Consider the following 70,735-nt stretch of genomic DNA (forward strand, 5'->3'; position numbering starts at 1 on the left):
CAGGTGTGCCCCCTCTCCCCTCTCTCCCTCTCTCCCCTCTCGCCCGCCCCCCACTTGTAAGCTAACCCTCGTCGCCTCGTCGCCTGCCACAGCTAGCTTCCGCCGTCGCCGTTGTCCCACGGCTCTGGGGCTGCTGCTGCCGACACAAGACCGTCGTCACCGCAGGTGTGAGGCCCCATCTCCATCGATCCGCGACCTGCCGCCGTCGCTGCCGCCGCCCTCCGCTGCAGGTCTGCCCCCTCTCTCCTCCCTCCCTCTCTCTCCCCTCTCCCCTCTCGCATTACGCCCCTGTCCAGAGAGTAGCATTTGATTACATCTAGAGGGTGTGCTACATCTAAAAAAACACATGTTGTACAAATTCACAATTGCTGGATGATTTGCTGTACGCAAGCTCACAGATGCTTGCTGCGACTACTGCAGATCACTCCCTCTGATAACTGAAATATACAATTGTTTGCTAAATTTTCAATACTGATAACTGAAATATACAATTGTTTGCTCAATTTTCAAGATTGTTTGCTAAATTTTCAATACTGATAACTGAAATATACAACTTTGTCTACTGGTAACTGACATACTTTGTTTTACTGACATACTGTGTGAATGAAATGCAAGGAATATACTACTTTGTTTGCTAAATCAAGAGGGTGCGTGTTGTAACCACTAATACAAATGCATCCATTAAGTAGAAATAGATGAAAGACACAATGATAGCATGAAAAATGGAGCTCGTCCTTGCAGAATAAATAGCTTCACTCGTTCATACATATACATCATGCAAAAATATATTAGGAACAAACCCGAGGATACAATTTGTTAGAAAAAATTACAGAGACAGTAACAAGGACTGTTTTATCACAGCAACTACATTTGATTACAATTGTTCCTATGTCGGCCTATTTTCTGTAATTTGTTTGAGGATAAACAAACTGAACTGGAGCATCAAAAGTATGCTTAGTTTTAATTGTCACCCATTATTGCAGCTTTGAGATAATGATGCTGTGAACAACAAAATGCTATTCTGGTAGTCCAGATATGCTTAGCTTTGAGATATGCTAGATAAAGATGAATTATTCAGCATATGCAGTTATGTTTCCATACTCTGTGATTGCCTTTTGATGGTGGTGGTAGACCTGAGCATATGCAGGAGGCTGGCAGGTCATTGCTATATTATCCAGAAAACAAATCTGGAATGAAAAGTTGTGTGAAATGTCTCTGCAGGTACATTGAGTACCAATGTTTCGCCGGATTGTCGATGAACTTCCGTTTCGACAGAGGAGGGATATGTGGAGGACCCCTTTCGTCGTGATGATGCTTGTCGCCACCGCCTCTCTAGTTTACTATGTCATTGTTGTTTAGCTAGGTCGTCGACTGGACTTATATGTGTTTGTGTAATATGTGCTACTTCGAGTTGCGATGTTTGAACAATATGGTCAACTATCTACTATCTAAACTTGTGTTATTGATGCATGCATGTTATGAACATTTGGGACTTTATATATAACCGTGTATCTGTGTATCTAGCTGTAATTCTAGTAATAATTGTGTTACTGATTGATGTGTGTATTCCTGTGTATGTACTGTGTATTCTGGTGTGTATACAGTACATTTCGAGATTTATTTTTTTTAATCCTGTGATCAATACCACCGGCGCTCCTAAATTCTACCCCTGGCGAAATTGGAATCGCCAGCGGTACAACACATTACCCCTGGCAAATTGGGAAGGCGCCGGTGCTAAGCCAGTACCGCCGGCGAGTTGAGCAAAGCGCCGGGGATAACTGCCACTTACCACCGGCGATTTGGAAAACGCCGGCGATAAGGGGTTACCACCGGCGAGGAGGTCGCCGGCGAACACGAAAATGCCGGCGGTAAGGGTTTCTGGTGCGCCGGCGGTAGTGCAATTCCTAGTAGTGCACCACACAAAGGCCAAGCCAGAACATCTTCTGATTGGGTTCACTGCTTTGTAAGACTAGGTTCGAAATAAGTATAATCACTAAGTATTGGAGATTGAACTAATTTCACTCGGTTCATGTGAACCCAACGGTTACATATTGGCTCCGCCAGTGGTGCCCACTTTTGGTGACAAGCGAGACCTCTCACTCACGGGTGGGCCACATCCAACATGCGAGCATGACTAGACATGTGTAGACAACCCTTGATTGCTCTGAATGCTAGGGGCATTCCGGTGTTCGGACATTTTAGGCCCATAGACAGACCAACGGGGAGAACCGCTGGGGAGTTTCTGTCGATACTCCAACTCGTAACAACTCGATGGAAGGATTTCCGGGTGTTATTGGAGATGCTATAATACTATTAATTATGCACGGCATAGCGTTTCCATCAAACCATTCATAAACAACATGCAGGTTTCCTCTGCGCAAGTGGTACTTATGGCTAGTTTAGTGGTAAGGATTAGAAAAATACAGCAATTTTTTTTTATAGAAAAACAGCGCATAGCCCCGGTTTCATTTCTGAAACCAGAAAAATACAGTAATTTGCATCAAAGTGTGTAAAAATCGATCTAACCATTCCTTCCACTCCTCACATGGCCACATTATCGTTATCCTGCATTGTACTCTCTTCCCCGTTGGTTGAAAGCATGCATGGCCCTGTCTCTATCCCTGTCTACTCTTGGCGCCAAACCGAAATTGGCAATGGAGGCAACGGTCTTTAACCCTTTGGCCAGCGGTCCATCCCTTATTCGAGCTTTCTTTTCCTGTGCTGCAACTGCAAGCTATGGCTTTGGCCAAACCGGTCAAAACTGAAGGAGGCAGTTGACCGGTCCACAAGAAAAAGATAGCAAGCTTTACAGTTACAGTACATGGAGGATGGAGCAGAGAGATACGGTAGCACCATTCGTAGGACCAAGTTCAAATTTGAAGCTTCAACCTCGCTCCTTCTCTTTTAGCCACACCCTTCCCGGCTTCTCCTTCCCCATCGACCCAGCCAGCACCACAAAGCCAGCCGTCCCAAGCAAGCAGCCAGCGCCATGGCGATGTTCGAAAGCGTTGCAAAGGAGCAGCTCAAGGTGCTGTTCATGGTCTTCCTCCTGGGCAACCCCTTCCGCGCGGTCCCGACCAACCCCGCCACCGCCTGCGGGTGGGACCTCTACGCCCGCGTCGTCCTCGCCCAGCACTTCCTGGCCCTCCTCGCCCTCCTCGCCTTCATCCTCCTCGTCACAGTCATGTCCGAGCTCCGCATCGCCGAGGCCGCCGCCGCCTACGCGGGCGCCGCCAGGGCCTTCGAAGCCGACCACGAGGGACTCGGCTCCGTCGCCGGCCGGTGGAGGAGGCGCTGGCTGCGCGGGTCGCTCCTCCTCGCCGTGGCCCTCTCCTTCGCCGCGTCGGTCCTCGCCGTCGTCGCCTTCCAGGACGGGTTCCGCTACCGCACCGGCTGCCGCGCCGACTTCGCTGGGCACGGCTCGGGCTCGCCCATGGGAGTGCTGATGATGGGTCTCTTCGCGCTCGTGCACGGGGTCTTCGCGTGGGTGGCGGCGACCTGCAAGAACTAGCTGGCCGTGCGTGCATCAGTGCATGATCGGTGGTGTCGTGTTGCAGCCGGTGGGTGTGGATCTAGCTCATAGTAGTACTCGTGTTGATTAGGAATCATTCTTGCTTAATTATGTATCGTATTAGAGGCGTTCAGTCTCAAGATCATGTGTCCGGCCGGCCCTCTGTGCATCAGCGTCTTCGTGCGTTTACTTATGAACGAACTGCTTGCCACATGAGCGTGTGCGTTTACTTATGTTCAAAAGCGTTTGCTAATTCGATTCTGTGGTTAATTCGTGAGGAAAACATTCCGGGTTGTTTGTTAGCTTATCTTGTAATGTTGTAATCAAGATCTAGCTAGTTAGTCATTTTTTCGACAAAGAGCTGGTTACAGTCATAGTGGCTATCTACAACAAGTACCAATCAAGAACTTTAAATAAGCATAACATGAGTAAGCTAGCACAACGCTGAAATTGGTTCTTTACAGTAGATATTTACATTATCTCGCAAAAAAATGGTTATTCCGGCCACCGGTATAACTAAATACATATTGTCTCCACGGATCTGTGTGGTCCCACTTTTAAATGACGGATTCACAACCATTAGCTTTCATAATCTATAATCTACTAGTTGAATGCCCGTGCGTTGCTACGAGTTCGCAAGTTTATTTTCATGCGAAACATGTAACATAATGCACCTAAATTGCTGGTGATGTGAAGAATATTCAAACAAAAGCACATGTTCAATTAAACATATTTCAACGGCAGCGATATCCACAAGAGTAACAAGAGTATGAAGTTTGGGTTACTCAAACAACATGTCATGATTTTCATCTTCCAGAATACACAATAGTTTTAAAATAACCTCCTCGCCAGATTGCACAAAGGCTATAGAATACACAATAATTCTTGCCCATAGCCAACTGAAATATAGATGTACTTCCTCCATTCTATAATTTTTTGTCGCGGATTTGGATATATCTATTCACAAAATATGTCCAGAAACATCTAACTTGTGACAAGAATTATAAAAAGGAGGTAGCACTAACTACAGGGCGATATGGTTGTATTTCCTCCTGACAAGCACTTACATCTCTATGGCTGAATGTCACCTATGAAATACGGATTAATTATTTATCAGCCTCCCTTCAAATCCACCAATCCTGGAAAAAACAAATACACGAAAAAACACTCAGTTCAGAAAACATATAGTCATTTTTCTTTAGGAAAACAAAATGTCAAATGTCTAGTCGGGAATTAAAATTGTGAATCGAAGGACTATCCAATCTACATAAATCATGGCTAAGTTTTCTACATTTGCCAACATCAAAACAACATTGTCTAGCCATTCGCATAGACATGTTGTCACACAAATTGCAAAAACATACACTCAAGTAATTGTAAACCTAAAATAGTAGCTACATATAAATTATCTAGTTGTGATATAGCTAAGTAAAGAGCAAGCAAGCATGAGGTAACTGTCACGAGCTTTTCAAGGAAATTCTTGTCAATAGAATATTAACAAGGATTGATGCTTCTATCTATTGTTGGTTTTGGTGGCGAGGTCCATACCACCTTTTAGGGAACGCCGATACAAAATTGCTCGACAGAAAATGAAAAAAGAACTCAGAATGATAACTACGGTCTAGCCAAAAAATGGTCCTGCTGCCCATAAACCAACAGAGATGCAATACTTAGTTTATTCTGGTTAGATATATCTAGAATTGTGTGTTGTGACCTTTTGATTATATTGATTTTGTGAGGCATCTAAATGACGGAAATGGCGTTCACATCAAACTTTTTTATATTTTAATTTTCAATATCACCACCAACATTAAGAGAATTTGCTCAGCATCTTGCAACGAGAATAGGCAGCAATTAAAAAAGCATGAGATACCAAGTTCATCATGTTTCAGTCCTAAGGATTCCATTCACATCTAATAAAGCAGTGTGCCGGGAAACAACTCGCCCTCAGTATGTTCACCAAGCAAGATATGAAAAGGAAGATACATCTAAGGTTGCACAAGGACATAAAAGCTAGTAAGTGCAGCATGTGCAGTAAAGGAGCATTAGTTCATATAGGCCCCAACAGGATTCAGTGCTTTACTTGTCTTCCCGCTGATTGGGGTGGCTGGGCTGCACCCTGAAAGTGAATGGCATTTGGGCAAAAAAAATTATACCCTGATGGTACCTGAAATCCATCTCCCTCATGTACTGCTCAGCTCAAGTTCCTGCTGGTGCTGCAAACAATACGAAACTTCAGTAAATTTATCGCTTTTGAATATATATTTTCAGCAACCAGAAAGGGTAGTTATCATTCACTAAAATTGAACCTATGCAGTGAGTCGTGACATCAGAGTTTTAGTTATTCATTTTCACCGGGTTATAAATATGTTATTGTAATACTAAAATATATTGTTTTCGTGAAGAAAAATAATACTGAAGGTATTGTACTGATTAGGTTCAGTTTACTAAAAATCTAATGTTTAGTAAAATAGCATGTGATTTACATGAGATAAAGATCAGATGGTCAAGTAAAGAAATCATGCAATGCCTTTTGAAAAGCACTACTATTCTGTATGTGTGTTTCATTGACATCCCAAATTCAGTAAGAGCAACTTTTCCAATGGACGCAGAGAAGATATTGTATGGCAAATAACATGCAAGAACCAACCAGAAAAGTTGACAAACAGACAGCAAGCAGATATATCAACTGGATGGATAGAAATTATCAGAGCTTCAAACGGGCTATCTATATTGCCCTGCCAATCTCTTAAAAAATGATTCTTCTCTTGGGATTACTAACTATTCCCGTTTGTTCAGAGAATACAATCATGGTGGTCAGAAAAATGAAGAATGTCGCAATGACTTATGTGGTTTTGAGTAGATGGATGAGCTCCAGTTCATCCAAGGAACGAACTTGATGTTTAATGTTACCATGTAAAGAGTACCGAAAAGAGTTTGATGTTTAATGTTACCATGTAAAGTGTACTGAAAAGAGCTCACGATAATAAGATCACTAAAGGTACCTCATGATAATACGAAGTTAGCTACAACAAAAGTTCATTAGGTAGTGATTGTATGGCCCTTTCTTCATGCTACATAGATGGACCAGTAGCTAAAGCCAAGCAATATTTAGTCCCACAGTAGAATATGATTCTGTAATGATGAATTGAACTGAATGGAGCAAACTGTTATAGCCTTTGAACGGCTGCGATCTCAGACCAAAGTAATCAGTGCAAAACAAAGAACCCTTTGGATTGTCAGAATACCACAAAATAAGATTATAGAGATAGTACACATTTTTATTTACTGTAGTTGTAACTTGTAAGATAAGGCTAACCATGGTACTTACCTATAAACACAGAGCAATACATGGTAACTACACACCTCATAAGAAATTCATCACTTGGAATCGGATATGAACTGTCAAAAATTATTGGTAAAACTCATATGCCAAGTGCATCAGCTACAAACTGCCATATAAGGGCACCTTCTTTGTAAAATCAGATATAATTGTTAGATGGAAGTTGCCCAGGTTTCTGTGGAGAAGATAGAGCATTTAGACGTTGCAAAGGTTCTGAAGCTGATCATTTACTCCATGGCCAGGGCCCAGGGATATCCTGCTGCAATTTCTTGATGAACCTACACATATGGAGAAGAAAGTGAACCAGTGAGTGCCCGGAAACATGGAAATACAACAGCTCCACACAATAATTGTGCTTCGTCCAGAACGGTCAAGACTGACTACTCACCTGTTCACTGTGTAATAGCTAGGAAAGGAACTTCCTACTTCATGACATACCGAAAATTTGATGGAACTGGACATCGCCTAGACATCGCCTAGTATATGAAGCAAGAATTTCTTCATATGATGGTCCAAGCATTTAAACTAACAAATTTCTATCTCTGTTGTGCATGTCATCATCTGCATATATTTAGCATATGTTAATCGATGGACGCAAATAAGTCAAATTGCTAAAAGATGATAATTCAATAAGAAAAACTTCTAATCATGTGCCATGTAAGGGACCATGTAAATGAAAAATATAGGCAAGATGGCATAAATCAGCAAACATTATCTTCCTATTCCATCAACAGAACCTGAAAATATTTAAACAAACATATTTCTATATCGATTCTCTACAAAGATCATCTTCAGAAACTTTACACCAGTAAATTGCATCTGCATCCACCTAATGATGTACTGCATATAAAATGCTAACTTGCAGCTTTATAGTAATTGAAATAGCACTGTACCTTAACATCTAACCATATATCAATGGCAGGTAGAAAGTAGTGACCATAGCAGTCAATTTACCGCATCAAACTATTGCTCACATTTCAAGGCATGTATCAGTAGTCGTTGACGGGTATCCCCATTGGAGAGATCACCTTAACACCAGCCTTCCTTAAAGCTTGAAATACATGATCAACATCAGGATCATAGAGCTTCCAAGCCTAGCAGCCATAAACATAAGTTCTTATCAGGTCTATCATGGAATGAAATTTTGTTAATCCTCGCCTTGTCTGTCATACAATATTGATAGAGTTCCTCAAAGTACTCTAAGTCTGAATCGAATTTCACTTTTCATAGTTCATATTAAAATAGAGCCATGTTTTTACATACTTAATAAGGGATGCATCAACCGGTAAAGTACAACCGGAGCATCGTGACTTTCTTGTAAAAGGTGTTCATCTCCATATACGCGAAAATGGCGTATATGTAAATATTGTAACTACCTATTTTCTTTAATCCATAAAGCAGTAAGAGACTCATGCAGTGAAGTTCCCAAATAGAGATGCATCTACCATTTGTAATTGCTGTTTGTAGAAGACTCATGCAGTGATGTCGGTTTAAAAACCATGTATGCCAAAATGGGTGCATATTTTCAAATTGTTGTGATGTCAGTATGAATGAAACAAGGGGGGCAATTATTATGCACCAGTACACAGCAGGAAATCTTCTTCACCTTGTGCTCACTCCAGTTCTATCCATCCATCTTATCACTATACAACTCAACATCTGTTCTCTTCTTCACTGTAGCTGATCGAAGTTTTTGTGCTGCAAAATACAATGCGGCCATGAAAGGAAGTAGGTAAAAAAATCAGCATCAGTGAGTAGTGAAAACACATATATGCGTGCACATTGCTGGTGCGTGTAGATCAGTGTGCTTCAATTGGGAGTCCAGATGTGTGAGATAGACCAGAGGGAGATCACCTCGGATGGGCCTGGACTGATAAAGTATACTTCTTCTCTAAAACAAATGGTCCACGACCCATGGCATGGGCCTTCTCTCTTCCCCAATGGATGCAACCGCAGCTTCAGAATCATTCATGGCGCTCCCATGAATCAACGATGATGCGCTATGTAAATGAAATATGGGACCCCAGAAAACTGGAGCCCTCGGGCAGCCTCCCCTCCCGCGCCCCATCCAGGGCCGGACCGGGCGGTGATGGTAGTGGCGGCGCATCGTGCCAGAGAAGTCCACGCGTTGAGCGCGACAGCCTCATGTCGAGGAACAACGACGGCTATGTGTAGGCCATGCTGTGGGCGGAGGCGTCCAGGCGCAGAAGGTGAGGGATGGCGCCCCGGCGTATGCCCCAGCGAGGTGGGGGCGGCAACATCCAGTCCAGCGTGGTAGGGGCGGCGGCGTCCATGCCTTTGATGTGCGGGACGGTGGCGGCGCACGAGATGTGGAGCATCTTGGTATCGTCAGAAGGACTTGATGGAATTCAGGTAGAGAATTGGGGATGCGGCGTGGAGTCATGGGCAGGTTTTAACTGAGAAACGTGGTACGCGGTTCGAAAAAAAAAACGCTGATTTGATCTGGCACGAAGAGGGTTAATGGATGTGGGCGACTTTTTTCATACGGAAGCAGAGGACGTACCTACCAACCATCCCACCACCTCTAGCCATTTAATATAGTAGAGATAGGACAAGGCGTTTTTGCACCAATGAATATATATATGCACCAACAAATTTTAAAATGTCCAAAATTTCTGATAAAAATGTCTCGTGTACATTTCAATGTTCTATGTGCTCGTTTCATAAGAAGCCGATATTGTTTTTGTCATGTGTAAAAAATACAAAATTTGGTGTGAATAGCTCCGACGAAGAATTTTATTATTATTTTTACACAAGCATAAAAAATGTTGGTTTTCCACGAAAATTGACGTGCACACCTACAATGTCGACATGTGTGCGTGAAATTTTTGTTTAATTTTTTAAAATATTTTTTCAAGTGGCAGGAGCATATGCACATAGAATCAAAAGTGTATTTCCGATAATCTACGTGTAATTTAAAATCTATGTACTACTTTTTTTAAATATGAGCACGTACACAAAAGTCACATACAGCCAATGATATGTTCATTTCTTATGAAAACAAAAAAAAATCCCAGAAATTACAAATTGTTGAAGTTGTGTTCATGACCAGTGAATCTCCCAGAAACAACAAACTCTACGCCATGTGGCCAGAGTTTGTCGACGCCACCTAAGGGTGCCGTTACCTTGTTGGAGGCGTCGATTTGCAGCTCTGACCTCATTTCTATGCTCCGAGGGGAACCCTATATTTTCTCTATTAGATCGAACGATAGCGGCGCTATTTCGCATCGTTTTCCCTCTTGAGGGCATTGTTATTGGAGATGCTTTTGGCCACATGGCCCCGTTGTTCGTGGAGGTGTGCGGTGATGGTGGCATGCATGAGCACTCTCTAATTGCGAGGGGCGTCAAATGAGCCCGTTGGTCTTGGGTCGCGTGTTCGGAGGGGCACCATGTCCTCTTCTTCCGAGCATGGCGCCCCTCTTCCGCGTCGTCGAGGTTGGCAAATATGATCATGACATATCAGGTCGATGCGGCGGTTTTCAGTGTGCACCTTGGGAGAGGAATGATGCTTAGGTGCCCTGCTATGTGTGTCGACTGGTTTGCCTTAACGGTGTATTCTATATCGTATGGTGCTCTAGGTGTGGCTTTGCCATTGTTCGGGTTTTTGCCCAGTTTTCCTTAAATAACTGAGCCGTACAGGTCTCTTGATCATTTTAATTACTTTCTAATCAACTAGCACAGCAGCTGGCGCAAATGTGGAGGCAACATTTTAATTATCACTTGTTTGCCTTTTCAAAATTATACCAGACTATTTGCCTTGCCTGTGCAATTGTATTTATGCTCACTATTTCTCTCTCTACGCCTCTCGCTGTGCCATCAACCGATTTGCCTCTTCAAACGTTCCGCCTAACAGCCATGCACCGAGGGGCACACAAAAAAGATCTAGTACAAATTAATTATCTTTAAAACACATAGATAAAAGTTCTGAAAGCTCTCGTTATGGATATTCTTTCCCAATACTACGTATGATTACATTGCTCTTTGGAGGTTCCCAAGTGTGTAACACATCTACATCACCTTAAGCACCAATTTATTAATTCCATGCAACACTAAATGTCTATATCAATTTTGTTTTCTATAAAACATAGTGTTACCTAGTATGGAGAAACCACTCCTAAAAACTCCCCACACGTAACCCTCCTCGTGGAGGCGTAGGGGGCAACAACACAAGATCTCCGCCGCCTCCCTCATCCACACCTATTTTTTCCTTGCCAACTCCGGTAGCTGTTCTCCATGCGCCTGCTGATGATGCGGCAGCAGGGATTCCCACAAAGTCTGATAGCCGATCACGCTTGGACCATTTTCAACTCGTGGGAAAGGGGCTACGCACCCTGCCCGATTTGGTGATGTGTGTGTGGGTGTGATGGGATCTTTCCTCGGCAGATCTATGACTCATGGGCAAAGGGTTGCGCAAGCTGCCCGATTAGTCGATGTGTGTGAGGATCTGCTGGATCTAGCCAGCGTCAGCCAGGATAGGGTGGCATGTGTGTTCTATGGTCACGATGATCCGCGTCTCGCGGGCAAGCTGCTACGCACCCTGCCTGATTAGGCGATGTGTGCTAGGATCCGATGGGATCTACCCTGCACTGGCCTAGGCGGGCTGATCTGTTCTAGCCTACAACATAATAGCGTGGTGGCGCCTAGGGTGGTACAAGTAGCACATGCATGGTTCACCCTGCTGGCCCGATCTGCGACTGAGCGAGTGTGGTGTCCAAATGGAATATCTGGTGGAAGAGGGCTCCTAGACGTTATTGTGGTCCATCATTAAGAAGAAGGTGGCGCGACAATGATCGAAGTGATATTCTCCATAATTAAGGCACATTCTATGTGAATGTCATCGTCTTTCCGTGTAGTAAGATTTCAATGCTTGACTTTGATTTTGTTATAGATAATAATATTGATGTATGTATCATTTTAGAGCACAATACATGTCGTGGTTTATCCTTGTTTTGAAAGACACCAATTATATATATTGCTATCTTAGGTTCTCGAGTGTGTAACACACAAACATCACCTAAAGAACCAATTGATTAATTACATGCATCATTAAATGTCTATATAATATATCTCTCTATAAATGATAGTGTTACAAAGTCGATCTAGAGAAACCACTCTTAAAAACTCCCCTTGCATCGCCTCCTGCTAGCGGCGCAGGACAACAACACTAGATCTCCATCACCTTCCTCATCCACTCATAATGCTCCTCGCCTACTCTGGAGGTTGTTGTCCACGCGCCTGCCGATGATGAGGGAGGCTGGAGTTTCCACAAAGTCTGATAACAAATCAACGTTTGGAGGGGCAGCGACCATTTTCAACTCACAGGAAAGGGGCTATGCACCTTGCCTGATTTGGTGATGTGTGCGCGGATCTCATGGGATCTTGCCTGTATTGGGTTGGGCTAGGCTGATTTATGACTTGTGGGCAATAGGCTACGCACGCTGCCTGATAAGTCAATGTGTGCGAGGTTCAATCGGATCTAGCATACGTCGGCCAGGGCCGAGAAAATCTGCGAGTCTTAGTCAAGGGCATAGACATTCTACCTGAGATTAGGCGATGTGTGCGAGAATTTGATGGGATCTAGCATGAGTTGTCCATGGCCTGGATGATATGTGCCTCGCGGGCAAGGGTCTGCACACCCTGCCTAATTAGACGATGTGTGCGGGGATCCGATGGGATCTAGGTACACTGGCCTAGGCTGGACTGATTTGGCCTACAAGTAGCACTTGCGTGGCTCACCCCGCGGGCCCAATGTTGGACCAAGCGAGTGTGGTGTCCAAATGCAGCTGGTGGCGGAGGGCTCGTAGACGTTCTTGTGGTGCATCATCGAGAAGAAGGGGGTGCAACAATAACCGGAAGTGCTATTCTCCATAATTAAGACATGTTCTATGTAAATTACGATGTTTTTACGTGTAGTAAGATTTCAGTGCTTGACATTGATTTTTTTAGATAACCAGCACATCGGCCCTCGCAAATGCGAGGACAACATCTTTATTACGCGAAAGTGTTTAATAATTAAGCCTCTAATTTTATGCCTATTCATGTTATTTGATAGGAATAATATGGTTTTGTAGCCATTTAAAAGTTATGGGTGCTAAATAAAATATAAGTTGTGGTTGATTATGTCATTTACAGAACTACCATAATGCCATGTTTGTCATTTGTAGATGGTTAACATAAGTTCATGGAGGTGTGCAGTGATGGTAACATGCAGCATCACTCTCTAATTGCAAGGGCCGTCATATAAGCCGTTGGTATTGACTCGAATGTTTAGATAGGGGCACATGTACTCTTCTTCCGGGCATGGCGTTCCTCTCCGGTGTCGTCGAGGTTGGCAGAAATGCTCATGACAAATCATATCAATGCGATGGTTTTCAGTGCTCTGCTTGTGTGTTAAGTGGTTTGCCTTGATGGTGTCTTGTATGTCGAATGGTGCTCTAGCTGTGGCATTGCCGTTGTTTAGGTTTTCGCCTAGTTTTCCTTAAATAACCGAGCAGTTCAGGTCTCTTGAGCATATTTCTTTCTACTCAACTAGCACACTGGACCACGCAAATACACAAGCAACATTTTAATTATCTCGTGTTTGCTTCTTTAAAATCATATAAGACTACTTGCCTTGCCAGCACAAGTGTAATTATGCTTACTCTTTGTCTCCCTACACCTCTCGCTGTGGCATCAACCCTAATTGCCTCGTCAAACGTTCTGCCTAGCAGCCATGCACCGAAGAGCACTCAAAAGGGATCTAGTACAAATTACAACTTCTTAATACACATACATAAAAGTTCTGAAAGATCTAGTTCGGATATTCTTTCCCAATACTACATATGATTGCATTGCTCTATGGAGGTTTCCGAGTGTGTAACACATCTACATCACCTTAAGTGCTAATTATTTAATTACATGCAACATTAAATGTCTACATTAATTTCTTTCTCTATAAAACATAGTGTCACCTAGTCTAGAGTAACCACTCCTAAAAACTCCCCTTTTGTGGTCGTCCTCCTAACGATGCAGGGAGCAACAACACTAGATCTCTGCCACCTCTCCACTCCTATTTTTCCTCGCCGACTCCAGAAGTTGTTGTCCACGCGCCTTCCGACGATGTGGGCGGCGGAAATTTCCAATAAGTCTGATAGTCGATCAACGCTTGGAGGGTTGGCTACCCTTTTCAACTCGTGGGAAAGAGGTTACGCACCCTGCCCATTTTGGTGATGTGCGTGCGGATGTGGTGGGATCTTTCCTATGCTGGGTTGGCTTGGGCAAGAGGCCACACACATTGGGTGATTACTCGATGTGTGCGAAGGTCTGTTAGATCTAGCCTGGGTCGGCCAGGACAGGGTAAATCTGCAACTCGTTGGCAAGGGCCTACACACCACTACTGATTAGGCAATGTGTGCGGGGATATGATGGGATCTAGCATGCATTATCCATGGTCGGGATGATCTGCGTCTCGCGGGCAAGGGGCTAGACACCCTGTTTGATTAGAAGATGTGTGCGGGGATCCGTTGGGATCTAACCTGCGCTGGTCTAGGCCGGGCTGATTGGCCTAGCCTACACCAATAGCGTGGTGGAGCTCGGGGTTCTACAAGCAGCACCTGTGTGGCCCATAGACCCGATCTGGGACCAAGCGAGTGTGGTATCCAAATGGAGTATCTAGTGGCGGATGGCTCCTAAACTTTCTAGCGGTACATCATCGATAAGAAGTTGGTGCGACAACGACTGGAAGTAATTAATATTCTCCATCAGCTTAGTCACGTTCTATGTGAATGGAGTCGTTTTTTCCCGTGTAGTAAGATTTCAATGCTTGACATTGATTTTGTTATAGATAATGTGGATGTATGTATCATTTCAGAGAACAATACACGTCCTGATTTATCATTGTTTTGAAAAGCCCCAATTTTATATATTGCTATCTTAATATTATTCAACTATTATTATAAAAATAAGATAGAAAACAAACTAGCACGATATGTTTATATGTTAGTGCAGATAGCCTCAATTGTGTCTATCTCTTTTGAATTTATATCTTTTGATGATCATTCTCCGGCCGGTGTGCGAAAAAGATAAACAAAACGTCTCATACACAACCATTTTTTACAGAAAAATTTGTCTTTTTTACAGATGACACTCAAAATGTCGGTTTTCTGTGGAACCAATTTGTGAACGTGTAGAATTTCGAGATGTATCTACTAAATTTTGTGTTTAAATTTTTCGACATTTTAAAAGTGCATTTAAAATGAAGTTTAAAAACCGGGAGCATATGCTCCCGGGTGCCAAAACGCCACTCCCTCGGCAGGTGTGCGAAAAAGATAAACAAAACGTCTCATACACAACCATTTTTTACAGAAAATTTTGTCTTTTTTACAGATGACACTCAAAATGTCGGTTTTCTATGGAACCACTTTGTGAACGTGTAGAATTTCAAGATGTATCTACTAAATTTTGTGTTCAAATTTTTCAACATTTTAAAAGTGCATTTAAAATGAAGTTTAAAAACCGGGAGCATATGCTCCCGGGTGCCAAAACGCCACTCCCCGGCCGGTGTGCGAAAAAGATAAACAAAACGTCTCATACACAACCATTTTTTACAGAAAAATTTGTCTTTTTTACAGATGACACTCAAAATGTCGGTTTTCTGTGGAACCACTTTGTGAACGTGTAGAATTTCGAGATGTATCTACTAAATTTTGTGTTCAAATTTTTTAACATTTTAAAAGTGCATTTAAAATGAAGTTTAAAAACCGGGAGCATATGCTCCCGGGTGCCAAAACGCCACTCCCATTCTCCGGCACCATACTTTGGAACTTTTCTTGTAGTACATATTAAATGGTTTTATGTTAACTCTCAATTCATCGAGACATGAATTGTTTTCAGGAGGTTGAAGCTGGAAAAGGTATATATGGTTATGCCAAAAGTGTTTAATAATTAAGCCTCTAGTTTTATGCGTATTCATGTTATGTGATAGGAATAATATGGTTTTGTAGCCATTTTGATGCTATGTGTGCTAAATAAAATATAACTTATGGTTGATTGTGTCATTCACAAAACCACCATATTGATGACCATGTTTGTGATTTGTGCATGGTTAACACAAGTTCATCAAATTATAGTATTACCCATAACTTATTATCTCACTTTTAATCATGTGACATTAACTACTATTTTTTAATCTTGATATTAATCAATTGTGTAGTTGCATAAACACATTTGTTGTGGTCCAAATAATAATTATGATTTACTTACATTTTCAACATGATGCTTAAATGATCTTTCGAATTGAATACAATGATAGCTTACTTCCATAAAAAAGATAAAGTATACGCCGGTTAAAATTGTAAGGATTTTAGAACTGATATAGTAAAGTAAATGGTGGAAAATATTTATACACAAAGTATATTTGTCTCCCCTGTTTTCTTTTTCCTCCGCTGCAAGCCTGCAAGTTTGCCTTTGTCCAAACTGGCACTGCGCGCGGTGGGATTAGTTTCTTTTCTCTCTGCTTGTCGATCTACTGACTGCTTTTTTTCAGTTCGCACACAAAAGGGGTCGATTGACCGTGTCCTGGTTGGGTTGCAGACAGAAAAGCTAAAGCTTTACAGAGCATGGAGCAGAGAGATACGTCGGATCGAGTTCAAATTTCAAATATTCAGCCTCTCTCCTTCTCTTTTAGCCAGCCCCTTCCCAGCTTCTTCCCCATCAATCCGTAGCAAGCAGCCAGAACCGGTGTGAGAGCAGCGAGCGCCATGGCCATGTTCAAGATCGTTGCGACGACGCAAGCCAAGGTGGTGTTCATGGTCTTCCTCCTGGGCAGCACCTTCCACGCAGTCCCGGTGAGCCCCGCCGACAACAACTGCGGCTGGGACCTCTACCGCCGCTTCCTCCTCGCCCGCTCCAACCTCGTCCTCATCGCCTTGTCCGCCGGCCTGCTCCTCTTCATGGTCTGGACAGGCCTCCGCGCCGCCGAGGCCTCCGCCGCTCGGGCCGCCGAGTTCGCATTCGCCAAGGTGTTCGACGCCGACCACGAGGGACTCGGCGCCGTCGCCTCCCGGTGGACGAGGTTCTGGCTGCGCGGGAAGCTCCTCGCCGCCGCGGCCTTCTCCTTCGCCGCGTCCGTCCTCGCCGTCGTCGCCTTCGAGGACGGGCTCCTCTACCGCACCGGCTGCCACGAGGACCACGCCGGGTACGGCTTCGGCTCGCCCCTGGGAGTGCTGGTGATCGTTCTCTTCGCGCTGGCGCACGGGTTCTTCGGGTGGGTGGCGGTGACCAAGAACTAGACGCTAGCCGGCCGTGCATGCAGGATCGATGTGTTGTGTTGAAGCCGGCGGATCTAGCTACCATTCGTGTTAATTAGGAGTCATGCTTGCTTAATTATGTATCGTGTTTAGTGTCCGGAATGATTTATCGTGTTTAGTCTGCGTGGACAAGACATGCATCAGCGAGTGCGTGTAATTCGATTCTGTGGTTAATTTGGAAGGAAAACATTCTGGACTGCGTCTTCACTTCCATGCTCACAAGCATGTTCTGTTATGCTGCATTGCTGCTAGTAGTAATTGTTAGCTTAGTCATGTAATGTTGCAATCAAGATCTAGCTAGTTACAGTCGTAATGACTCTCTACAACAAGTCCCAGTCAAGAGCTAGCTTACTCGGGTAATGCTTGTTTCAACTCATGTATATGCGCCACCATCGTCTCTACAGCAAGTTGGGTATTCAACTGAAGAGTGAAGGACTTGTTTCCTTGCTCCTGCATTTTTTCTTTCAATTTACAGCTATGGTTCTTTTTTTGTAAAGCAAATAGTATTACTTGATCTGGAAATCTCTTAATTTTCGTAGTATTTCGCAAGCAGGCAGGTACAAATAGGGGCAATAAGGTTCATGCGCATCTCATCTATAGGGTCAAAATCAGAAAATTGGGCTTCTCTTGTTCAAATGGATTGCATACTATTTTCTGAACATTTGATGCCTTAGGGTTGTCTTCAAACCTAAGTTCATCTATGAATGGAATCCTTGGGATTTTTGTCTAACAATTTACTCTTGCAATATCTCTGGAGGATTTTTGTCTAGATGGCTCCACAAGTAGCCGATGATCCCGTACAAACTCACGCATGTGATGGATTGCGTAGAATGCCTCCCGCGTGCTATCTCTTGGTTGCTTCACGCAGGAGAACTCCGTTTTGAGGCCGAATACACGCCTGCCACTGATGACTACTTCTCTTTTCAAGCCGTTACCCTTCAGGTAGTAGCGGTTGAGATCATCATCCAGAACGTTCTTGATGTTTGGTGTAGTTTTTCGGTTTCGCGCTTCCCGAGTCAAAATACACGGCGTGCAAGTGTTTGAGGTGCAAAATAATGAGGGTGCAATATTGGTCTCTGTGCAACACAATTCAAACAGTCCTTTATATCCTCAACTCAAACATAATGAAAGAAATATATAGTAAAGCATCTTGTGGCACTAGCAAGTGACTTACTTAGGAAAATAAGGAAGGACAAACATTTATTTGTCCTTATTCACCAAGAAGAGATTTTCGATGCAATACATCACATTGAGTCTGTTCTCATAGGTGACCAAGTAGCTCTCATACAGGTAGTAGGGGTCCGCTATCTCCATGATCGGGAATAACTCTTGCTCTTTTCTAACCTGGTAGGTCTCAACAAGCGTAAATAGGCGGACAAAGTTTCAGTGAAGTCTATTCATTTGAAACATGGAGAATATGTCTTCAAAACTTAGGCAAAACACGTTCGCAAGGTGTTTATCGACAAAGTCCAAGCCCTTAGAAACCTGGACGAAAAAAAGCGGGTATGTTGGAGATTACATACAAAGAAGACGCCTTTCTTCTTGAAGAATGAGGTCATGCAAACTCTTCATATCACCGGGTAGCGTTAGATACAAAAATCGTGTCCTATGTGTTGTTTGTCTGTACGCTGACGAGTCCACAATCACGTTCTTCTTCCCTGAAACACATGTCCATAACCATGGGCATTGCCGTGGTACCCCCATGCTAGAATCGTTCATTGGATCCTAAAAAGAGAAAGCAAAATCCTCGCATTTGGGAGACATAATCCTAATTGTGAGGATCTACATCGACGGTTTTCACCAACTCTCCTCTCTCCTCTCTGGTGTGTTTGTTGGTAAGGATCTATAACTAATATATTTGTGTCATCGTAGTTTGATCTTAGGTTTGGGCGTAGGTCAATTTTTTGTTTTCCATATATGTTCTTAAACATTAATGACATACTTATATTGTTATGTGTATAGATGGTTATGTATGGCTATGTGTATGATGGCTATATATTGACAAGATTGTGTTAATCACACTATATTTGAAAATCTTGTGATAAAATGGGGCCCTCTTAATAATGGTAAGTACATAAAAATATCAAAAAATAAAGTTATTGCACCTTCCGCATTTCACACATTTGAGCTCTCAGTAATTACGTTTTGAATAAAAGTGTGATCTTAGTTAAGTAGTTAAGTGAGCACCTGTATAAACGTATTTACTTGGATTTCTAAAACACGGGAGTTTTTTGACACAATTGTTCATGCTATTTAATAGTTGAATTTATTTCCTTTTTATATAAAAATTAAAATAGTGACATTGTGTAAAAATCAGAGAGAGTTCCAGGTAATTTAAAGACTTTCATTAAATTTTGAGAAAACTAGATATCTTGAAATGATTTGGAAGAAAACATAAGCGAGATCCCATCTAACGCCCATGCTTGCCAAAAGGCAAAACCATCAAGATACCACATGGTTTCTAATGGTTTAGAGTTTTCACCCACACACGACACAAACACCGCGATAAAATTGCTTTTCATAAAGATCTTTACCCATTTGGGGTCGTTCTGGGTCCGCTGTGTTCTTGCCGTTTGGCATAATTTCGACGATGATGCCGCTATTGATTATTGTTGGGAGGTGTTTCATGTCTTGTCTACACATTACCGAACCTGCGGGGTCACATGCTGTAACATCTCAAAAATTTAAAAACAAAGAAAATGAATTTTTCCAATTCCCAAATTTTGGAACCAACAAAAACTTTTATTAAATTTAGTTTGACACATAATGACCTTGATTAATACTTGTGTTATTGCCATGATTGTTTGATTATTACATTAAACATAATTCCCAAAACCAAAAACCCTAACCTTCTCAATACCCATTAGGACAAACAGGAAGAAATTTAAATAAAATAAAAAGACATATGTGGGCATATAGCCTAGTATGCAAATCTTGACTAATACCCTTCTTATTTTTCTCAATAGTGGTGAACCATTGTTAGACCCCACTAAACCCTAAACCTCATCCCTCTTATCACCATCCAATAGAAAGTAAATAAAAAGAATTGAAATTAAATAAAAAAAGGGGCATATGAGCCTATGGCTATTCTTGCGAAACTTTACCCTAAACCTTTCTACTTTGTTTAGAAGATTGGAAAACCTTCATAAACCTTACCTAGCACTTATCAAACCAAATCCAAGTTGAAGCCAAAGAAAACAAAAAGAAACTAAAAATGCAATAGAGGCATATGTGAGTAAAAGGAAAATTTGTGAATTTAAGGATCTTGACCCTAAGATTGTGGTGAATGGTTGGATCACTCCTCTATACCATTTCAACACTCAACAACATCAATTGGGTCAATCCAAATCAAATTAAAAATCAAATCCAACATATGCATAGAGGCACATGTGGCACATCACCAATTTGCCCAAACCTTGACCTATGCAATTATATCTTGACCAAATGGTGTGAAACCCTCTCTAAACCTAATCTCACACTAATTGGACCCTAACCCATGCCCAAGTAATACAAGATAAATAAAAGAGGAAAATAATAAAAATAAGAATATCACCTCTTATGTGTTATGGCCATTTTTGCAATTCTTTGAGCTAGACCTTTTGGAATTGTTTCAATGGTTGGGAAATGTCCCTAAACTAATAAGAATCACTTTGGAGTCAAGAAAAATCAAATAAAATAGAGAGAAATCAAATGGTGGGAAAATCCCATATTTCACTCACATACACATTAGCCAATTTTTCAAATCTTTAACCAAGGCCACCTTTACTTGATTTATTGCTTGTAAAACCATTGTATATAAAAAACAAACACAAATGCATCAAAGAAACCAGAATCAAATCAAAGAAAATGGCAAAACCAACATACATGTGATAATGGTCAAATTGGACAATTATAAAATGTTGCCCTCTTTACACCCCTGATTTGGAAGATTCCTAAACTAAACAACTCTAATTCTTTCCACCTCATCCAAGACCATGTCAAGGTGGACCACTTTGATGTTGACCACCAGTGTTGACTCTGCTTGGGTTGATCAGAAAGGAGTTGACAAGTTAAGACTTTGAAACAAAGAGAAGATGAGAGCAAATTTGAAATCTGGCAAACCTTCACCAAATTGACCACCACCACCACCATTCTACTTCTTTATTTATATGAATAAGATGCCCCAAAAAGATTTTCAAAATTCTAACAAAATTCTCTTGCGGCCATTAACACAAACACTTGGCAGGCATGATTTCCAATTACACACACACTCTATTGTTCACTGGATTTTGGACTAAACTCCTTTTGTTCTGAGATGATCATTGCTCTCACATGTCCTCTGCATCAAAGCAAGGCCATGGTACCACAGTACAAGGCTTGGCATGATCATTTTTCAACCATGCCGAGCTCAAGGACAACACCATGCCACTCCTTCTCTTCACCCCTCTCTGGTCATCAGCACCATGTCAACTAGCTTCCCTACACTCCCTCAAGTATGCTGGTACCATCCCTAGTCACAGACATGCACGGTATTGGCCAGAGTGTGACACGCCCAGACGCGCCCATGTCGGCCACGACGCGCCAGAGTGTGCACTGGCACGTCTCTGGACGCGCCAGAGCACTGCCTCGTCTGGTCGCCCTCGTCCTCCTCTTCCTCTCTCCTTGCGCACGAGCACTCCACACCGCACCAGGACACCGCCAGACACCGCCATTGGCCGTCGCCTGCGCCGTAGACGAAGACATCATCGAACCTCTGCCGCGCCGGTACCGCAAGGACGGCAATGATGCCGCACGCCCTCGTCCTCCCCTAGCCGTCGCCTACCTCCTGCGCCCCATCCCTTGCCCCTTCGTGCCCTGGAGAGCCCTTGCCGTCGACGACCCTCCACGGCACCCTCGCCGCACTTGCGCAGCTATAAATAGCGCCCCTCCCGCACTGCATCTCCACACCATTTCTGCTCACCTCTTTCTACTCGACCTCCTCAACACATGCTCCACCCTGATTAAGCCTCACACCGCTCCAATTGCTCCGTCGATCGCCAGAGTCCGCCGCAGATCAACCCGTCGAATTCGGCCACCATTGGAGTTACCACTGGTACCAGTCGACTCCCCATCATCGACAACGTCGCCTAGCACCAGCGCCGCCCCTCGCCGGAGCCCCAGCTCGCCGCCGACCCCCTACCTCTGCCGAGCCAGCACGCCTCTCTCGTCGACGACGACGACGGTCAGCCGTTCGATCTTCATCTAATCGCACGGTCCAGGTTAGCACATACCGCTTCGGGTGCGTTGAGTCGCCGACCAGTGGGACCCCTTGTCAGTTGGCCCGTGGCGCGCTGAAGCGTTACTGGGCTGGCCCTTCTGCGTTTTAAACCTTTCGGCCCAATTCTTTTCCCGCCTAGCGCATTTAGATTAATTCAAATAATTTTGATTCAGAGAATTTCAATACTGATGCTTTGCTATAAATTGAATAGTTTCAAATCTACAAACCCAAATTGAGTGATTAGAAATGTTCTAGAAAGCTTATGAAATTATCTAACTAAACCCACTGGTTTCAACCTCATAGCTTGTGTAGAATTTGAAGAGAAAAAATATCAAGTCAGATACTTTTCAATATTCAAATAAATCTATAAAATCAACCATTTTGAATTTTTAGGTGATTCCACCTCTCATAATTCACATTTCACAAACTCTAATTTAGTATGTAAAAATATGATATGGGTTCTGTACATGATCATGGGCTAGAAGCAAAATATTGGCTATGTAGTCAATACTAGCCCATTTCAACTATTTCAAACTTTAAGAATTTAAATCTGTGAGGTATAGCACCTCATTTAAATCATGTTCCCAAGTGGTATGAGATAATGTGATGACCCTTGTTGCATGGTCTCATAATTTCTCACTTGAGGATCTTAAACCAAAATAGAATTTAAAATGCATGAGGTGATGACATTAGTCTACATTACCCCTTATGTTTTTATTTGAGAATATTAAATGATTGCCATAGTTGTATTTAAATTGTTCCAACTAATTATTAAATCATATGAGATGTATTCTTCTCATTTAAATCTTTGTCTCAAGTAATTCTACATGAGGTAGAGACCATGGTCTATTAACTCTCATATTGAATTATTTGATGATATTAAATCATTACTATGATGGTATTAAATTGCATGAGGTGCGTCACCTCATTTAAATCATTTTCCCAAATGAGGAGCATGATGTGTTGACCTTGGTCAACATGAGTTCATATATTATCATATGAAGAAATTAAATCTTAAACAAGATTCAATGAGAGGAAAGTATTTCTCCAAAGAAATAAATAGAAACCCTAATCAATATTTGTAATGAGAGGAAATTATTTTTCTTTAAAAGAAAACAAAGTCAACCAACATGTTAATAATGTGGTGATGCTAGAATAGCTTGTGTGAGCCATTTGTGTGATTAGTATAGCACTTAAGTATTGTTTGGTGATTGTATCCTCGTATTCGTTTATAGACGCTAGTACCGGAGACTATCAAGAGGAGGAGGTTTTCTACCAAGAGGAAGAAGAAGAGAACTTTGAGCACAACACCAACCAAGGCAAGCTAATATTCTTGCAAGTTACCCAGGTGCAAAGCTCTACTAGAGCAAGGCACCACTACATCATACTTTATGTTTAATGATCCTATCCCCAGTTTTTACCTTACAAGCTTTTGAGTATTGTTTATCAAAGTTTACTTTTTGATTCATGATTCACATGGTCTAGATATAGAGTAGTACAAGAGTATCAAACTTAGCCTAGAGCAATACAAGCAAATTAGCACCCCTCATGATTAGTTGCTAGTGCTAAAAACTAAAAGTGACTACTCTAGATGAGAGCATGTGAAATGACATGACTTTGAAAACCTTGGAATGATGAGTCATTCTATTGAAAGATTTTGAAGGTGAATGTGACTTGTGAATGACATGGTGAACTTTACAAAAAAAATTGATGGTTGGGTTCGGATGCGATACCATTCCAATTTTTGAGTACCCCCACAATACCTGATAATGGGTAAGGGCTTAACTGGAAATTTATGTGCTTTAGTATGGGTTCCCTCTAAACAAGCGTCATAGGGGTTATGCCGAGGCTGCCTGATACGTCTCAAACGTGTCTATAATTTCTTATGTTCCATGCTTTTTTTATTACAATACTTGAATGTTTTATACATACTTTACAGCATTATTATACATTTTCCGGCACTAACCTATTAACAAGATGCCGAAGCGCCAGTTGTTGTTTTCTGCTGTTTTTGGTTTCAGAAATCCTAGTAAGGAAATATTCTCGGAATTAGACGAAATCAACGCCCAGGGGCCTATTTTTACACGAAGCTTCTAGAAGACCGAAAGGGAGACGAAGTGGGGCCACGGGGCGCCGCCACGCTAGGGCGGCGCGGCCAAGGGGGGGCCCGCGCGGCCCTAGTGTGTGGGCCCCCGTGACGCCCTTTGACCTACCCTTCCGCCTACTTAAAGCCTCCGTCGTGAAACCCCCTGTACCGAGAGCCACGATACGGAAAACCTTCCAGAGACGCCGTCGTCGCGAATCCCATCTCGGGGGATTCAGGAGATCGCCTCCGGCACCTCGCCGGAGAGGGGAATCATCACCGGAGGGGCTCTACATCATCATGCCCGCCTCCGGATTGATGCGTGAGTAGTTCATCCTTGGACTATGGGTCCATAGCAGTAGCTAGATGGTTGTCTTCTTCGCTTGTGCTTTCATTGTTATAGATCTTGTGAGCTGCCTAACATGATCAAGATCATCTATTTGTAATGCTACATGTTGTGTTTGGCGAGATCCGATGAATAGAGAATACTATGTTAAGTTGATTATTAATCTATCATATATGTGTTGTTTATGTTCTTGCATGCTCTCTGTTGCTAGTAGAGGCTCTGGCCAAGTTGATACTTGTAACTCCAAGAGGGGGTAATTATGCTCGATAGTGGGTTCATGCCTCCATTAAATCTGGGACAGTGACAGAAAGTTCTAAGGTTGTGGATGTGCTGTTGCTACTAGGGATAAAACATTGATGCTTTGTCTAAGGATATTTGTGTCTATTACATTACGCACCATACTTAATGCAATTATCTGTTGTTTACAACTTAATACTGGAAGGGGTTCGGATGATAACCTGAAGGTGGATTATTTAGGCATAGATGCATGCTGGATAGCGGTCTATGTACTTTGTCGTAATGCCCTGATTAAATCACATAGTAATCATCGTTGATATGTATTGAATCTTTATTTGTCAATTGCTCGCCTGTAATTTGTTCACCCAACATGCTAGTTATCTTATTGGAGAGACACCACTAGTGAACTGTGGACCCCGGTCCATTCTTTTACATCTGAATACATTCTACTGTTTTACTGTTCTTTGCAAACAAACACCATCTTCCACTCGATACGCTTAATCCTTTGTTTTCAGCAAGCCGGTGAGATTGACAACCTCACTGTTACGTTGGGGCAAAGTACTTTGATTGTGTTGTGCAGGTTCCACGTTGGCGCCGGTTTCACTGGTGTTGCGCCGCACTACATTCCTCCACCAACAACCTTCACGTGCTTCTTGGCTCCTACTGGTTCGATAACCTTGGTTTCTTTCTGAGGGAAAACTTGTCGCTGTGCACATCATACCTTCCTCTTGGGGTTCCCAACGGACGTGTACATCTACGCGCATCAAGCGACTTTTTTCTGGCGCCGTTGCCGGGGAGATCAAGACACGCTGCAAGGGGAGTCTCCACTTCCAATCTCTTTACTTTGTTTTTGTCTTGCTTTATTTTATTTACTACTTTGTTTGCTGCACTAGTTTTACTTTATTTACTGTCTTGTTCTCTATATCAAAAACACAAAAAAATTAGTTACTTTACTTATTGTCTTGTTTACTTGCACTTAGTTTACTTTTGTTATCATGTCTAGTTCCGTACTTATTACTTCTTCACCTGAAGAATTAGTCTTTTCTTTTAAACAAGGGGATGAGGAGATTTTTAAAGATGATTGGTCTAGAATTTTTGATGCTTATCGTAAAGTTGAACCTCAAATGACTCTAAGTTTGCTCCTTAGTAATTTTTATTTTGGGCTTATGATTCGCTATAGATATGCCTTAGATGCTATAGTGGGAGGAGATTTCCTCCATTGCAACGGTGATCAAGCTTTTAATGCCATAAAAAAATTGGTTGCATCACATAGTTTGGTAATAACTTTGATTCAGCTCTTATTAGCATTTATAATAGATTAAACAGTCTTGAGACAAATGCATCTTACTTGAAGGAAAGTTGTGGTTATGTTCGAAACCGTCTTGATGAAGTTTTAGTGAACTCTGAACCCTCAATGTGGAAACCTACTATTAAAGTTATTATTGGTGGTGAAACTTTTCATGCCCGTTGTGATATTATGTCTGAATTTTGTCTTATGCCTAAGAGTATTTATGAATCTTTGACACTTTGGGGGCTTGTTGAAGGGGGAGAAGGAATAAATCTTATTGATAACTCCGTTATAATACCTAAGGGAATATCCGAGAGTGTGCATACAACCATTCTTGGAAGAACGGTATCCACTGATTATCTTGTTATTGAATGTGTAGAAACTGGACAAATCACACTTGGAAGATCCCTGCTGAAACTATTGGGAGCAATCATAAATGCAGGAGAAGGCACCCTAAAAATCCCACTAGGAGGCCGACATGTATTCCCTAAACCAAAGAATAAGAAAAAGAACAAGAAGGGTAAGTGTAAGGCCCGAGGTAATGTTGATGCTCCATCTCTTGAAAATACTTGATTTGCACTTTCTGCGCCTAGCTGAAAGGCGTTAAAGAAAAACACTTCTTGGGAGATAACCCATGTTTTATTTTATTTACTGTATTGTTGAGTCTTGGAAGTTGTTTACTACTGTAGCAACCTCTCCTTATCAAGTTTTTGTGCCAAGTAAAGTTTCTATGCTAAAGTTGATGTTATATTTGGGATCCCTGCGCAGAAACAGCATTGCTGTCTGTCACGAATTCTGGCATAAGTATCTGTAAAAAATTCTAAAAAATCTGAAAATTTACGAGCGTGATCCTCAGATATGTACGCAACTTTCATTAGTTTTGAGTTTTTCCATTTGAGCAAGTTAAGTGCCCAGTCCAGATGCATCTTTACGGACTGTTCTGTTTTTGACAGATTCTGTCTTTTATTTCGCATTGCCGCTTTTACTATGTTGAATGAGTTTCTTTGTTCCATTAACTTTCAGAAGCTTTGTGCAATGTCCAGAAGTGTTAAGAATGATTGTGTCACCTCTGAATATGTGAATTTGTGGTTATGCACTAACCCTCTCATGAGTTTGCTTGAAGTTTGTGTGAAGGAAGTTTTCAAGGGTCAAGAGAAGAGGATGATATACTATGATCAAGAAGAGTGAAAGGTCTAAGCTTGGGGATGCCCCGGTGGTTCATCCCTGAATATTTTAAGAAGACTCAAGCATTTAAGCTTGGGGATGCCCAAGGCATCCCCTTCTTCATCGACAACATTATCAGGTCACTTCTAGTGAAACTATATTTTTATTCCGTCACATTCTTATGTTCTTTACTTGGAGCGTCGGTTTGTTTTTATTTTTGTTTTGTTTTAAATAAAGTTGGATCCCGCCATTCTTATTTTGGAGATATTACGCTCCGCTTTTTCTTATGGAACACTTGTGTTCTTAATTGTGCTTTAATGTTCATGGCGAAAGCTCATTGCTTCGTTAGATTGCTATTTGGTTGGAATTGGAAAATGCTGCATATGGTTTGGTAAATTTGGCAATTGTTTGAGCTCTCATGGATCATGTTTAAGCTCTTGCATCATGTAGTTTAATCTATTAATGAAGAACTACTGTAGAGCTTGTTTAATTTAGTTTGCATGATTGATCTCTCTAAGTTTAGATATTTTCGGGTAAAGTGTTTGAACAACAAGGAAGACAGTGTAGAGCCTTATAATACTTGCAATATGTTCTTGTGTGAGTTTTGTCTGTACTGTTCATACTTGTGTTTGCTTCAAACAACCTTGCTAGCCCAAACCTTGTACTGAGAGGAAATGCTTCTCGTGCATCCAAACACCTTGAGCCAAACTCCATGCCATTTGTGTCCACCATATCTACCTATTATGTGGTATTTCTTGCCATTCCAAAGTAAATTACTTGAGTGCTACCTTTAAATTTCATTCCTCTACCTTTACAATATATAGCTCATGGGACAAATAGCTTAAAAACTATTGTGGTGATGAATATGTAGTTATGTGTCTTAATTCTTATAAGTTGCTTGTTGAGCGGTAACCATGTTTTCTGGGGGACGCCATCAACTTTATCTTTGTTGGATATCATGTGAGATGCTATGCATGTTCGTCTTGTCCGAAGTAAGTGGACTTCATGATCAAATGGTTTGAGTATGCATATGTTAGAGAAGAACATTGGGCCGCTAACTAAAGCCATGTATCATGGTGGAAGTTTCAGTTTGGACATACAACCTCAATCTCTTATGAGAATATTAACTGTTGTTGAATGCTTAAGCATTAAAAAGAGGAGTCCATTATCTATTGTCTATGTTGTCCCGGTATGGATGTCTAAGTTGAGAATAATCAAAAGCGAGAAATCCAATGCGTGCTTTCTCCTTAGACACTTGTACAAAGCGGCATAGAGGTACCCCTTTGTGACACTTGGTTGAAGCATATGTCATGTGATGATAATCCGTGTTTCCGAGCTAAGTAGGACAAGGTGCGAGCACTATTAGTACTCTATGCATGAGACATGCAACTTGTAGGAAGTATTATGCATAGCACATATGAATTATTACTACCGTTGACAAAATTGTTTCTATGTTTTCAAAACAAAAAAGCTCTAGCACAAAAATAGTAATCAATGCTTCCCTCTGCGAAGGGCCAATCTTTTACTTTATTGTTGAGTCAGTTTACCCACTTCTTTCTATCTTAGAAGCAAACACTTGTGTTAACTGTGTGCATTAATTCTTACATGTTTACTTATTGCACCTATTATATTACTCTATGTTGACAAATATCCATGAGATATACATGTTACAAGTTGAAAGCAATTGCTGAAACTTAATCATCCTTTGTGTTGCTTCAATGCATTCTACTTAGAATTTATTGCTTATGAGTTATCTCTTATACAAGTCTTATTGATACTTGTCTTGAAAGTACTATTCATGAAAAGTTTTGCTATATGATTCATTTGCTTAGTCATTATCTTTGTTAGCAATCTTTTGTTCAGATCACTCCATTCATCTCATATGCTTTACAATAATGTTGATCAAGATTATGTTGGTAGCATGTCACTTAGAAATTATTTGTGTTATCGTTTACCTACTCGAGGACGAGTAGGAACTAAGCTTGGGGATGCTTGATACGTCTCAAACGTATCTATAATTTCTTATGTTCCATGCTACTTTTATTACAATACTTGAATGTTTTATACATACTTTACAACATTATTATACATTTTCCGGCACTAACCTATTAGCAAGATGCCGAAGCGCCGCTTCGTTGTTTTCGCTGTTTTTGGTTTCAGAAATCCTAGTAAGAAAATATTCTCGGAATTGGACGAAATCAACGCCCAGGGGCCTATTTTTACACGAAGCTTCCAGAAGACCGAAAGGGAGACGAAGTGGGGCCACGGGGCGCCGCCACGCTAGGGCGGCGCGGCCAAGGGGGGCCCACGCGGCCCTAGGGTGTGGGCCCCCGTGACGCCCTTTGACCTACCCTTCCGCCTACTTAAAGCCTCCGTCGCGAAACCCCCTGTACCGAGAGCCACGATACGGAAAACCTTCCAGAGACGCCGCCGTCGCGAATCCCATCTCGGGGGATTCAGGAGATCGCCTCCGGCACCCTGCCGGAGAGGGGAATCATCACCGGAGGGGCTCTACATCATCATGCCCGCCTCCGGATTGATGCGTGAGTAGTTCATCCTTGGACTATGGGTCCATAGCAGTAGCTAGATGGTTGTCTTCTCCGCTTGTGCTTTCATTGTTATAGATCTTGTGAGCTGCCTAACATGATCAAGATCATCTATTTGTAATGCTACATGTTGTGTTTGGCGAGATCCGATGAATAGAGAATACTATGTTAAGTTGATTATCAATCTATCATATATGTGTTGTTTATGTTCTTGCATGCTCTCCGTTGCTAGTAGAGGCTCCGGCCAAGTTGATACTTGTAACTCCAAGAGGGGGTAATTATGCTCGATAGTGGGTTCATGCCTCCATTAAATCTGGGACGAAGTGACGGAAAGTTCTAAGGTTGTGTATGTGTCTGTTGCTACTAGGGATAAAACATTGATGCTTTGTCTAAGGATATTTGTGTTGATTACATTACGCACCATACTTAATGCAATTATCTCGTTGTTTACAACTTAATACTGGAAGGGGTTCGGATGATAACCTGAAGGTGGATTATTTAGGCATAGATGCATGCTGGATAGCGGTCTATGTACTTTGTCGTAATGCCCTGATTAAATCATATAGTAATCATCATTGATATGTATTGAATCTTTATTTGTCAATTTCTCGCCTGTAATTTGTTCACCCAGCATGCTAGTTGTCTTATTGGAGAGACACCACTAGTGAACTGTGGACCCCGGTCCATTCTTTTACATCTGAATACATTCTACTGTTTTACTGTTCTTTGCAAACAAACACCATCTTCCACTCGATACGCTTAATCCTTTGTTTTCAGCAAGCCGGTGAGATTGACAACCTCACTGTTACGTTGGGGCAAAGTACTTTGATTGTGTTGTGCAGGTTCCACGTTGGCGCCGGTTTCACTGGTGTTGCGCCGCACTACATTCCTCCACCAACAACCTTCACGTGCTTCTTGGCTCCTACTGGTTCGATAACCTTGGTTTCTTTCACGAGGGAAAACTTGCCGCTGTGCGCATCATACCTTCCTCTTGTGGTTCCCAACGGACGTGTACATCTACGCGCATCACTGCCTTCGTGGAAATGTGAACTGATGTGAAATGACGTGAATGAGGTGAATTGTCCGGCCCAAGCCCTGTGCAGTTCCCAGGCTGACGGTGTGTCTTCACTGGGAGGTCAAGCTCATGGGGAGAGGTGCCTATACTAGGGTATGTAAGTGAAAGGTTATGGTTGGTAGTCCGCACACGGAGTGTGATAAATCAGGGCCAGTTAACCCTGACGGATTATTGCAAATGTTGTGGCACAAGTGTACGACCTCTGCAGAGTGTAGAACTATTCGAATAGCCGTGTCCACGGTTACAGACGATTGGAAAGGCCATACTGTTCCGTCATCAGACCATTTAAAAAAAAATGTGACATATGACTTGTGACTTGAAAGGTGAATGGTGAATTTGAATTGAATCACAACAGAGTTGTGGGAATGACACTAATGTTCCCACTTGAGTTAGTTAGAAAATGAAGAGGCTTTTACTAAATATTTGTGAACTAAAATTGGCTTTATGCAAATAAACCTAGAGCTTAGCACCCCCTTACTATAGTTGATAGTGCTTACATTAGTATTAGTTTGCGAGTACTTTAAAGTACTCATGGCTTTGTCCCTGGCTATTCAAATGGCCAGACTATGGAGAGGAACAGCAGTACGAGGAAGATGGACAGCAGGACGTCTACGACAACTAGGACTACTCCTGACGTCAACAGTTTCCTGTGGAACAGATGGACCGCGACCGTTACTTCGCTTCCGCTATGTGTTTTGTAATAGGATCTCTAGATCCACTATGTTGTATTAAGACTGGATCATGTGATCCCTCTATGTAAGACGATTATGTGTTGTAATAAATGATGTTTTGTGATATCAATCTATTATGTCTCGCAAAAACAATATTCCTGGGATTACGATGTACGACATAATAGGCATCTGGACTTAAAAATCCGGGTGTTGACACATGCTTAAGGTTTATCAATTTCTTGAGTATTAGATGTCATAGGAGCAAGAGAAAATCTTTGGAATAGTTCTGGAATAATCAAAATAGTTTCAAAGAAAATTCTAGAAGAGTCTCGAAGGCATCATGATAGTTTCAGTGACATTGAAATAGTTTAAGAGAGTAACCGGAAGAGTGATTTTGTGAAATCTTCTCACTTATGGGAGAGATACACCTAGTTGTGGGACAACTCTCTTCTTTGTTGCGTTTGCTCGTAAGGATCTAGGTCTCATCTATTTTTGTCTTCATAGTTCGATCTCAGGTATATAACCAGGAGAATCAACATTGATCCTACACTTTGTGATTAGAGAGCTGGAGAGGGATGACGGGCGACTCCGGGGCGGGCGACGCCACGGCGGCGGCCTTGCCGATTCTCACTGGTAGGTTCTGGAGCTTGGACTCTGGGGAAGATGACGATGCCGATCTGGCCTCTTCTCCTCGTTCCAACTCGCCGGGAGACTTTCAGAGACCACCTTCGGAGAGGGTTCTCCAGCTTTCATCAAGGTATGTCAAGAGGCTCAACAATCGGATCATGCAGAGGCGTGCAGCCTTGGATCTGGCAGTTGAACTTGATCTTGGTTCTTCCTGTTCGTCGGGTTTTGCGAGACCAAAGCTTAATGGCTCGCCGCCGGCGACCGTTCTAAAATTTCCTGTCCTAGAGCCGACAGTGTTTTTCCTTCAGGACTTCAACGCTACTGAATGGACTAGAGTGGAACGGAAGAAAAAATTTCGCCGTGCTTGTGCTGACAGGGGTGATCATAGGCCTGGCTTAGAACGCCGGCGATCACCGGGGAGGCGTGACGGCTTGCCGTTGAGCCGATCCAGATCTCGACGTTTTCAAAATCGTGGGTTAACGGGCCAAAGGGCTAAACACCCAGTTTTTTCTTGGATCACACGAAATAGCCCACAGTTTGGGCCTGCAAGACGAGTTAACTTACAACAAGGGCTGCCAGCGCCAGTTCCTCGTTGTACTCCTGTGTTTGCTGCCTCTTCTCGTCCTCTGGCGGCTAGGGCTGCTGGGAAGATGGCGTCACGTGAGCCGCCTTCGAACTCTGGCGTGCCGAGGTCTAATCCTCCTCTCCGTCAACATGTACTCCCCGGCCGTACTCCCGTGCGTCCAGATGGCCGCGGGGATGGAGGCTTTGGTGGCCGTGTGGATGGAGGTGTTGTGGCTGCTGGGGATCTTCAGAACAATGGATCTCAAGGGCATGGCGATCAGCAGTCGCGACGCCCGCAGCTGCCCGTGAACAGTTCTGGACAGGGTTTCAGTTCAAGTCAGAGTGGAAACGGTGTTGAACATGACGAGGGTTTTAGGGGGCAAGGTTTTGGTGCATATGAATCAGGATATTTCGAAGGAAATAATGGATATGGCAATGGCTATGGATCAATGGACAGAGGTAATTACAGACAACGCCCTTACCGTCCTTTTTATGCTGGTAATAGGGCTCGCTATAACAATTATAGAGGGGGCAATGGGAGATTCAATGGTTATAACAATAATAGATACCAGAGAGTGTTTAATACCGCAGAAAATTTTAGAACAGATACAACGACTCAGGCCCAAACCAAGGGTGATGCCTATGTCGCTTCTATCAGGGAAGGTGGTGATGCATCCATGTCTGTTCAGAATATGGAAACGTCCTCGGTTGAGAGTTTGTCGGCACGTGCTCAGAAAAAAATTGACAAGAGGCTCTGTTTGAGATGTGGGGAGAATGGTCATCTAGCTGAATCCTGTACTGCTATTTTATGCTTATACTGTGAGAAGACATCCCATGATTCGATCAACTGCCCACTTCATGCCATGCCAAAGCCTGTTGCTATTACTTATGGGGTAAGTCGAAATGAGCTCATGTTTCATGAAATTCCAGCTTCATCAGAGGTGACTTTTAGACATGATAGTGGCAAGGTTGGAAAGATTTCGGTCTCTGGTGGAGTTCTGTCTGCACAAGAAATAGTGAAAGAACTAGAGTGGATAATTCCGGGTGATCATCAGTGGGATCTAGTGAATACTGATGATGGTGCTTTTAAAGTCACTTTTCCATCTAAAGCTGATATGGCAAGGATGACTAAAATCATAAATGTTCCGGTTCCTGGAACAACCATGTTTTTAGTCTTTGAAGAATGGACTGCGGCTGATCTTGATCCCTTTTTCCTTACCCAAGTTTGGGTGAGAGTCCAAGGGTGCTGTTACAAGGAGAGATGCGATTACTTGTCCCTTTTTGGTGTCGGATCATTGATTGGTAAAACAAAAGAAGTTGACATGGCTTTTACCAGAACCCATTCTGAGGCCCGTATGTTGGTTGAAGTTACTAGAGCTGAGTTCATTCCAACCACCACAATTGATCATACATATGATGGGAAGGGGTATGGTCTGATTTTTAAAGTTGAAGAACAAAAAGGTAAAGGAAAAGTAGATGTGGATATGCAGGAGGCCAGTCCGGAGGATGAACCCAAGGAGTCTGGTGGCAAGGATGATGATTTGCCAAAACAAGATAAGCCTCCTAATTCACCTCCTGCGCCCAGACAGCCAAAGAACCCATCTGTTTCTAATTCATCAAAACCGACTACTAATTCAAATAATCAGACTCAGGCGTTTTCGATGCCAAATTTAAAAGTGGGTTCTATAGCATGTCCTAGTCCAGTTCACTCTGAAGTGGAGTTTTGGTCGCAAGGAAAAAATTTTGCACCTCGTCGTCTCTGGGGCGATTGCGGTTCTGAGGATGATGATGATCTCCCGTCCCCGCTACCTCGCCTAATATCGGATGTCGATGTTTCGGTTGGGGAGCCACTGGGAGTTCCTGACGCGACAGGGAAAACAGAGGTTTTCTCTGCCGCGGCACAGTCGGCTGCTGCTGCCTCCATTGATGATAAAACTATGGAGGATACAACTGAGAAATTTCCGGGTCTTGTCTTGGATGCTCATGACCTGGGAGGCCAGGGTGTGGTTCATCCTCATTTGGATGCCTCAGAGAAGGTGATTGGGGCATCCGATAGTAATGTACGTGCTTGCAATAAAGGTATGGGTGGTTATAATTTACAGGGGCAAGAGTCCCCGGTTTTGATAGATTTTGTTTCGAATTCTTACTTTTTATCCCCTGGTACCAATGCCACATCTTCCTTTTCAGAACAGCTCGAACCAACCTTGGTTTCTACTATGGCACAAAAGGTTGCTCATGAAGATGGGTTGGTGGGGAATACTTTTTCATCCCCACAATCTGGAGGATCGGTTATGTCTCCAAAGTATACTAGTGTTATGCTTAATGGCGGTATGTTTGATAATTCTTTAAAAGAACAACATAATCCTATCCTACCAGTTTCGGAAATTTCTACAATATCCAACAGTAATATACATGAGTTTACAGGAACAAATATTAACGCCGCGGGTACAGGAGTCTATCTTGGAGGGCGATATTCCAGGGAGGAAATTGTTGCTTTTGGTGGTATTTCAGAGAAGGAGATGGAAATCCGATCGAGTGCAAGAATTCGTTCTCAACCAAATGCTGATGCTCCGCAGATGGAGCGTGCTCAGAAATTAACCCAAGCAAAAAATGAGGTTTCTGGTTCAGGTACTTTTTCCAAATTTTCGCTTGCCTCTTTATCAAATGATACTGTTATATCTCGGGCAGAGAAGTTGGGTGTTTCGTTAGGAAAGTCACCTCGGCAAATTGAGAACTCGATAAATTTTATAAAGGAAACAGATAATACGAGGACCCTAGTTATGTTAGCCAAAAATTTGAAAGAAAATAGTGCTGAGGAGGAGCAGCATGCTATCCTTAGTCACGCTTCTGATTTTTCACTTGATTTAATAGGAGAGGAACACCATGTCGAAGAGGAGGATACTTTTACTTTTGTTAAACCCAAAGTGACCAGGGTGTACAAACGAAAACAGAAAGTAGCGCCAAAAATTGTACGAAGAAGTACTAGGCTGAGCAAGAAGTAGTTTGATTCATACATAAAATGAAAGGTGCGTTTTGGAATAGTGGTGGGTTTAGAGATTCAGCGAAGCATATTTTTGTTAGTGAGACAATTAGGGATTTTAAACTAGACTTTTTTGCTATTTCGGAATCTGGAAGGGACAATTTTTCTGCACCGTTTTTGAACCATATTTCTGGAGGGTTAGACTTTCAATGGTATTGTGTTCCTCCCAATGGGAGATCAGGTGGTATCTTAGTGGGTATCAACGCTGATACAATTTCAGTCCAAAACATAGTGACCGGAGAAAGGTGTGTCAAATTCTATGTTACTTCTAAACACGATAATTTTAAATGGGTTTTGGTCGCGGTTTATGGGGCTGCTCAAGATGAGCATAAGCCTGATTTTCTAGCTGAATTAGTCAGGATCTGCGAAGACGAACCATTGCCTCTGATTGTTGGAGGTGATTTTAATATCATCAGGCGAAAGGAAGACAAGAATAAGAATAATTTTAATGAGCGTTGGCCTTTCATTTTTAATGCGATAATTGAAAGTTTGGATCTCAGAGAGATAGCCCTCTCTGGACGCCAATTTACTTGGGCTAATCGCAGAGAATCTCCTACTTATGAAAAACTAGATAGAATTTTATCTAGTATCGAATGGGAGCAGAAATTCCCTTTGGTGACAGTTAGGGCTCTAACACGGTCCGGGTCCGATCATACTCCGCTAATTCTAGATACGGGGGAACAAGTTTTTAGCGGCAATAGATCTACGTTCTCCTTTGAACTCGCCTGGTTCAAAAAGGATGGTTTCTTAGACATAGTAAAACGTGAATGGACGTCTATTTCAAGTGGGAATAATGCTATGGAGAAATGGCAAAATAAGATAAGACATCTTAGGCAATTTCTCCGGGGATGGGCACGAAATTTAAGTGGGGTTTACAAAGCCGAAAGAGATAGATTATCACACATTATTGATATCCTTGATTGTAAAGCGGAGACAGTTCCGCTAGACGAGGAGGAGAGAGCCGTTTTGCGCAAGGCTAACGATGATTTAGCTAAGTTACGCCGCGATGAGGAGTCTAAGTGGCTACAGAGAGCTAAAGTTAAACATATCCAAGAAGGCGGGATAATACTAAATATTTTCACTTAATTGCAAATGGTAAACATCGTAGAAAGAAGATTTACCAGTTAGAGCAAGATGAAGGAACCATTATGGGTCAGGAAAATTTGAAGACATATATATCTGATTATTACAAGAATCTGTTTGGACCACCACAACCGAGTTCTCTTACTCTGGTTGAAACAGTAAATCATGACATCAAACAAATCTCGAACGACGGAAATGAAATTTTGATTGCGAATTTTACAGAGGATGAGGTTAAAAAAGCAGTGACACAAATGGAGAAAAATAAGGCCCCGGGACCAGATGGATTCCCGGCGGAGTTTTATCAAGTATGTTGGGACTTTCTAAAAGATGATTTAATGGCTATGTTTGAGTGCTTTCACAGAGGTGAGCTACCTCTGTTTCACTTGAATTATGGGACCATAATTCTTTTACCTAAAAAAGAAAATGCTATTCAAATACAGCAGTACCGTCCCATTTGTCTGTTAAATGTTTGTTTCAAAATCTTCACCAAAGTAGGGACGAATCGAGTATCCACAATAGCTGAAAATGTTATACAACCAACCCAAAGTGCTTTCATGCCCAGCGAGACATATTCTAGAGGGAGTAGTTATTCTACATGAAACCATACATGAACTCCATAAGAAAAATCTGGATGGTGTTTTGTTTAAAATAGATTTTGAAAAGGCATATGACAAGGTAAATTGGTCTTTCTTGCAACAAGCGCTGCGAATGAAAGGCTTTGATCCTAAATGGTGTACCTGGATACAAAAACTTATAGAGAAGGGTAGTGTGGGGATCCGGGTAAATAATGACATAGGTCATTATTTCCAAACTAAAAAAGGATTGCGTCAAGGGGATCCAATGTCACCAATTTTATTTAACATCGTAGCGGATATGCTTGCTATTCTGATTGCGAGGGCAAAAGAAGATGGACAAGTGGAGGGTCTTATTCCACATTTAGTTGACGGGGGCCTGTCTATTCTTCAATATGCTGACGATACCATATTATTTATGCAACATGATCTTGAAAAGGCCCTTAACATGAAGTTGGTGTTATGTATCTTTGAACAATTGTCAGGCCTAAAGATAAACTTTCATAAAAGTGAACTTTTTTGTTTTGGGAAGGCCAAACAGAGGGAGGATGATTATAAATCTCTTTTTGGTTGTGACATAGGTTCACTTCCTTTTAGATATCTAGGGATTCCTATCCATTTTCGCAAATTGAGAAACGGTGAATGGAAACCGGTGGAGGACAGGTTTGAGACAAAATTAAGTAGTTGGATTGGGAAACTTTTGTCATATGGCGATAGGTTGGTTCTGATTAACTCGGTTTTAACTAGTCTGCCAATGTTTATGCTTTCTTTTCTCGAGATTCCGAAAGGAGTTCGGAAAAGGCTAGATTTTTTTAGGTCCCCGTTCTTTTGGCAAAGTGATGGTCACAAGAAGAAATACAGGCTAACGAAATGGAATATTATATGTAGACCTAGGGACCAGGGCGGTTTGGGAATAGAGGTTCTAGATTTAAAAAATAAGAGTTTGCTCAGCAAGTGGCTTTACAAACTTTTTAATGAGGAGGGAATTTGGCAAGAACTGCTCACTAAGAAATACCTGCATTCCAAAACTTTGTCACAAGTTTCAGCAAAACCAAGTGACTCGCCTTTTTGGAAGGGCTTAATGAAAGTAAAGGAGGATTTTTTATCTCGGGGTTCTTTTGTGGTTGGTAATGGGATGAACACCAGATTCTGGGAGGACATTTGGTTAGGTCATAAATCTTTGGCGGAAGAATACCCGTTACTTTATAATATTGTAAATCATAAAAATGTGAATCCTCTTAATATTAGTTTTAGGAGGACTTTAAATGACAACAAATGGGAAAGATGGACACATCTATTACACAGGCTTATTATGGTACAATTAAATGATAGTGAGGATAGATTCAAATGGAACTTAACGGCTTCTGGTGTTTTTTCGGTGAAGTCCATGTACAATGATCTCCTCTCTGGACATACAGTTTCCCTCAAGAAACATATCTGGAAGTTGAAGGTGCCACTAAAAATAAAGATTTTTATGTGGTTCCTCCACAAGAAAGTGATTCTTACGAAAGATAATTTGGTCAAACGAAATTGGAATGGTTCTACCAAATGTTGTTTTTGTGATCAAGAAGAGACAATACATCATCTTTTTATATCTTGTCCTTTTACTAAGTTGATCTGGAAGATAGTGTACATGACTTTCAATATACCTCCGCCATTGAATATAACTAATTTGTTTGGAAAATGGCTAAATGGGGTAGACAAAAAGAGTAAAGCTCACATTAGAGTTGGAGTATGTGCCTTGCTTTGGGCAATATGGAACGTACGTAATAATTGTATTTTTGACAAAAAAAACTTTCCATCATTTCTGCAGGTTATTCCTTTGGCTACCCATTGGATCCATATGTGGTCCTATCTGCGCCCAGAGGAGGAGCGCCTTGCCATGGATATTGGGTGCAACCGACTGGCAATGGTAGCACGGGATTTTTACAGCCGGTGCGGTTGGCATGCTGATCGAAGACTAACATGATGATGCAAAGGCGCTTCATGCTAGTGGTTTTTAGATGGCTTGTTTTTGTAGCAACTTTGGGTGATCCATGAGCTGTAATAAGTTTTGGATTTTTTTATTTTGCTACTTGTTATAACTGGATTTGTTTTAATAAAGAAAGCTGCATGCATCAATTGATGCAGAGGCTGGGGAGATCCCATTTCGAAAAATAGTTCGATCTCAGGTTTGCACGTAGGTAAATTGTTTTGTTTTCCGTCTACGTTCCCCCACATTAATGGCATACTTCTATTTTTATGTGTATAGATGGTTATGTGTATGATGGCGATATAGTGATAACTAAGGAGGGAGTGTTAATCACACTATTGCGGACAATCCTATGTTAAAATGTGGCCCTCTTTATTATGGTAGGTCAACAAAAATACCGAAAAGAGTTGTTGCACGTTACACATTTCACACATTTGAGATCTTAGAAATTATATTTTGAAAAAATGTGATCTTTGTTATGTTAGTTAAGTGAGCCCCTTTATAAACGTAATTACTTGGATCTCCCAAACACGAGAGGTTTTTCACACAATTGTTCATAGTATTAAATTGTTTAATTTATTTTGTTCGTATATGAAAATAAAAATAGTGACCTTGTGTAAAAAATCGAAGAGAGTTATAGGTCACTTAAATATTTTCACCCAAATTTTGAGAAAACTAGATATATTCAAATGGCTTGGAAGAAGATATAATTAAGATCCCATCTAACGCCCTGCTTGCCAAACGGAAAAACTCATCCATCCATCATATGGTTTCTTAGGACATACTCCACACACTACACAAACAGCACAATAAACTTGCTTTTCATAAGTATCTTAGCATGTTTGGGCTCAATCTGAATCAATTGTGTTCTTGCCGTTGGGTGCGATGTAACAATGATGTCGCTATTGATTGTTGACCAGAAGGTGTTCCGGGTCATGCCTATATTACAGATACTACGGGATCACATCCTTAAGGATTATCAATTTGGTGAGTACTAGATGTCTTAGGAGCAAAAGAGAAATTCTTTGGAATAGTTAAATTAGTTACAGAGAAAATACTGGAAGAGTTCCCAAGGCATTGGGATAGTTCCGGTGACATCAAAAGATATAATGGTGCATCAAAAGATATATTGGTTCTTAGAAAGGGAGAGCACATAAATTCGTCATAAAGTGGTTCAAACATTTGTGCGTTGCACCGCTGAATAGATATAGTCCGTGTATTCGTGAAATTTTGGGGCAGCCAAGCTCTTCCTTGTGTACAGTAACTTGGATGGTATGTTTAAACATCAACATTATAACTTAAGTGTTGTCCCTTGTGTACATCATTTGATTAGCTTAAATGTATGCTTTCACAAGGTTGGCTGCAGCATAACATCATTTTCTTCAAGGTGTTAGGTCCTGAAGTGAAGGCGAAGGAAGGCAATGAAAACTACTAGGAAGTGTGGCGCGGCGCACGCCGCGCCCGTGGTGCTGATAGTGTAACATGTGTAGTTAACGGAATGGATTTATTTCGGTAAAACGAAGATGGTTACACACAACAGAGGGGGATACATGGATTGTTACGTTGGATGGTAAAACCATGAAGATAGCAGTGGCACACCGCACCCTTAGTGTTGAACTTCTGGTTTGCTTAACTGACCTGAACGGAAGATATTGGTGCGAAATCGAAAAAAAGGCAAGCATACCTCGGTCAATGAGTTTCGCCTAATGGAGTTGAGTCTGATGGGCCTGATATTTAGATCATGTAATAGGATGATTCAACAAATTTGGGTCAAGTATAGTATAAATCTGTCACTTTTTTTACCACAGTTCTATAGTTCTCTCTGCTGGGTTATTTTTTTCATTTGCAAATGATGTTATGAGGTGGTGGAAATTTTCCTAATCGTCTTCCTTCTCTTACTAACTGAGGGCCGTCGCTGAGCGGTACAGGAGAAATAAAATCAGGGTCTGGCGTTTTTTTTCTTTTTTTGAGGGGAAAGGTCTGGCGTTGAAGGGTGTTGGAGTGGGCCCAATGCCTTCTTCTACGATCTTCCATTTCTTTTGTCCATCTCTAGAATAAATCCCTTACAAAATGCTTTCCGACCATCTTCGTAGATGGAATCTAAGATTCAGGGCAAGACTGGGCCATCCGGCCATGGCCCGACCAGTCCAAGAAACACCATGCCGCTATGTGTAAAAGCCACCTAGTTACTTACCCACTCTCAATAGTTATTGGGCTAATTCAGGTAGGCGGTTTGGTCAAAAATAAAATCAGTTAGTCGGTTGTCGCTATCTCTTCGTTGTTCCTCCTCCAATGCTCTGCTGCTCGCTCTGGGCGCAGACAATGGCGCTACATCGCTAGCTTAGGCATTGACCAGTGGGGCAGCCGCCAACCTACCGCCGGTGACTGAGCGGCGGATGGGCGGAGATAGCAGCCGGAGACACTCGATCCGGCGAGCGACGACCTGGTCCAGCAGGGCGCCCATCGGCTACCACCCAGGCCCCACCCCCAGAAGTCCCTTTACTCGGTTACTCCCAAACAGGCGCAGAGGCATCGATCTGCCAACCCAGTTCACATCTCCTCTCTATCTTGTCCGATTTTGCTGTTGCAACCTGCAAGTGCAAGGCTGCACCAGCGCAGATGCTCCGATTCTTTCCAGGAAACTCGCACGGAAGAGGAACGCTTGGAGAAGCGATGGAGAGAGATTTCTGATTGATGTGGACTCACTTATAAGCATGGACGGTAAGATAGCCTCTCAGAGTGTGGTAGATCCATAGATACTTGCCTATACGTATATGCTTTGCCTATTAACTGCAAAAGCTTACTGAACTTTTATTTTCCTTGCACATATTTAGGGAAGCCATGACAGTGGTGTCCAACTTTGGCTTCAGAGAAGGGATGGTTCTTTTTATAGGCACTGCTCTTTGTCGTGTCAGGTTGCTTTACTACTGTAGGTATGTATGTGTGTTTTTAGATAGTCTGCAAACTGAAATGTACATCGCACATGGTAGCACTACTGAGAGGAGAAATTTGTAGAATCCACCTAACTGCTTGGAGGAAGTAGATGCATATAGAATCTGCAAATGTTCATGCCAAATCTTGCATCACTTGAAAGAAGCGAAGAACACAATGATGGCATACTGCAGTGCTTGCTAAGCTTGGATAATTATACTCCTACATGAAGTTCCATGTATCGGATAATTACACAAATTTATGCTTATGAGTGAAGAGCTCTTTGGCTGGCCAGCCCATATCCCTGTAAAAAAAAACATTAGAGCACATTGGACTACCTGTCTACAAAGAACCTTTCAGGTTATTATTCACCTCTTTCGTGTCTCTGTCAGGCACTTCCGTTACATCATTGGCATGTGTTGTTTGTGGGCTTTTGTTTTGTTCAGGCTGGCTCTGTATGCTTGTAGATGCATCAGTGAGTACATTTCTTTAACTGGTCTTCGTTGCTGAGTCAGAGTGGCTGGAAGATGACTCTGGTGGAGTTGATGTACTTATCAGCTGGGATTTTGAGATGGTGAGAAATACTATCCTAGGGTCAGCATCGGAAGTCTCATGTGTTACTTTAGCGCTGGTAGCACACTTCTTGCCCACTACGCCAATAATGGAGGGAGGGGCAAAATTAGGCCAACATCTAGTTGCTGCAACACGCAGAACTGCATCTTCGCCCGTGAGGATAGTGCCGCTTTCATCAAGGAACGTAAAATGGCCTGACAATATTTTCAGTGTTTGGCTCAACATCTGTTGCGCTGACCATGAGCTTATACCTGTATATATAGGCAGTTCTTTAGCAAGGACATATATTGCATAAACAGGGCACATGATTATCTGCATTATGCTTTCTGTTTATCTGCATAGAGATTTACCTGTGCTACTCTTCTGTGGAGTGGCAGCTGGGACATCTATGGGAATTTCCGGCTGGAATCATTTTGATTTCGCACAAATAGAACCACCAGTTATCTGGATCGTCAACCTCAGTGACCGCTATGTTTAGCTTATAGCGGTTTCCCTGGATGATTCAATAGCATTTTGTTTGTGTGTGTAGTACATGCTTGTAGCCTAATCTTTTGTCAGTCTATGATGTACAGTTAGTGTTAGGGACTTACCCCGATAGTATCCACCTTTTCCTTGGCCAGAGCATAGTGTGTGGTCTCGGTTGGCTTACTTTTGCGTCGTCGGAGTTTGGCCAGTCTACTATATAACGCTGATCTCCAAGGCTACACGAAACTGTTGCACGCATATCAGGTTGGGTTTTTTGTCGCCGCCGAATATGCAGAACATAGAATGTAATGTAGATTACCTGTGAGGAAGGGTATATATTTCAGGAATTGGTATCTTAACATGCCAGCGGGTTAGAGAAGTGCTCCTAAAAGCTAATATCCTTGTAAAAGCATAAGGTTAATTGATTAATGCTGACAGTAAAAGCATAATTGATCGCTCTTAATGTAACTAAAAAGGTTAACTAATTAATACTCCCTTAGTAGCTGTATGGAACTCGCATACCTGAAAATTGAGAAACGCTCGTGCCCACACAGCAGAATCGCATTATCCTTAGAAGAAGCCTCTTGGATGCCTTTTGCATCGAAGTTCTCGACGTGTTCTCCTGTAGGGTGACAATGGTGAGTTTGCCGCTTAACATCAATAAGTATTATGAGTACATGTGGATTTCTATGCTGTATTTCCATAGTAATGCTGTCCATAGTACATATGTGGAAATGCCTTAACAGAGATTGATTAATGTTATACCTTTCGTCCTATAAGTAGAAATGCCTCACTGGTTCTTGATTCGTAATTGATGGGATTAAGACATGTTAACCTGGACACAACTTCGACAATATATGAAGTTGGCAGTGAAGGGGAAAACTGAATGAACATGAAAAGAAAGCAGTATAGCATTGCCATTTTTGCTGAAAACCTGACAGGAGAATATTGTTTCCTATGCACGGCAGGACAACATCAAATGACTTTGTCGTACGCATACAGAGGGAAGTTCTCGGCCTCCAGCACAACCTCAGTGACTTTTGTGTTATGAGTAATTCTAATTTTGTACGGATGGTCTGCTATCCCGTATTTAGGCAGTGCAGCAACGATCATGAAAGATTCAAGCCTTTAGATCAAGAAGACCTCCTTCAGTTTCTCTCTGAACTGGTACATTTGATTGGTTGGTCGGTAACCTTCTATTGTGCCGTCCTTCAGTATCAATGTAGCCTTAGTGCACATTCAGTGTGAATGATTGACAACTCGTTCAATAATTAGTGGTACTATAAGGTGAAGCTGTGCTATGTTGAAAAAAAAAGAATATATAGTGGCAGCTAATAAAAAAAGATGAACATGCCGAGCTAATTGCATGCATTTTATGTGCAGGTGATAATGGAAGAATCAGAAGAACGTGAATCCCCAATTAATAAGTGGCGCTGCAACATACTGAAAGGTAAAGTTGGTTGAGTACACTGCAAGAGAAAGCGGAGTAAACATTCACAGATAACTAAATGAGTTCAAATGATAAATATTGTTATTTTTCATTATCTGAACCCTGAGTAGATATTGACAAATAATTAAATGAGAAGGTCAGGCGCTGCAACATACTGAAAGGTAAAGTTGGTTGAGTACACTGCAAGAGAAAGCGGAGTAAACATTCACAGATAACTAAATGAGTTCAAATGATAAATATTGTTATTTTTCATTATCTGAACCCTGAGTAGATATTGACAAATAATTAAATGAGAAGGTCAGGCTGACTACATGGATTTCATGTACAGGTAATATGAATTCCTATTCATCCACATATTGTGCTTGATCCTTATTCTCCGAGATCCGTCAGACACACACAACAACATTTCTCTTAGACCCTCAAGAGGAATAATTTTCCAAGACAGATTGCATTGCTACTCTCCCAGGTGCAGGTATGAGGTGTTCTATGAAGTCAAATAAATTACGTGAGCCTTCCCAATATCGTATGAAAATAAAGTGAAATACACCTGCAAGTATGATTCATGATAAATAAGAGGTTATCTATGTGTAAATCTAATAAACTGTAGCAGTATATAAGAATAATAAGGGAAATAGAAAATAATGCATGTCTAGACTGGTCATTCGAGTCATGCATAAAGCTAGAACATAGAAAAACATGCAGTATTTTTTTAGTACCTTCATATTTGACACCTAAATAATATGATACTAATTATATTTAGACCTTGTAGAAACTACTGAGCGAACATCCGTACATAAGAAACAGAAAATTTATTTGGAAGCAACACCTGTAATAAAGGGAACAAAGTCCCACACAAAAAATTGTTGTCTTATGTACATGATAAATTGTTTACTCAAGAAAGGCCTAACCAGTCAATCACATTGCAGAGAGAAAAATAGATTTACTAATAGATTTACTTCTTATTGTTGTGCTATACCCAAAAAAAACTCAATCAAAATGGAAGCATGCAATGAAAATGGTTAAAACATAGCCAAACAGAATGATCTTGCATGTTTCAATAATACAAAGTAGGAGTATTGTCCATGCCTAACACCTAGAATCTAGGTGAGCAACAATACAATGAGACTCAGGTAAAAACATACAACACAAATGCCTTATTCTGCAGCTAGAAAGCAAGGAATGATCACTTACGAATGAAAACACCTCGGTTCACATTGCGCCACTGGGGTGAGGAACAATAGACCATAGTTCAGAACATTTTATCATAGCAAACTACAATAGGGGCACATATCTGAATTTACGAAGTACACTGTGCAACTGCCAACTCAGGTTTGTATTTTACACTGAACATAAGTTTGTCGTTGCCTACGTGGCTGAACATATATGATTTTACATTAGGACCTGAAATTAGGCAACATATGATTGTTCTTTTCAGGAAAAAAAAAAGCACGTTTATATCGACATATAAGTATTCTTCCTTGATGCCTATTTGGTTCTTAAATATGACTGTACAAACTGAAGGAAGAAGATCACGGAAACCAACATACATGTTCCATAGCTGTAGAAAAATCAATCTTTGTCCTTGTCAGGATGATGTGCATCTCTTTGTGAAGCATGACCATTCCTCCGGACTGAGCTATTGGACCACCTCACCCTTGACGTCGAGGACTGGGTTGTCCGCTCTTTCCCGCGGCTACCCCTTGTCAGCCCCATGGATGGTCGAAGTGACCATGCTTAGCACTCGTGGCTGCAGGTGTTGTGGCCTTAAGTACCTCACAGGGGCGCGCAGAGAGCAGAACCTTGTCAGAACGACCAAGAGCAGTGTACATCTGGAGGAGGCAAGAACCATGGATGCACAACCAACACTCTAATCCTACCTCTCCGCTGCCGAGCACATGGAAGTGATACCAGGGCCAGCACAGCGGCGCGAGGGGACGGCCAGAGCACGCGGAGATGATGAACCAACCGCGGTGCACAAACAGACCGGCGGTGGTAGGAACAGGCACAGGCCGCATCACGACCCGCTGTCGATCTACACACACAACACACACAGGCTGAGAGAGAGGTCTGGCCATGGGGGATGGCAACACAGCCGCAATGCCTCGGGAAGGAGAGGAGGCAATCCTGGTCCTCCACCCTACCGCCCGCAGCCTCGGGAAGGAGAGTAGAGCAGCAGTTCCTCCTCTTCCACGCTGTCAGCCGCCTCGATAGAGAGAAGGGATCCCACACTCAGGGAACACAGTGGCCAGAGAGGAAGAGGAGGACGCCAGCCCTAGGTGGAAGATGTTGGCGGCGGCGAGGGGGTTGGGGAGGAGAAGAGTAGGCGGTTCCTCTTTTTCTTTGCACCATGAATTGGAGCGGTGGAGGCGTGGAACTCGATGTTCACACCGCTTTGACCATCTTTCGTTGGGAACCGGAAGACCGGAAATCATGGGTACAGATAAGGAAGGAACGACATAAGAAGGAAGGGAAAACCGGAAGCAATGAAGGAGAATCACCGAGAGGATCCGGTCACCACGGATTTCCATGTGGGAGAAAAAAAGGGGAAATAAATCGCAGCACCCTAGATCTACAGTAAAGAATTTACCATCTACAGTGAAAATATAGACGTGCCAACATCCGATTGGAGGAAAAGGGGCCAGGAACAGTGCCCAAATTACTCTCCTTTCAGCAGATGGGTTTAACTTTTATATAGGTTATAATATAACCTCTATCCACACCTAGGAGGCTAGGACCATATAAAGCTTATGAGGAATATCAGCTGACAGAAATATGATTCCAGCCGAAATGATATTGCTGAGGGATTCAATTTTATTTACTTCAACAAGGGCTCCTTAGAGTCTGCTTTCCTTGCAGCTGGTTTGTTATAGAGGTGATTTGCACGTACATTTCCTGCATCGATCATGTATATGTATTTTGTTGTCTTGTACAACAGTTTTGGCTATCAATCCGTTCACTAACAAAATGACTCATTTCAGTCTCACCGCCAGCGCTCCTCCGCTCCTCGCTATCAACAATGGTACAACCACCTCACATATTCACCCGGTGCAATGAGCTGCAACCCTACAACAAACGGGTGATGCGGGCTGGACCGAGGTAGAAGGCACGAGGCGACACAGACGGCCCCTCTGGCTGTTGATCCCGCACCCGGCTCCCTCATCCCCACCAGCCAGGTCACATCATACCGAGCCTCACAGATTAGGTGCTATAGTTCTGCATCTCCTTCTCTCTCTATGAGATCTCCACGCCACGAGGCCACTTCACATAGTGCTCTGAAACAACGAACTCGCGTCCCTCGCGTCGCCTCCTCCGGGCGACTCGGGGGGCGAACCCAACTCCCAGCCGCCGCCGCCCCTCCTCCCCTCCTCCCTCTCCTCGTCGCCCCCCAAGGTGGCCGGCCGGCAAAGCCGTGCGGCGCCGGTGAAGGGGGCGGCGGGGACCTAGTCCCTCTCGGCTCCTAGTGCGGCGGCTCGGAGGGAGGCCTCCCTGCTGGGGACCGGAGGCTGTGTGGCCGGCGGCGCGGTGCAGAGGAGGCGTGGCGTCGCTGGGGCGAGGCGGCTTGCTGCGCCGGCGGCGGCTGTGTGCACGCAGGCCTGGATGGGCTCGAGCGGGCCTAGATGGGCTCGTGCGGGCCTAGATGGGCACGTGCGGGCCATGCCCTCTGGTCGAGCCGGCTCGACGCCCGGCCCCTGCTGTTTGGGGCGGCCGCGTTCTCCGCCTGGCGCGGCGCTGCCTTCTGCGCCGCCGGCGCTCGCGCGCGGGGCTCTGTTGGGCGGCCTCCTGCGGGCTCAGATGGGCCCCTGCGGTCCCCGATGGGCACCTCCCAGCTCCGCTTTCTGTTTGGTGGACGGCAACAAGGCACCCTGCTCGGCGGGTCACCTCTTCTGCCAGGGCCTACGTTGGGCCTGACGACAGCGTCGACACTCCAGGCGAAAGCTTCGCACCATTCGGTGCCGATGTTGGCGGTGCCCTTGGGTACCGTTTTCCCTGTTGAGGGCTTCATCGGGGAGCTTCGTCTCCTGCTGTCGCGAGTTCTTGCGTTCTCCGGGTGAAAACCTCTGCTCCTTGGAGCGGGCGGCGGCGACACACTCGTGCCGTTACCTTCTTGAAGGCGCCGCTTTTGGAGTCCGTAGTCCTCGTGGTGTGGTAGTTGTGCGGTAGTTGTGCTTGGTTGCCTTGTCGCCGAGGGTGGTGGATGCCGGGGCGGCGGCCCCGGACGGTTGACGTGCGCGAGGCGGCGGCCTCGGATGGTCTTGCGGCGATGACTCCATGGGGTGTGGTCATGGTCTTGCAAGGCATGGGTGGCGTGTTCGTGCTACGTGGGTAGCGAGCTCGTCGGCCCGGCCTACGCGACGGGGTGGTCGGTGTGGCCGGCAAGTCGGGCGGCGGCCCCGGACCTTTGGCGCGGCGTTCGTGGTCCGCGGGTGGTCGCCTTGGTAGCTTGGGCTACGGGTCGTCCACGCCGTGCGGCGTTGCGGCTCGCCTCCGAGCAGGGACGCTCGGAGCAGCGGCTCCGGGTTTGGTGGTGTGTGTTTGGTTGTCGGTGGTCTCGTTTCGTGTGGGCGATGAGGCCCCGACTTTTGTGCGGTTTTTTCAGCCGGTTTCCCTCATAAACTCGGCCACTCTGTATGGTTTTTGGGCCCGGTTTCCCTGATTAACTGAGCCAAATCTTCTTCTAGTAATATATCGAGCAGCTCACCTGCCGAATTCTCAAAAAAAAAAAAAAAAACATAGTGCTCTGAAAGTTCTCCGTTTTGGAAGGAGGGACCTTGTCGGATTGCTGACCGGACGTGTGGCTACATGTAGAGGGATCGTCCATTAGGTCCTCAAACAAGAAGGCAAAATCCTCGCGTTTAGGAGAGATACACCGAGTTAGAGGGATATACACCAACGGTCTTCACCAAATCTCCTCTAAGTTGTGTGTTTGTTGGTAAGGATCTAGATCTAAGATATTTGCGTGCTCATAGTTCGATCTTCGGTTTGCACCGTATGTCATTTTTTTTTTGTTTTCCATCTATGTTTCCTCACATTAATGACATGCTTTTAGAAGGGGGGGGTTAGGGATGCCAATTGGTAGCTCATGCGAGGCAGCTGAATGGGCCATGAAGGCCCTTAGGCTGGTGCCAACGCGGGCTATAGCCGGGGCGCTATCGCCCGCCGCCGGGCGAGAGAGGGGCGGGACGGGAGCGCGGGCGCCGCGGGCCGGCGCCGGCGGTACCGCCGGCCGCCGCCCGGCTACCGCCCGCGTTGGGGGCGACAGCGAGGCGATAGCGGGGCGAGAGGCGGGGCGGCGCGGTGGCGGGGCGGGGCGAGAGAGGGGCGGGCGATAGGGCGGGCGATAGCGGGCGTTAGGCGGGCGACAGCGGGGCGAGAGGCGGGCGAGAGCGGGCGAGAGTAGGGCGGGAGTGGGTAACGGCTAGCTGAGGTGGCGCGATCTGATTCGTCCACCTCAGCTAGCCGTTGGGGTAGTCGTTGGCACTTCAAAAAATCTGAAAAAATTGTCAAAAAACCCTAAAATTTCAGACCAACCCCCTATAAATACCCCATATGGTTTCACTCACTCCACACCCATTTCATCTCCTTCACTCTCTCAAACCTTCTCCACCATGGCCGGTTGGACTCCACCAGATTTGACCACGTTCACGGATCTGATAGGGTCCGACGGGTCACCAATAGGCCTAGATGATCTCTCTCCGACACATCGTCGCACCAATGTCGGTTCTTCGCCGCATCCCCGAGTTTTATACCCTCCCAGCACACCACCTCCGGGGCCATATGGGCCATACGCTCCACCTCCGGCGCCATATGGTTCATACCCTCCGCCTCCATATCCATACCCCCAACCACCTACAGGTAGCGGGAGTGGCACTGTACCTCCCTACCCGTCATATGGTTCATACCCTCCACCACCTCATCCGTATCCATACGCGCCATATGGTCTGGAAGAAGAGGAAGAAGAGGAGGAGGAGCAGGAAGAAGAGGAAGAGGAGTAGAATTTTTATTTTTATGTAATTTTTAATATTTATTATGCAATTTTATTAATTATTATGTAATCGGTAACATTTTAAGTTGAATAAAATAATTTTCTTGCATTATTTTAAATGTCTAAAATAAATCGAGTGAAATAACTTAATGTGAAAAGGAAATGGTGATGTGGAGGAGAGAGAAGTGAGAGCTCTCACTATAGCCCATGCATTGGCAAGGTGGGGTGAGAGTGGGGTGAGAGTGGGGTGAGAGTGAGAAAAAAGCTGACGTGGCGGGGCTATAGTGGGGTGATGCATTGGCACCAGCCTTAGCAAGGCGCATCTCTCCACTTCCTTTGGGGGCCAAGTCGGCCCCTAGGGGTTAGGGTGCTTCACGCTCTCCCCTTGATGCACCTCCTCTAGGTGGGGAAAACTTCCTCCTGATGAGCCTACCCTGGGGTCCGCCCCCTACTCCTGGTGGGCCTGCCCTGGGTCTGCCCCCTCATCCTATATAAAGAGAGGATAGGGCTGGCCCTCCTCACAGATTGGGTGTTGTAGGGTTGGGCCTCCTCTCTCTCTCTCCCTCTCCCTCCCTCTCTCTCTCTCTCCCTCTCCCTCCCTCCCTCCCTCCCTCCCCCTCTCTCTCTCTCTCTCTCTCTCTCTCTCTCTCTCTCAGATCTCCATGCCATGAGACTGTTCCACCACATAGTGCTCTGATAGTTCTCCACTCTAAATAGTGGACCTTGTTAGATTGCTCATCCGGACGTGTGGATACCTATAGAGGGATCGTTCATTGGATCCTCAAACGAGAAGACAAAATCCTCGCGTCTAGGAGAGATACACCCATTTGCGGGGATCTACATTAATAGTCTTCACCAATTCTCCTCTCAATTGTGATTTTTGGTAAGGACTTAGATCTAATCTATTTGCGTCCTCGTAGTTCGATCATGAGTTTGCACTTAGGTTAATTTTTATTTGTTTTCCATCTACGTCCCCTCACATTAAGGTCATGCTTGTACCGTTATGTGTATAGATAGTTATATATCGTCATGTGTATGATGGTTATATAGTGAAAAGATTGTGTTAATCACACTATTGCGAAAAATCCTGTATTAAAATGGGCTCTCTTAATTATGGTAAGTACACAAAAATATTAGGAGTTATTGCACGTTCCATATTTCACAAATTTGAGATCTTAGTAATTACGTTTTGAATAATAGTGGTATCTTAGTTAAGGTAAGTGAACCCCTGCATAAAAGTAATTACTTGGGTCTCCAAAACACGAGATATTTTTCGCAAAATTGGTTCATGCTATTTAATAGTTGAATTTATTTTCTTGATATATGAAAATTAAAATAGTGACCTTGTGTAAAAAACCGGAGAGAGTTCTCGGTAATTTGAAGATTTTCACTAAAATTTTGAGCAAACTAGATATCTTCAGATGAGTTGGAAGAAAATATAAGTCGGATGCCATCTAACACCCCTACTCGCCATACGGCAAGAGTTTTAACCACACACAATATAAATACAACGATAAACTTGCATTTCATAAAAATCTTGGCCCGTTTGGGCTCGATCTGGGTTCGTTGTTCTTTCGCCATTGAGCCCGATTTCTATGGTGGTGTGGCCATGGCACCACATTTGAGCTAGATGGGCCTTGATCCGACGGCCGCAACATTCTGACATACTTCTATTGTTATGTGTATAGATGTTTATAGATGGTTATGCGTATGATGACTATATAGTGATAAATTTTTGTTAATCACATTTTAAGGGATTATTGCACGTTACACATTTCACACATTTGAGATCTTAGCAATTATGTTTTGAATAAAAGTGGGAACCCAGTTAAGATAACTAAATGGAGCCTTGTGTAAACGTAATTACTTGGATCCTTGAAACAGGAGAGGTTTCCAGACCATTGTCTGTTCTATTTATTAGTTGGATTTATTTTCTTGGCATCTGAAAATAAAAATAGTGAGCTTGAGTAAAAAAAAGAAGACAGTTATAGGTGATTTAGTGATTTTCACTCAACTTTTTAGCAAACTAGATATCTCCAAAAGACTTCGAGGAAGATATAAGTGAGATGAGATACCATCTAACACACCTAATTCCCAAATGACAAACATATCTAGCCACCCTTATCGTTTCTTACACCTTAGATTTTTAGCCCACACACAACACAAAGGCGATGATAAACTTGCTTTTCATGAAGATCAGGACCATTTGGGCCGGATCTGGGTTGTTGTGCTATCGCCGTTGGGTAAGATTTACATGGCGGTGCGGGTGTGGCACCAGATCTAAGCAAGGGATTTGACTGTTGGCAGATCCATTTTTGGGATCTGCGGGTTGCACCTTGTGGGCATCATGATGCCGCCATTTTTGTTGCACCTCTGCCTCCCGAGTGCCGGAAGGACATCCCCTCCCATTTGTGTTGCTGGGATCACCGCGGCGGTGCCTGACGCTACGCATATGTGAGATCGTGGATGCTGGGTGGCAAACCTAGAGGGTGGACTGCGCTGTTGGTTGTCCGGTGAGCAACGTTGTAGTGGTGGCTTCTCTCTTTAGCCATGTGCATCATGAGGAGCTGGTGCGAGGAATCTTGGTGTGTTGGCGGTGCTTCAGCAGTGGCGGCTCCTAGATCGCATCCTCAAGGTATAGTCTGGTGACAGCGAGCGGCCTGTGGTACCATGCTGGGGTTTGAAGGTGATTTCAGTCGAAAGCCCAACACTGACGCTATCGTTGGCAATCTTTGTTGTGTCGTGACCATATTTGGGACGCTGGCGGATATACGGAGGAGTGGGAGGGCCTTTCCGACGACAACTTGATGAGTGTGGTACGACGATGACTATGGATTTATAAGAAGGTGTGGTGTCATTTCTAGTTATTAGTAGTCTAGGTTCTAGTGTGCCTCTTTTCGAGCGTGGCTTCTTCTGTTATTTCAGATTTTTACTCGTCACTTCGTATCGATTAAACGAAAATGTAAACGTTGATTCTGAACTAGATGAACCGAGATTGCAACCAGATATGAGGAATTTCACCAAAAGGCGGTGGTACTCGGCACAGGTATGTGGCACATTCACATTCAGCCACGCAATAATTGAGGGAGAGCGCATTGAAGAGTCCGGAAGCCGGAGCGCACTGCAGAGACAAAGAGAGAACAACACAACACAAAGCGAACCACCCACTCCGCCTTCCTCCTCGCCCCACGCCGCCCACTCCGCCCACTCCGCCGCCTCCGGTTCCCCGGCCGCCGCATTCCCTCGCCTGCCTCACGTACGTCGGTAACCCGCATCCCATCCCATCTTCCTCTCCCGTACTTCTTCTTCGGTGATTAGTCGCGCTCGTGCGCGTGGGTCGGCGCGGCCGGCCGGGCAGCCGCATGCACCCGTTTCCCGGTAGGGCGAAGTGAGGCCACGGATGATACCGGCGCACTACCGCGACCCGTACGAGGATCGCCGGTCGATTCGCTTTTTTTACTACTTTTGGAAACAAGTTCGGCCCTTGTTCTGGTCTCGCCGGGACCGGGGTGGGGTTTGTGGTGGGGTTTAGGTTTGCGACCAAATGCTCGGCCTTTTCCGGCGAGGTTCTTGTTCCTTTGGGGGCCCTGCTGTTCTCTCGTCCCCGACATTGTGCACGATGTAGATTTGGTGGTGGAACCTGCCGTACTCTATGCCTTGTATTGTTTGCTCGTTGATTGATTTGTACCCCGTTCTTGGCTCCACTCGTTCGTATGGGATTGGGTGGTCGGACGTATGGGATTGGGTGATAGGACCCGTGATTTTTTGGGGCACTTTTTTCCTTCTGACGGTTTCCTCCTTCAGATTTTTCGTTGTGACGGTTTCCTCCTTCAGATTTGTTTGCTACTCTGGTGGGGGAGGCGACGCCGTGACGCCCAGGACGGGCCGAGCCAGAGCTGGTGACGACTCCGCTGGCCGTGGACCGAGCCGAAGGCGGCACCGCCGCCCGATTGAGGCTCATTTCAGGCTGGGTTGGTGGTCTGCATTTCTGTCGGACTGACCGATAACAATAATATGTTCACTGCTTGTGATTCAGGGAACATAATAGGGTGAAATATGTATCCATCTTCTGGCCAGCCATTTATTGGGCACATTACCGAGTTAGTGAATAATGTAGCATTTAGAGACATGAACTCACTTAGAGCTACTCTTCTGCTGCTGGTATGAACTTGTTGTGCTTAAATAGGTAAGGTTACACTATACGAGTTCCGATTGGTTCTTCTACTGTTATCAGTGTAAACTCTTGTCTTAGTGTTTGCCTTGATCTTGCTGCTTGTTTACACCATGTGTGCAATGGAGCAGTTTTATGTGCTTTTGGGAACTGTATGGCCAATTGTTGATAAAATGTGCAGTGAAACTCATATAAATAAGATATTGCTGAAGGTACAAACTACGAGCAGGATGAAACAATCAAACAACATCAGTCTATACTTCTCGACAACGGGGTAGTAATAGAAGTATAGACTGATGTTGTTTCATCCTGCTCGTAGTTTGTACCTTCAGCAATATCTTATTTATATGAGTTTCGGTTGGATTCCCTGGATAAGGCAACATCATTGTTTATTTGGTTGATTTGCATATAGTATAGCATGGTTACGTAGCCATTCAAAGGGTCAGATCGTGTGGTGCTAATGTCATGTTTCCAGGAGCAAACTGATGTTGCCCTGACCTGTGAGAGCATCCAAGCAACTCACTGTACTACGTTTGCTTCGCATGATATGCTTTGATGTGGTGCTGTGCTTCAGATCTTTGTCTAGTGTGACGTGGTGTTCTTCGTCAATTTTAACATGTAATATCTTTTACAACGAAATGCAACTTCACAACTATATCTTACAGGTAGTCGTTCAGTGATCGACTCACACTAATTTGATTGAATTGACTTATAAAATAAAGTGTTGATCATGATGTAGCTGTAGTACTACCAAAGGCATGCTTGTAGTTACAGCAATTGATCGTATTTCTTTCTTCAGTTTTTCATGGTATTGAATTCCATCCTGTAGGCTTGTAACTGATGGGGTCGTAAAATGCACCAATTTCTTGCAACTGCCTTAGATTGCTAGAATGTTGTTGCTTTTTTACACAATACAAAATGTGTTAACCACACTGTAACCATGCTGGTATTTACTGAACCTTTTCATTATTTATACAGGAAAAGCATGGGTAATTTTCGTGGTCATAACCCTGAGACAGGGATGGTTCATTCAAACAAGTCTCGGCGTCCAAGAAGGAAGTTCATCACCAGTGACAGTGCCGACGATGACGATGATTACACTGACAAGGATTACTCAGTGGAAGAAGAATCAAATCAGCTTGTCCTTTATGAACCACGGACCACCACACATCGCAAGCAAAGGGAAGTTCAGTTTGCCGAGCCCATACATTACTCTACTCCATTGCAACAAAGATCCCCGAAGGCAAAATATGGACACTCCAAAGTTTTGCCATCTATTGGTGCTTATACTGTGCAGTGCGCTGACTGCTTCAAATGGAGGATCGTTCCAACAAAGGAGAAATATGAAGAGCTGCGTGAGACTATTTCTCAGCAACTTTTTGTGTGTGCAAGGGCTTGTGAATGGAACCGTCCTTTATCATGTGATGTCCCCGAAGATATGTCACAGGATGAAAACCATCTGTGGGCACTTGACAAGCCAGAGATACCCCAACCCCCTCCTGGCTGGGATAGGGATGTCAGAATCAGGGCGGAGGGATGCAGCAAGTTTGCAGATGTGTATGTCACTGTTTCTTTCCCTGCATTTGCAATGATATCTGTGATTTGTCATCATCAAGTTTTATCTGTCATTTCTATCATTCTATGTTCAGTACTTCGACTGTTTTCTTCTAGAAACTAGTCCTTGCACAGTACTTAATAGCTTCTGCACCATATTATCCATGGAACGTTTTGCCTGATTCTTGATTTTCTCTTAGCTTAGTTATACCGCTGAAGGACTCAACTGCTCTTTGAGATTTGTTCATGTTAATCATGTTCATGAAACTACACAGTTTTTACTTATAACATGTCGGTCTGGATAACCATTTTTATGTTTATAAATTTCGGAGATGCCTATTTAAGTCTCTACTAACCATGCAACATTTTCTCTGAAGTTGTTTGCTTTGTTATTCCAACACGAAAGATGCTTGATCATAATGGATGTGAGTTATTTTGCTTCTTTCAGGTATTACACTTCCCCGTCTGGGACAACACTGAGGTCAATGGTTGAAATTGGGAGGTGAGCTGATGAATTCATAATTATTATTCTTGCCTAATGCTTGTTACTTGTGTCACCCAGTTGATCTAGCACAAGTTCTTCTAAGAAGTGATACAATCATTGTTTCGATATTTCAGGTACCTGGCAGAGAATCCATACTACATTCAACAAGGGGTTAATTTATCTCAGTTTTCGATGCTTACCCCCCAACCTCTACAAGTTGACTACATCAGGAAGCGTAAATATCCAGCAACTCGTCACTTACCAGAGCCTCTTGAGCCATTTGAAGGTGTGTTAAGTCAGTCAGAGATTTGCTGTACTGTTAGCCCTTTCTGCTCTACACTTTCATTGTTATCTTATCATTGCCCTAAGCTGTTGGATAGTGCTGCTTCAGACCAGGTATGGTTGTGGGAATTGTACAGTGAGAGATGCCTTTTGCAGGCATATGTGGTACCAATGTGCACCTCCCAAGGAACACTGTTCAATGAGCAATGAAAAAGCCCTTGCACTACTCTATTATGGTTTCCATCCATTTCTTGGTCCTCTTATCATCTATAATGTTGTTTAGCAACATAGCAATGTAGTTGAATTATTTTCTTTTCCTGATTATTCCGTTGCTATTTTCTGCCATTTTTTTACATATTTGTGTACGTGTGTCTACTCTTTGATCAGTGAGTCCGCTGGCATCCGCACCACCCCCTACTCGCAGAGAGTTGCTTCGAATGGGCACTTCAGCCTCAAACCCTGTCGACCTCGACGAGTCTGAGGTGTACGACGCACCACCTCTGCGCACCAAGAAGAGAACTCCAAGGCAAGCTTCACCGTCATCAAGTGAGCATGCCAGGAGTACCGTGACAACAGCATCATCATCAGGAGAGCCCAAGAAGAGAACCCTGAAACAAGTGTCATCGTCAAGGCGCCGCCCAACACCTCCACCCAGCTGGCCGTACAGTGGCCATCAACTTGAGCGGTTCCCAGACGACATCGAGCACGTGGAGCTGTGAACCTGGAGGCAGCAGCTTCATCCCCATGGGTTAGGTTTCTTTTTGTCGTCAGTGAACATCGAGTCGTGGAGTCCAGGATGGATGTGGTCGGTCAGGTGCTCGAAGCATCTGAGTTTTGGTCATGTGAATATGGTGCCCAAGGCAATTGCATAGCCTCTAGTAGTATCCCGAGAAGTATGTATGTAGCTGGTGAAACAGACTTGCCCAGAACGTGTTCCTTGTACTGCATATATATATATGCTCGTATGATGTGGTAGAACTACTTGTAGCTTAACTAAGTTAAGTTGGAGCAGGACCTATCTGACCACTGTCAAAAAAACCTGGTGCTTTATATCGCTGGGTGATTGCACTGTCTTTTAACTTTCAGGCTTTGAGATTTGAACAGCACAACCAGAGTAGACTGGATGTTCCTCTTTCCTATAGATTTAGGTTAATGGTTGCAGTTTTCAGGCTGAAAAGTAGAAACAATGGCTCTTGTCGTTGGTACATGGTTATGCAAGTTAAGAGTCCAAATCTGTCTGTACTTTACTCGGTCCATCACGCGGGAGGGTCTGGACCGCGCCATCCGAGGCATGGCGTCGCAGGAGCCTCTCCAGGGCCGCCGTCATTGCCGTGAGGCACCTTCTCCGCCGCTGCCGTCCCTGCCGCGCGCGGAGCTCTCCTCCGCATCGGCCTCTGCCACGCGGGAGGCTCTGGACCGCGCCATCCGCGGCACGGGGCTCTCCCCTTCATCCCCTACGCAGGAGGCGCTGCGGCTCACGGAATGCTCCCCACCACTTCGTCGTCATGTTCACGGCGTGCTGGCTTCAGAATGCCCTTGCTCTGTATGTCTTCTTATCACCGATTTCTGCATTATATAGTTTTATTTTCTGCGCCACTGCCTTCATTGATTGTGCTGTATTACTTGCTCCGTTTTTGTTTTCTTATATAATCCCGGTATCTAAAATACATTCTGCATCTATACAACGCCACTATCATAATCCAGAAAAATTCATGCTACGTCCTAAATTAAGTGACTTGGATTTGTCTTGCCCCTCCTTCCCGATGCATTTAGTGTTTGGTCAAAGTCAAACTATTTGAATTTTAACTAATTATATAGCAAAAAATATGAACATATAGGATGCCAAATGCACACAATATGAAAGTATATTTTATGGTCATGCTAACAATATCGGTCTGAAGCAAGGCCCTGCGGCTCACGGCATGCTCCCCACCACTTCGTTTTCATCTTCACGGCGTGCTTGCTTCAGTTCAGAATGCCCTTGCTCCGTACGTATTGCTTATCACCAATTTCTGCATTATATTGTTTTATTTTGTGCACCACTGCCTTCATTGATTGTGCTGTATTACTTGCTCCGTTTTTGTTTTCTTATATAATCCCAGTATCTAAAATACATTCTGCATCTATATAAGGCCACTATCATAATCCAGAAAAATTCATGCTACGTCCTAAATTAAGTGACTCGGATTTGTCTTGCCCCCTCTTTCCCGATGAATTTAGTGTTTGGTCAAAGTCAAACTATCTTAATTTTAACTAATTATATGGCAAAAAATATAAAATTATAGGATGCCAAATGCAAGCAATATGAAAGTATATTTTATGATCATTCTAACAATATCGGGTTGAGCCCACTTTTTTCTATATAGTTTGTCAAGCTTTAATAAATTTAACTTTTGACAGAAAACTTTTACATCCTACTTTGAAAAGGAGGGAGTAGATTCGATAGGTGGTACTCCCTCTGCCATATGAGATAGTGTTTAGACACATCTAACTTTAGATAAATCTTAATTAATTTTAATTGGACGGAGATAATATTAATTAATGTAAAAGCTGCATGTATGTATAGAAAAGAGACACCAAATGCAGCACATGTAATTAGCTCGGGACAGAAGATCATTTTCACACACTGTGTGTGCCCCGGTTTATTAATCTTACGCATATCCCTAGGTCATCAATTTGATCAACATAATATAATTTATATATTACAAAAAATATTATTAGATGTTATACAATATTATTAGATGTTATACTTTCTAACCGTATGATTATTGTGTCATATAATTTATAATACTTCCTCTGTCTATAAAAGGATGTCTTAACTTTGTCAAAATTTAGATGTATCTAGACCTATTTTAGTATCTAGATACAATCAAATTGATCTAAAGTTGAGACATCCTTTTATAGACGGAGGGAGTATATAGGTCAAATTCACAACCTAGATATAGATATATGCACGGGACTAATAAACCGGAAGCAATTAATCATGCTATATAGTATTAGTTAGCGTTAGTTTATTACTAGCTCGGACCATGAGTACACTTAGAATGTGAGTTAGGAGGGAATACTTTACTTTCTTACGCCTTCATGAATTGTGTTCAAGGTTTCTGGTTATTGCGATTATCTGAAAATGCTAATCGGTTACCGGGAAATTTTGAAAACGAAATTTTGTATTCAAATTAACTTCGTAGAATACTTATATGGTTTTTAAAAAAATTGTAAAATTTTGAAGAATTTCAGGATTTTTTAAATGAGTGGAAATAACCAATTATTCATATGTTGAATGCCAGCCATTACTCACAAAATATCCGGTGACATCAATGGCTACAGTGCGGGCCTCCCTTGCTTTCGTACCTAACAAATCAAGCGACGGCGAAATTTCCGGGCCAATTCTCATAATCACCAACCCCGAGTTTTCCGGAAGCTCCTTATTTTCTCCATATAGAACGATGGCATTCACAAGATCGAGCTTCCCCATTGATACCATTGACGTGTTGTACTCGGATGGGTATTTCTTTTTGCTGAAAAAAGGACTACGGTCTCTATTTTGGAGATACAATCAGAAACAAGTGTGCTCACTTTCCACTTGGGCGTTCACATGGAACAAGGGTACTTTAGAGGAACTTCAAGCTTTGATCTGACTTTAGTTTTAGCCAGGCAAAGAGTATTTGCAGAGAATATTGATAATTTTGATGATGAAGATCATGTGGAGCAGGATATTGTAGCAGAGTTTTGGCTTAGGAGAAGCAATGGTTCTTGGCAGCAAGATGCTGTCGTGTGCACTCATTTGGGAATACACAGCCTTATTATTCATGACGATTCTTTGTTCTTGCTGTCGAATGATGGTACCTTATGCTCGGTGAGACAGACCGAAGAGGGGTTATTCCTTGAAGAATACAAAGGGGTTGTAGAATCTGTGGACAGCAGCTTTTCACTTGTAGTGCATCTGAATAACGTCTATATAGTGAAAAGCGATGGCATTCTACCAAACCCAGCTGAAACCTATAGAGTTGTCTGTGGTGATCCACCAGCATTCCTAGAGAACAGAATCAACGGTAAAGATGTGTTCATAGTGCACGGAAAAAGTGGCTTCCTCCTCGCTAACCAAATCAGTCTGTCGGAGTGATTCAGCTGCCTTTCCCTATACATATGGATTGCTCGTGTGCTTCAGTCTGATTTGCCTAATATTGTAGATCTCTCACCAGATCGCAGATCGCTGGTGAGAAATTTCTCAGAAGATAGGGTTAGGGAGAGTGGGGATTTTTAGTGTCCCGAAGCTTCGATGGCCTCATCCTCTGCCATCCACTTCTCTGTAAATACATATTACAGTTTACACATTAGTCCTCCTATCTTTCTACTATACAAACAAGGGTCTCCAGCACTCCCCCTCAAGATGGGGAAAATATATCAATTAGCCCCATCTTGTCACAAATTCTCATAAAAGACAGAACACTAACTCCTTTGGTTAATACATCAGCTAGCTGATCTACAAATTTAACAAAGCTAACCCAAAATGTCCCCTCATCGAGTTTCTCCTTAATGAAATGTCTGTCAATTCCAACATGCTTTGTTCTATCATGATGGACTGGGTTGTTAACTATATTGATAGTAGCTTGATTATCACAGTAAATCTGAAGAGGTGCATCACCATACAAGTGAAGTTCTGTCAGCAATATCCTCAACCACATAATCCGGATGCCATTGATCTAAATTCTGCCTCCGCTGTGGATCGAGAGACAACACTTTGTTTCTTGCTCCTCCAACTAACGAGGTTGCCGCCAACAAATACACAATAGCCTGAGGTAGACCTTCTATCATCTAAACATCCATCCCAGTCAGCATCCATGTATCCCTCTATTCTCATGTGTCCATGATTAGAAAATAGGATCCCCTTCCCCGGGCAGCCTTTGAGATATCGCAATATTCTTTTTACGGCATCCAAATGACCAGACCGGGGGTCATGCATATATCGGCTTACAACACTAACAACATATGCAATATCTGGCCTTGTGTGTGATAAGTAAATTAAACGGCCAACTAACCTCTGATATTGATACTTGTCTACTGGATCACTTGAATTTGATAGAACATGATGATTCTGCTCAACTGGTGTTGCCGCTGGTTTACATCCTATCATGCCTGTCTCAGTAAGCAAGTCAAGCACATATTTTCTCTGTGAAAGGTAAATACCTTGTGCCTTGTATGCCACCTCAATTCCAAGGAAGTAGTGAAGGGAACCCAAGTCCTTGACTTCGAATATTCTTGCTAGTGTCTTTTTCAAGCGCCGTATTTCCTCGTCATCATTCCCTGTAATTACTATGTCATCAACATACACCACAAGCATAGCAATCTTATCATTATGAATTCTAAAGAATAGAGTGTGATCAGCATTGCTTTGTTGATATCCCAAAGAGCAAATTTCCTTTTGAAACCTTCCAAAGCAAGCCCTTGGTGATTGTTTAAGTCCATAAAGTGACTTCTTTAGTTTGCATACTTTTCCTTCAGTTTCACTACTACTAAATCCCGGAGGAATGTCCATGTAGACCTCTTCTTGCAAATCTCCATGAAGGAAAGCGTTTTTAACATCCATTTGGAATAAATCCCACTTAAGGTTTGATGCAACTAAGATCAGTGTTCTAACGGTGTTCATTTTTGCCACCGGAGCAAATCTTTCATCACAATCTACTCCATATGTTTGGCTATACCCCTTTGCCACTAACCGGGCCTTATATCTTTCTACTCTTCCTTCCGGTGTTCGCTTGACAGTAAATACCCACTTCTTACAGCCCACAATCTTCTTGCCTACTGGAATGGGAGTAAGTACCCAAGTATTATTTTTGTCAAGTGCTTCCATTTCTTCCAGCATTGCTTCTCTCCATTTTGGATCCTTTTTGGCCTCTTGCCAATCACGTGGGATAGGTGTTGCCGAGTCTAGAGCAGCTATAAATGATTTATAACTAGGACCCACTGATGAATATGAAACATGATAAGAAGTATTATATGGAGACAACTTTGACGGCAATTTCCCAACATTAATACGAGGTTGCTTTCTGTGGGCAATGGGAATATCTAGGTCATCATATGTAGAAGAGGGTGTACCATCACTTGTAGAGGTTGATAGCGGAGTTTGGGATGAAACTGATGGAGATGAAAGTGTACCATTCGTGTCATGCTGCTCTTGGGCTTCAAGATCTTGTCTCAAAGGGGTATGTTCCTCCCCCCTGCATCTGATGTTCCCGCTCATTCCACTTTCTACGTTTATACACTTGAAGGTCATGTTCTTCATTCGGTTTTGGCCACCTTGCTTCATTAGATATACCTTGCTGATCAACATGCTCTTGTTCTTGTTCTGGTTCTGCCGTACCCTCATCACCATCGTGCACCTCTCCTGTTGGTATCATTTCCACAATCATTTCCCTTGATGCTTCATAATCGTCTTTTCCTTTATTATCTCCCCCTGTCTCACAGCCTGCATCTAAGACATCATTACTAAAAGAATCAGGGAAAACATCACATAGATCTGTTGGTTCCCCATAAAATGACTCATGTTCCATGAAGATTACATCCATACTCACAAACATCCTTTTTTCGGAAGGACACCAGCACTTATACCCTTTTTGTTTACCCGAGTATCCAACAAATACGCATTTTAACTTTTTAAGGCTCTAGGATCTAACTTCCCAAGTGTTTGGTCTATAATCCTTCACAAAGCAAACACAACCAAACACCTTAGGTGGAACAACATATGTAGTCGACCCTGTCAAACATTCAATTGGAGTTCTATAACCCAACACTCTAGACGGCATTCTATTCATCAAGTATGCAGCAGTCATCACTGCCTCACTCCACAGAAACTTTGGGACATTCATGGCCACCATTATGCAACGTGTAATTTCTAATAGATGCCTATTTTTCCTCTCTGCTAAACCATTCTGCTCAGAGGTATTCAGACATGTAGTTTGATGAACAATTCCAAAGTTTGACAAATATTCATCAAACTCCTTATTTACATATTCAGTGCCATTATCAGTACGGAAAACTTTCACACATGCATTATATTGAGTCATGATTAGTTTATGAAAATACATGAAGCATTGAAACACATCACTCTTGTGTTTTAACACATAAACCCAAGTTGTCCTAGTGCAGCAGTCAATGAATGTGACAAAGAAACGATATCCATTAAGAGACGATACTCCACTAGGGCCCCATACATCTGAATGGATAGTCTCAAGTGGTACAGTACTCCAATTATCAGACAAAATATAAGAGCTCCGAGTTTGTTTCCCATACTGACAAGCATCACACACTAGCATGTCCTTACTAACTCTATGATAGAGTTCGGGATAAATACGACCTAAAATAGCAAAAGGGATATGCCTTAGCCTGTGATGATGAATAAGAAGGTCTTCTTGTGGAGAGTGGGTTGAAGCAGCAGCAACCACAGGCAGCGTGTTATTGTCCAAGTAGTACAACCCATCACGCATGCTCCTTGTCCCAAGTACTCTTCCAGTCCCAAGTTCCTGAAATAAGCACCATGTTGGAAAGAATATAGCAGCACAATTCAGCTCTCTTGTAGTACAAGAGACGGACAACAAGTTGATTGGGAACGAGGGAACATGCAAAACAGATGAAAGGGCCATATTTGGTCTACATATAATTGTCCCCGAACCCTTAATGAGTTGCCATGAACCATCAGCTAGTTTTACATTTGATTTCTTGTGGGCAGGAACATAATCTAGAAAGTCTCCATAGGAACCAGCCATATGTCTAGATGCCCCTGAGTCTATTAGCCATGTTGCATCAAATAATTTATTCTTTAGAGTATTAAAATTGTTACCACCAAAGTTAGCTGAGGCTGCAGTAGGCGATGTAGAGGCTTGAGCAGATGATTTTTCACCGAGGGACAACCCTTTAAATTGACTCCATCTCTCCCATTCATCAACTGTCATATCAACCTTCATAGTATGCGATGCTTCCCCGACTGCTGCACAAGTATTAACTCTACCCCCCCCCCCCCAGCCGTAAGCCTTGAGCTCTAGCTCCACCACGTCGTCCATAAGGGAGACGTCCACGGCCTCTTCCGCGCCAATCATGTCCTCTGCCCCTACCTCCTCCAAACAGCTCAGGACAAGCATTCTGCATATGTCCTGGTTACCACATTCATAACATTTCCTTTCAGATGCAGATGTAATTGCTCCTGGTTTTTGGTAGCCCACTCCTTCTGAAGCAAGAAAGGCTGCGCGCCTATGTGACACACCTTGTGTGGTTGGTCCTATCACCTCCAGCTTCAGCCGTGTCTCCTCACTAATAATTGCAGAGATTGCTTGCTCCAGACTAGGTAGTTTTCCAGCACCATACAACGCAGCTCTCCTATTTTCAAACTTTGAGTTGAGTCCATTGAGGAAGTCCCTCACATGCTTTCTCTCTGTCCATTTGCTGAACCTCTCAATGCACTTTCCACAATCCAGATCGATTGGGTCATAATAATGTAGATCACTGATACGTCTCAAACGTATCTATAATTTCTTATGTTCCATGCTACTTTTATGACAATACTAATGTTTTATACATACTTTACAACATTATTATACATTTTCCGGCACTAACCTATTAACAAGATGTTGAAGTGCCAGTTGCTGTTTTCTGCTGTTTTTGGTTTCAGAAATCCTACAAAGGAAATATTCTCGGAATTGGACGAAATCAACGCCTAGGGTCCTATTTTTACACGAAGCTTCCAGAAGACCGAAAGGATTATGATGACCCACAAGTATAGGGGATCGCAACAGTCTTCGAGGGAAGTATTACCCAATTTATTGATTCGACACAAGGGGAGACAAAGAACACTTGTAAGCCTTAACAGCGGAGTTGTCAATTCAGCTGCACCTGGAAACAGACTTGCTCGCAAGAGTTTATCGAGTAGCAACAGTTTTATAGCAAGTAGGAATAGTGAAATAACAACAGCGGTGAAATAAAGACAGCAGTAGTGATTATAGTAAACAGCAGGATTAAAATACTGTAGGCACAGGGACGGATGAACGGGCGTTGCATGGATGAGAGAATTCATATAACAATCATGATAGGGCATTTGCAGGTAATAATAAAGCGGTATCTAAGTACTAATCAATCAATAGGCATGTGTTCTATATATAGTCGTACGTGGTCGCAAATGAGAAACTTGCACAACATCTTTTGTCCTACCAGCCGGTGGCAGCCGGGCCTCTAGGGAAACTACTGGAAATTAAGGTACTCCTTTTAATAGAGTACCGGAGCAAAGCATTAACACTCCGTGAACACATGTGATCCTCACATCACTACCATCCCCTCCAGCTTGTCCCGATTTCTGTCACTTCGGGGCCATTGGTTCCGGACAACAACGTGTGTATACAACTTGCAGGTAAGACCATAAACAATGAATATCATGATGAAACAATAACATGTTCAGATCTGAGATCATGGCACTCGGGCCCTAGTGACAAGCATTAAGCATAACAAGTTGCAACAATATCATAAAAGTAACATCTACGGATACTAGGCACCATGCCCTAACAATCTTGTGACTATTACATGATCAATCTCATCCAATCCCTACCATCCCCTTCAGCCTACAGCGGGGAATTACTCACACATGGATGGGGGAAACATGGCTGGTCGATGGAGAGACGTCGGTGGTGATGGCGGTGAAGATCCCCTCCAATTCCCCGTCCCGGCGGAGTGCCAGAACGGAGTTTCTGGTCCCGAGGCGGAGTTTCGCGATGGCGGCGGCGTACTGGATGGTCTCTGGAAATATCGATGTACCCCCTGGCGTTTTTAGGTCGAAAGACGTATATAGTCCGAAGGAGAGCGTCGGGGGGCCGCCGAGGCGCCCACACCACAAGGCGGCGCGCCCCACCTTGGGCCGCGCCGGCCTAGTGTGTGGGGGTGATACGTCTCCAACGTATCGATAATTTCTTATGTTCCATGCTACTTTATTGATGATACCTACATGTTTTATGCACATTATATGTCATATTTATGCATTTTCTGGAACTAACCTATTAACAAGATGCCGAAGAGCCAGTTGCTGTTTTCTGCTGTTTTTGGTTTCGAAATCCTAGTAAGGAAATATTCTCGGAATTGGACGAAACTTTCGCCCAGGGTCCTATTTTTGCACGAAGCTTCCAGAAGACCGAAGAGTCAACGAAGTGGGGCCACGAGGTGGCCAGGAGCTAGGGCGGCGCGGCCCAGGCCCTGGCCGCGCCGGCCTACCCCCTGGGCCCCTCGTGTGGCCCCCTGACCTACCCTTCCGCCTACTTAAAGCTTCCGTCGTGAAACCCCCAGTACCGAGAGCCACGATACGGAAAACCTTCCAGAGACGCCGCCGCCGCGGAATCCCATCTCGGGGGATTCGGGAGATCGCCTTCGGCACCCTGCCGGAGAGGGGATTCATCTCCCGGAGGACTCTTCATCGCCATGATCGCCTCCGGAGTGATGAGTGAGTAGTTCACCCCTGGACCATGGGTCCATAGCGGTAGCTAGATGGTCGTCTTCTCCTTGTTGTGCTTCATTGTTGGATCTTGTGAGCTGCCTAACATGATCAAGATCATCTATCACGTAATACTATATGTTGTGTTTGTCGGGATCCGATGGATAGAGAGTACTATGATTATGGTGATTATCAATCTATTGTTTATGTGTTGTTTATGATCTTGCATGCTCTCCGTTATTAGTAGAGGCTCGGCCAAGTTTTTGCTCTTAACTCCAAGAGGGAGTATTTATGCTCGATAGTGGGTTCATGCCTTCATTGACACCTGGGATCGTGACGGTAGGTTCTAAGGTTGTGATGTGCTTGTTGCCACTAGGGATAAAACATTGATGCTATGTCTAAGGATGTAGTTGTTGATTACATTACGCACCATACTTAATGCAATTGTCACGTTGCTTAGCAACTTAATACCGAATGGGGTTCGGACGATAACTCGAAGGTGGACTTTTTAGGCATAGATGCGGTTGGATGGCGGTCTATGTACTTTGTCGTAATGCCCAATTAAATCTCACTATATTTATCATATCATGTATATGCATTGTTATGCCTTTCTCTATTTGTCAATTGCCCGACTGTAATTTGTTCACCCAACATGCTTTTATCTTATGGGAGAGACACCTCTAGTGAAGCTGTGGACCCCGGTCCTATTCTTTACATAGCATAAATTCTACTGCAATTGTGTTTTACTATTTTCTTGCAAACAATCATCTTCCACTCGATACGCTTAATCCTTTGTTACAGCAAGCCGGTGAGATTGACAACCTCACTCTTTCGTTGGGACAAAGTACTTGGGTTGTGTTGTGCAGGTTCCGCGTTGGCGCCGGAATCCCTGGTGTTGCGCCGCATCACATTTCGCGACCATCAACCTTCAACGTGCTTCTTGGCTCCTACTGGTTCGATTAAACCTTGGTTTCTTTCCGAGGGAAAACTTGCTACCGTGCGCATCATACCTTCCTCTTGGGGTTCCCAACGAACGTGTGAGTTACACGCCATCAAGCTCTTTTTCACGGCGCCGTTGCCGGGGAGATCAAGACACGCTCGCAAGGGAGTCTCCACTTCTCAATCTCTTTACTTTGTTTTTGTCTTGCTTTATTTTATTTACTACTTTGTTTGCTGCACCTAAACAAAACACAAAAAAATTAGTTGCTAGTTTTACTTTATTTACTGTCTTGCTCCCCATATCAAAAACCCAAAAAAATTAGTTACTTGTCTTTACTTTATTTACCTAGTTTACTTTTTGCTTATTTCATCATGCTTAATCCTAAGTTTACCTTGGAAGAGATACCGGTAGGACGAGGGTGTATCATTGGAAGAGATAATATAGAAGAATTTTTCACCTATGTTAGTATGGATGAAGATTTTAAAGATATACCATTATTAAAAACTGCCCCTACTTATGAAAGTGCTGCTGCTCTGTTTAATACACATGTTGGAAACTAGATTTGTTAGTCTCAATCCCATAATACAACATATGTTTCTTACACTTACGGATATAGAGATGGGAGAAAAGAGAAATTTTGTTTTAAAAATCCTTGCTAGAGAATTTGAAGATATAGCTAAAGAAGCTAGAAAAGTTTTTATCAAGCATAAGAGGCTTGGTTTCTTTCCTGATTTTAAACAAATACTTGAAAAGATGGATATGGATAGAATTAAGTATACTAGTAATGTTAATGATGGTAGAGAAATTAAAGCGCCAATACCTAGTAAGCTACTAGGGATGCATGAAGCTTTGGAAAATAATTATGCTTGGCTTGTTCCTGAAAATTTGTTTGATGAGAATAGTAAGCCTAGGAGTAATGAGAGAGGAGTTACTTATATAGACCAGATACAATGCATTGTTGAGAAAGCTCCCGACTCTGAAAATAATGATGTTGATGCTTCTACTCTCGATAATACTTGATTTGCACTTTCTGCGCCTAGCTGAAAGGCGTTAAAGAAAAGCGCTTATGGGAGACAACCCATGTTTTTACCTACAGCAATTTTTTGTTTTGTTGAGTCTTGGAAGTTTTTTACTACTGTAACAACCTCTCCTTATCATGTTTTTGTGCCAAGTAAAGTTTCTATGTCAAAGTTGATGTTATATTTGGGATCGCTGCGCAGAAACAGCATTGCTGTCTGTCACGAATCTGGGCACAGTCCTCTGTAGAAAATTCGAAAAAATCTGCCAATTTACGAGCGTGATCCCCAGATATGTACGCAACTTTCATTAGTTTTGAGTTTTTCCATTTGAGCAAGTCTAGTGCCAGCTTTAAATTCGTCTTTACGGACTGTTCTGTTTTTGACAGATTCTGCCTTTTATTTCGCATTGCCTCTTTTGCTATATTGGATTTATTTCTTTGATCCATTAATGTCCAGTAGCATTATGCAATGTCTAGAAGTGAAAATAATGATTGTGTCACCTCTGAATGAATGAATTATTAATTGTGCACTAACCCTCTAATGAGTTTGCTTGAAGTTTGGTGTGAAGGAAGTTTTCAAGGGTCAAGAGAGGAGAATGATATACTATGATCAAGAGGAGTGAAAGCTCTAAGCTTGGGGATGCCCCGTGGTTCACCCCTGCATATTCTAAGAAGACTCAAGCGTCTAAGCTTGGGGATGCCCAAGGCATCCCCTTCTTCATCGACAACATCATCAGGTTGGCAGCAAATACATAGC

General features: G+C 43.2%; 3 long non-coding RNA genes and 1 pseudogene across 3 annotated transcripts in view; 2 read left to right on the forward strand and 2 right to left on the reverse strand.

The window, feature by feature from the left end:
* Positions 1-1,566, forward strand: part of LOC124684116 — a 1,821-nt gene extending 255 nt beyond the window's left edge. Inside the window, exons 2-4 of the long non-coding RNA XR_006996907.1 lie at positions 1-3; positions 93-230; positions 1,222-1,566. The exon at positions 1-3 is cut by the window's left edge and continues 78 nt beyond it. This is a non-coding gene — a long non-coding RNA (uncharacterized LOC124684116). The remainder of the gene's footprint in view (positions 4-92; positions 231-1,221) is intronic.
* A 31,518-nt stretch (positions 1,567-33,084) lies between these two features.
* Positions 33,085-39,609, forward strand: LOC124661326 (annotated as a pseudogene).
* Positions 39,610-43,584: 3,975 nt separating this feature from the next.
* Positions 43,585-44,204, reverse strand: LOC124684117. The gene is made up of 3 exons (XR_006996908.1): positions 44,157-44,204; positions 43,760-43,953; positions 43,585-43,662 (listed from the first exon to the last, which is right to left on the reverse strand). It is a non-coding gene; the product is annotated as an uncharacterized LOC124684117 (long non-coding RNA).
* A 1,219-nt stretch (positions 44,205-45,423) lies between these two features.
* On the reverse strand, positions 45,424-47,080 carry LOC124684118. Its single transcript, XR_006996909.1, has 3 exons — positions 46,632-47,080; positions 46,276-46,485; positions 45,424-45,631 (listed from the first exon to the last, which is right to left on the reverse strand). It is a non-coding gene; the product is annotated as an uncharacterized LOC124684118 (long non-coding RNA).
* Positions 47,081-70,735: the final 23,655 nt, after the last annotated feature.

The sequence above is a fragment of the Lolium rigidum genome, chromosome 1 (genome assembly GCF_022539505.1).
Source record: "Lolium rigidum isolate FL_2022 chromosome 1, APGP_CSIRO_Lrig_0.1, whole genome shotgun sequence".
NCBI classification, from domain to species: Eukaryota; Viridiplantae; Streptophyta; class Magnoliopsida; order Poales; family Poaceae; genus Lolium; species Lolium rigidum.